We start from the raw sequence: 72,089 nt of genomic DNA on the forward strand, positions 1-72,089 counted from the left end.
TCAACAGACACCTATTCCTGATCGATGTCATTGTGATTAACAGACCCCCATCCCTGATCGATGTCATTGTGATCAACAGACGCCTATTCCTGATCGATGTCATTGTGATCAACAGACCTCTGTTCCTGATTGATGTCATTGTGATCAACAGACCCCTATTCCTGACTGATGTCATATTGATCAACAGACCCATATTCCTGATCATTGTCATTTTGATCAACAGACCCACCCATCCCTGATCGATGTCATTCTGATCAACTGACCCCCATTCCTGATCAATGTCATTTTCATCAAAAGACCCCTATTCCTGATTGGTGTCATTTTCATCAACAGATCCCTATCCCTGATCAATCTCATCCTCGTCAAACAGATCCCCATTCCTGATCAATGTAATTTTGATCAACAGACCCCCATTCCTGATCATTATCATTTTGATCAACTGACCCCCCATTCCTGATCAATGTCATTTTCATCAAAAGACCCCTATTCCTGATCGATGTCATTGTGATCAACAGACCCCCATCCATGATCAATGTCATTTTGGTCAACAGATCACCATCCTTGATCTATGTCATTTTCATCTTTTGGACCACAAATCAATTTCGAACTACACTTCTTTGGTTAAATCTGTTTTCATCAAGCCAGGTGATACTCTGATGGTGGCCAACGGTTGGCAGATATGACAGTTTATGGAAATATTATTTGTTGTAAATATGGAATAGAGGTTGGCCAGGTTGAGTGACAGCAATTTCACTGCCTTGTATTGCCTCTGATGACAATTTTTGGTGGGGATGGCAAAAGTTTCAGAGAGAGACAAAGACAGAGACATAGACTGGATAAAGTAAAGGTAAATTGATATCTTGAAAAATTAGTTATTTTATGTATAGTGAGTAACACAGCACGAGAAAGTGAATGGGAGACTTTTACCAGTCTTTGAATGGACTTTGGCAATCAATTATTAAAAGAGGAATCAAATTTAAGCTTAGCAGGAAAAAAAAATTGAAAGCACATACAGTCTGTCATCTTTAATAACAACATCCAACATACTATGAAAGGACATATAATATGTCATCATTAATAAAAATGTCCAACATGCTATGAAAGCATACAATCTGTCATCATTAATAACAACATCCAACATAATATGAAAGCACATACAATCTATCATCATTAGTAAAAATGTCCAACATAATATGAAAGCACATACAATATGTCGTTGTAAATAACATCCAACATACATTGAAAGCACATACAGTCTGTCATTGTTAATAGCAACATCCAACATACCCGGTACTAACCGTATCTTTTCGGACACCGTTTGTTTTCGGACACCTTTTCTTGTTGAAAATATAATATTTAAATGCCCTGTACGTTTTCGGACATTGCTCTGCTATAATTTTTTCTTCAATTTATGTTTTCGGACACAATCTAGGAAGATCTGCTGCTTCGTTTTATTGTAAAATTCACAGCGTGTTTACCGTTAATTTAACTGATACAAAATTTGCTTCATTTGGTAGCCAATTATTTATTGTGATCATGAACTTCCATGAACTAATATAATTTAAATTTTTTAATCGTATGTATGTATGTATGTATGTATGTATGTATGCAGATAGATAGATAAACATTGTTTTATTAAGCCATACACAGTAAGTAGCAATATCAAAGAATGAAAAGAAATATGATTTAATGCTGTAATATATTTAAATATATCATTCAATATCAAGTAGCTTGTCCATAGCCTTTTGTAGGTCCTCGGGCGAAAAGCCCTCAAATTCTGTATCACTATCATCATCCATATTGTTTAATTGTTTGTCATTTCTGATCAGCGCGTTTTCACTTCCGCTCAGATTGACACTGATGCCGCACACCTTGAAAGATTTAATTATCATTGTGCGCTTTTCCTTCAATGTGTCCATGGCATTTACAACCCAGTCCGATACAGCCTGTTTGCTGGCTGTCTTGATCCGTCCGTTGCTGCTTTCATTAGATGATATTAATGCATTCATAGCATCCCTGATGTATTCCGTCCAGCTGCGGTGGAGGTAGCTCTTGACAGGTTTATTGATGCTTACATGAAGAGGTTGCAATTTGGATGTGCAGCCTCCACGTATTATTGCTGGCACAACGTTTCCGCGCCGCGACTGTTTCTTCACGTCATCAGTGATGTGAGCCCGGAACGAGTCCATAACTAATAGTGATCGCTCTCTTCTGGTGAATGGCAAATAAATTTCTTCAATCCATCGCAGCATTAGCGTTTCGTCCATCCATGCTTTCTCTTGAACTGCGATAATCCACCCTTTTGGTGCCTTCAGATCTAGCTGTCTCTTTCCCTTGAAAATAATCACTGGAGGTAATACGTCGCCAGAACCTGCAACGGCTAAAACGACAGTAATGTGTCTCTTCTCCGCGCCAGTTGTACGAATCAGAACGCTTTTCGTTCCTTCTTTGTCCACCGTTTTCCCTGGCACAAGATCAAAGTACATCGGTGTCTCGTCCATGTTAATAATAAACATATTGTCAAACTCGTCCTCCTCACGTCTATCCATCACAAACTTGTGGAACGAAGCAATCTTTTCTTCCAAATACTTTGGTAAACGTTGGGCAAGAGAGGTCCTGCTTCTGAGCACAAAGTCATGTCTTTTCATGAAACTCTCTCCCCATGAACCACTGGCATGAAAATTGCTCTCCGCAAATTCTGTTGAGACAAGCTCCTTGGCATATATACATATTCCCTCAACACTGACTGAAATTTGTAAGTCACGCTGAGTGAGCACCCATTGAGCTATCTGATCATCCATAGCTTGTCCATATGAAATGGGTCGTCCACACTTAGGCAAATGTCCGTTCAAGTTCAGATCGACAGAAAAGTCAATTTTTGGATTTCGGAATCTTGAAATTTTCTGCTGTAGGTCTAATTCCCAGATATTTTGCATTGTTAACGATATCCTGCTTTTGCTTTAATGTATAATGTTTATAGTGACCACGTACAGAACCGGGTGGAGCACTCTCGGGTTCAAGATAATCAGACTCGTCATCTAGAGCAGCTTTCTTTGTAGGCGGTTCTTTTTGTGATGCATCCTCAGAATCATTAATCCGAGGTCGCTTCTGTGGACGGCCTACTGGCCTCTTTGGAGACGAGTTTGGCAAGGGAGAGTCCCTCCATGAATTAAGGAGTGCCTCCTCGCTTGTAGCATAACGTATGAAAAACTTATCCATCAAAATTATTACAGTACTAACAATATTATGTTTCACAAGGACAGCTATCCAGTATATAAACTTTTGATAGTGGTGGTTATTTTTTTCCACTTTATATTTTAATGGCTTGATTCGGCTAAAAGAAATATGATTGGCTGTCAGTGTAGACATTGTTACACAAGAAACCACTTCAAACAGGTGTGACAGTTATGTCTTTGCTTAAAAACCATGACCCCTGCTTTATATCATTACACAATACATCAGAAAAGTCGGTATGGATTAGTAAAATTCATTGGCATTGTGCAACAAAACAAACCCCTTATCCCTGAGGCATTATATACCAAGGTTTAAACATAGTTATTGTTCTATTGGTAGTAAACCTCTTTATAGACGATAAATATTGATTGTGGGTGCTAAATGTTTGGTACATCGTGTGCTCTTTTAATGAAATCCAGATGGCTGCATTTTATTTCCGAACACACATGTCAAAGAAATCCCTCAAGTTTTATTATTAACAATTATCACCTAGACACCTTGAAATCTCCGACATATCGGTACATAAAACAATCTTTGAGCAGTTGATTGTTTCGAGTCATCAAGCTCTACTCATTTTGAAGCTACCCTCGGCTAGGTGGGGAGAAAAAAAGAGAGAACCACAACAAATAGACCACCTTTATTTTAAAAAAAAATACCAACATATTAATCACGCCGACTCGTATATTGCAACTTGCTTGTTATTTTTACTCTTCTATGCGTGCATACAACACTTACCCCATATGGAGCCTCTCACCCTGGTGCTCTAAAATTTGCCATCATACATGTACCGGTATTTCTACTCTCGATACTAAAATGTTTCTGTCATAAATATCTTAAAAATTATAATTCCAAAATCATTTTATTTAGTTTGCATTAGTATCTTAATTAAACAGAAATTAAGCTTGCGCGCGTTGGTAATGTAGATTTTAATGACCACCGATTAGCAGAGGGTTAAACTGTGGATTGCAGGATTATATAGTAATATGGCGGTTCTTTTGGAAAATACGCACACAATCGTGGCGCTAATACATGCATGGCTGTGTTTTCTGGTGGATGGACATGTATCACATAGACAAAATAGGCAAATAATGCCTGTTTTTCATTCATTATCCTTTACGTGATGCTTGATAAAATACTTGTTTTACTTCATGGCAGCACTTCGTCGTTTGAGCTAACGGTAACTTCGTTGCAGACATGGGGGGGGGGTAATAAATCTATCTTCAACTGTATGTTTTCGGACACCTAATTTAAGAATTAAAGACTTTGATATGTCTTCGGACGACAAAAAAAGTAATTATTTGTTGCAGTCCGAAAACATACGGTAAATACGGTACTATGAAAGCACATAGAATATGTCATTGTTGATAAAAATGCCCAACGTACTATGAAAGCACATACAATCAGTCATCATTAACAACATACTATGAAAGCACATAGAGTCTGTCATTGTTAATAAAAATGTCCAATGTACTATGAAAGCACATACAATCAGTCATCATTAATAACAGTGCCCAAAATACTATGAAAGCACATACAATCTGTCATTATTAATAGCAATATCCAACATACTATGAAAGCACATACAATCTGTCATTGTTAATAACATCCAGCATACTATGAAAGCACATACAATCTGTCATCATTAATAACAACATAAAACATACTAGGAAAGCACATAGTCTGTCATTGTTAAAAACAATGTCCAACATACTATGAAAGCACATACAATCTGTCATCGCTAATAAAAATGTCCAGTATATTATGAAAGCACATACAATCTGTCATCATTAATAACAACATAAAACATACTATGAAAGCACAATCTGACATTGTTAATAACAATGTCCAACATACTATAAAAGCACATAAAATCTGTCATCTTTAATAACAACATCCAACATACTATGAAAACACATACAATCTGTCGTCTTTAATAAAACATCCAACATACTATGAAAGCACATAGAATCTGTCATCATTAATAAAAATGTCCAACATATTATGAAAGCACATAAATCTGTCATCGTTAATATAAATGTCCAACATACTATGAAAGCACATACAATCTGCCATTGTTAATAACATCCAACATACTATGAAATCACATTCAATATGTCGTCATTAATAACAGCATCCAATATACTATGAAAGCACATGCAATCTGTCATTGTAAATAATGTTCAACATACTATGAAAGCACTTACAATCTGTCATCTTTAATAACAATGTCCAACATACTATGAAAGCACATAGAATCTGTCATCTTTAATAACAACGTCCAACATACTATGAAAGCACATACAATCTGTCATCTTTAATAACAACGTCCAACATACTATGAAAGCACTTACAATCTGTCATCTTTAATAACAACCCCCAACATACTATGAAAGCACATACAATCTGTCATCTTTAATAACAACGTCCAACATACTATGAAAGCATATACAATCTGTCATCTTTAATAACAACCCTCAACATACTATGAAAGCACATACAATCTGTCATCTTTAATAGCAACATCCAATATACTATGAAAGCACATACAATAATAGGTAAGAAAACATGGAAGATACACATATACTTTTTCCAAAATTTAAAATTAAATGTTTAAAGTTTAATACTTTGTGTTCTGCGTTATTTTTTGAATCATCTAATATGACTGGTGTCCATGCAGAAAGTACATCCAGTAACGGTGATTACTTGGCCTAATAATAGTAACTATGCTTACTGTGCATGAATTGGTGCAATGATTGGGCCCTGCACTACAGTCCCATGCAGTCCCAAGCAGATTGTGAAAGATTAATCTCTGATGGCAGTCATTAACAGATTACCAAGCCCTATGGATATTTCCTATATTTTTAAATTATCATGAAAGATTAACTTTGGGTGGCAGCCACTCACACTTTATCCTTATGCTGCTAAATCTTAGAAGTAACACATGTAATTCTACTAAAGTGCTTGTTTATGAAATAATGAAGTAAAAACCAGACTGTAAACAGCACCTTTAAAAAAATTCATAAAATATTTTGCCTGAATAATGTTTTAAAAAATTGTAATGTTTGGCCATGAAGAATTTGGAGATAACCCAATTTTTGAAAGTTTTAGTAGAGAGGGGACATACTGGTAAGCTGAAAACAGTGTTTAAAGAAGAATTCACTACAACTGTAGTAAAACTTTAGTTTCCACAGAACTAAGTATAACAATGTACGTATGTTAATAGTACTATGTTTTTTACCTGCAGCATTTGTCATTTGTATTGTCCTCCCTTAAGTTCTTGAATACTGCAGATTCACCACCGCTTTGCAATTTTCCCCATAAATATTGATAGAGCTGAAATTTTAATCAGCATTAAATTGCCAGTAGTCAGTTTGCTGAAGTGCTGTTAACACACACACACACACACACACATGTATGTAAATATATATATAATTTTTTTTTGAAAGAGTTCCAAGAGGACAAAGGATAAAGTATGCATGCAAAAATCAGCCAGTTTTGACCCCCTCCCCCATCCTGTTGCACAGCATACACTTTTGTAAAAAAAAAAATTGCATGCAGTAGCTGGGACAGTCAGACTTTGAAAGATGAAGTTGAATACATTCATTACAAATAAGCAGTTTTAAGTTTTAATGCTAAGATGCTGCTTTCCTATTCCTGTGGACAATATTCATTTTATCCTGTAAACTGACTCAGTTGCTGGCTTCTTACAGCTGCATTATGGGCTAAAATATTAGAACTGTTGTAAACTTACTCAGTTGCTGGCTTGCTACAGCTGCATTACAGACTAAAATATTAGAACTCTTGTAAACTTACTCAGTTGCTGGCTTGCTACAGCTGCATTACAGACTAAAATATTAGAACTCTTGTAAACTGACTCAGTTGCTGGCTTGCTACAGCTGCATTACAGACTAAAATATTAGAACTCTTGTAAACTGACTCAGTTGCTGGCTTGCTACAGCTGCATTACAGACTAAAATATTAGAACTCTTGTAAACTGACTCAGTTGCTGGCTTGCTACAGCTGCATTACAGACTAAATTATTAGAACTCTTGTAAACTGACTCAGTTGCTGGCTTGCTACAGCTGCATTACAGACTAAATTATTAGAACTCTTGTACCTAAGGAGCTTGTTTATATTGACCCCTGACAGTAAAGAATGTGCACACTTATTACCAGTCACCCCCTTCCCATAGGCAGGTGTACACTTTTTTGTTAAACCCCCACTTGCTACCTCCATGTGTACATAATGTACAGATGTCCCCTAATCAAACAAATTTAACTTGTCAATGCTATTATTACATTGCCTGCATACTAAATTACCGAAATGTAACTTGTCTGTGTCATTACTACATTGCCTGCATACTAAATTGCCTAAATTTAACTTGTCTGTGTCATTACTACTTTGCCTGCATATAGTGCCAGATTATGCATTAAGCACATTAAGCACATTTTAGTGCACCAGCCCAACAGGGGCTGAAGAAAAAATTTCCAGATTAATCATTGATGATACAATTGAATGAATTACATATGACCATTTTGATCTGCATGTATGAGTATTCTGATTTGGAATGATGGCAACACTGGTATTTTCCACCCTGTAGTTATTAATATTGTTTGTTTGAATTTTACACCAGCCCAACAGGGGCTGAAGAAAAAATTTCCAGATTAATCATTGATGATACAATTGAATGAATTACATATGACCATTTTGATCTGCATGTGTGAGTATTCTGATTTGGAATGATGGCAACACTGGTATTTTCCACCCTGTAGTTATTAATATTGTTTGCTTGAATTTTACATCTTGGGAGTGAGTTAGCATAATATTTTCAGTGCTTAGGACCCTGGAAGGCCTTACTCTGGCCCTGCCTGCATACTAAATTACCTAAATGGAACTTGTCTATGTTATTACAACATTACCTGCATACTAAATTACCTACATAGAACTTGTCTGTGTTATTATTACATTGCCTGCATATTAAATTACCTAAACAGAACTTGTCTGTTATTTCTATATTACCTGCATTCTAAATTACCTAAATGGAACTTTACTGTGTTACTGCTAATTTACCTGCATACTGAATTACCTACTTGTGCTGCTGTACATTAAACAACAAACAATAACATGCCAAACAAAACCAAAACTAAGCTAAATGTTATTATTTTACTGAGTGAAAGTTTAAAAAGACATTACCTGTAAAAAGGAAATGTTCAGTTCTCTTATTCACTTACTAATAAATAAAAAGGAACTTTTATAACGTTTGAAAAAATAAAATTTCAGTTTAGAAAAATTCATAAAATTTGACAACCTTCTGACTGTCATAAAGAGTGTTCAATTGCTCTACCGAGTGATGGGTAAACCTCATAATGTACACCATTTGAAAGGAAAAGAGTGGAGTGTGACCACTGTATAGAACAAGCACAGAATACACTGAGTGTAATGGTAACACAACAAAGCATGTACAGAAGGCACCGAGAGGAATGGGAACACAACAATGTAAAGGGACAATATGCTGAGTTAAATGGGAACACTGCAAAGAATAACTACTGAATTCATTGGGTGCAGTGGGAACAAGGCAAATAATAAGTACAGAATACACTGAGTGCAGTGGGAACACAGCCAAGAATAAGTACAGAATACACCAAATACAATTGGAACACAACAAAGAATAACTACAAAATGCAATAGCTGCAGTGGGAACACAACAAAAAATAGATTCAGAAATACACTGCTTGCAATGGGGACAAGACAAAGAATAAGTTGAAAAGATACTAAGTGCAATAGGAATACAACAATGAATAAATACAGAATACATTGAGTGCAGCAGAAAGATGACAAATTATAAGTACATAAGATAATGAGTGCAATGGGGAACACAGCAAAATATAAGTACAGAGTACATCGCTGATATCAATTCATGCCTATTCATGTAAAATCCCTCCAACACACACATACACACTCACAAAATGAAAAGAACAAGAACTTTTCAAAACTGAACCTTTAATTAAAGCTTAAAGTCATGTAGGTTTGCAATGTTGACTTAGTTTTTGCTATTGGAAATTCACTATTGTGTCAGTGCGGAGAAGACCGTATTTGTTTAACACAAATGTGTTGTGGGTTTCGCTTGCTTAGGTTTTATTTTTAAGTTTTGCTTACATATAATGCAAAACCAAATAGTTGCAGAGTAGATCTAGATATTAAATCACATCATAGATAGGCAGATCAGGGTCACCATTGTTCAGTTACACTTTGATAGAAGTAATATAAGCTTTGTCCCTGTTTTACCAGTGCATCATGTGATGGCAGATCTGGGTCTATAGTTTTCAGTTGGGCGGCCATATAAACAATCAGATAATGGTGCATGGTAAGTTAGCCTTCCAATGAAACTTTGATAGCTTGTCTGACTGGATCACCAAAAAGGATGTTGATTTGAATCCTGTCCTTGGATTATAGTCTGATAATACAAACCCGTTTGTTTGTACCCCTTACCGATTTAAATAATGGAAACCTTTAATGTGATAAAAAGTGCAAGGAACTTAGTTCATTCATTGATTTATAGTTTCTAACCTGACTCTGAGTAGAGTGGCCCTAACACCGTCATCTTATGCGCGTTTCATGCTTAACGGAAGTTTTCAGTGTAATAGACAGACATTCTCTGATCCATTTCCAGTTTCTGGACAAGTCCATTTTCAGCAAAGGGGTTTATCACGACAACAGATGTACATACACAAGTCGTCTGCTTCCCATATTCACAATGTCGAATCAAGCGAAGGAAAATAATGACAACTATAAATTTGCTTTTCATGTGGATTTAACAAGCGGTTTAATTTCTATGTTCATATATGCAGAGGGATATAATTCCAAACTCTCAACGTTGTGTAATTTAAGCAGTTGCCGAACACGATGAACTACGGTATTATGTTGTGTGATGGAAATAAACTAGCCTATAGTGTACGCAATATGGCGCCGTGTTAGTATGGAAAGTCTGTTCAGCATGAAATGGTGCAGGGGATGCCAGCATTAGTATCATTCTGGTCAGAGTCAAATTAGAAATTATAAATCAATGATTCAATTGACTTAGTTCTGTGCACTTTTTATCAAATTAAACTTTCTCGTTTTTGAAATCGATAGGGGGGTACAAACAAACGGGGATGTAGAGTCAGACTTTAGTCCGAGAATCATCTATAGTGTAGTGTATCCCTGTGAAAGGCAGTATGATCCAATTGCCTTCACATGGTACAGCTGTCATGTTTTGGGGGGTTTTCTTTAAAACTTCCAGAGAAACAAAATACGATAACAACATAGTGCAGATATTAAAGTGTAGGCCCAATGTTGAAACTATAACTGTCTACACAAAGTCTTGCTTCATCAATAGCCAGTTGATCGAAGGATTACAAAACTAGTCCAGTCCATCCTAGGATTACAAAACTAGTCCAGTCCATCCTAGGATTACAAAACCAGTCCTCGGCATACTTCACTTTACAATGGCAGTAAAGGTCTCATCATTATGACGCAAACTCAAAATAAAAAAATCGTTTTTCTTGTAAAAGTACAGTTTGCATGTAAAGTACAGTTTGCATAAAAGTTGTGATTCCTTTGAAGGAAAAAGGAACAATCTCCATGAAAATATTTCTCTCACAAGGAAAGATGACTGGTTTAAACAGTTTTATTGCAAAACAGTGTGATTGGAATCAGCTACAACATTTTAACAAGTTATTATCGCCTTTTCCATACAAAGAATAATATTAAATACAAAATGATTAAGAGCACATGTTAAAAATTAATTTCACAAATACATAATATAATGGTGATAAGAAACGAAAAAGCTTGAAGACAGAATAACCCAGATCCTATGTCATTGAAACAAGCAAAGAATCTAAATTCTCTATCATTCATGCTAGCAAGAATCAAGATCCTATATCACTGATACATGAAAGAATCTCGATCCCGTGTCACTGATACATGAAATAATTTAGATCCTGTATCATTTTGATACAGCAAGAATTCTAGATGCTATGTCATTGATACAACAAAAATCTGGATCCAATGTCATTGATACATGATAGAATCTAGATCCCCTGTAATTGATACATGAAAGAATCTAGATCCTATGGCAATGAAGCAAGAAAGAATATAGTTCCTGTGTCGTTGATACAAGAAAGAATGTTGATCCTATGTCACTGATACATGAAAGAATCTATCATAGTTTATTGCCTGTTGTGATGGTTTGGTATGGTTTGTACATGGACAATTAAGAAAGAATGAAAACGATCTTTTGGTCCAACTGTCGAATGTTAAGATACAAGTGACTAATAGAAATAAAAATAGTTTACTCACAATGACTTAACTTGTTATTTTGTGGATGGGTTGCATTTCAAAAAGAAAGATAGAGTGCAGTTTGGGTTCGAAAGTCAAAGGTTAATTTCATAGCAAAAGAGACAAGGGGTATAATTGATATAAAAATAATTGAAATTACATACTCGTGCACCTTTACTAAAGTTGGCTTACTGTTACGGACAGGACGGAAACTGTAGCTCTGGTTCAGCAGCTTAATTATGTTAGCTGGATTCAAAAAAATTAAAACTTATTTCTGCATTAAAACTTGCACATCGTCGTTCTTCTGGCAGGCAGTAAAGGAACTTGTAGATTTTAGGATCACAATGTCTGGTTACAATCAATGTGATCAATCGGTCAATGCTGTCCATAGCTAGAAATGCTCCGATGGGTCCTACATATATAAGTATACCAAATGCTGGGGTATAACGTACCATTTTTTATAAATAGTATTGTGTCAGTAAGAAAAACGAAATTAAAGATAAATTATAAAGGTTAAACAATGAACATTATTGGAAGGAAATCATAAATAGCGAACGAACGCCAATGATCTCCATATTTTATTAACATAATTTAGATCAGCAGGCATTTATAATGTTAAATCTTAATAAAAACGGATTATTGTAAAATATTACGTCTTCACTGAAAATATATTTTTATGTTTACTGAAAATCCTATCGCTAAAGCTTGTCGCATCAAATATCACAGTAGAATTCAGAACATTAGTGGCCATTAAAACTCTTGCAAAAGGTAACGTTTAAACATTTTGGCAAGTGGTATTGCCTCGTTAAAACCAATCGGTCCACAAACTTCTGCATGGGACTGTGGCCACCAATACTCAAACAAAGTACCTGAACGCAAAACTCAGCTGAATTCAATGAACTGTGCTATGACCTAATTTCCATGGAATAGTGTGCGGTAGTTCCTAGGACGTTTCATCAAAGCGGCGCGATCCTGGACTCGTCTGATAAACTGACCTAAATGCGAAGTTAGCCACGGTCTAAAGGACGAATTGATGGACTAAAATAATAGCACAATATTTTCCTTCTTAGTGATGCTGCATAATGAAGGTTTATCTGAATGAAAATTATGTATTAGCCCGACAAATGTTGTCAGTTAGTCTTTATCTATCAGACACACTACAAAGAAATACAGTTCCGTTAATAAAACTCAATAGAAATAAGTATACATGGTTCAAATTATCTAAACTCATAGAAGATGCACGAAAATAGAATAAAATATAAACAGACTTCCTGGAAGTATATTTTTCTAAGGAATGAGGGCCAGAATAAAACCAAAAAATATTCCACACGCACACCAACATGGTAATGATTCACAGGTTCAGATTCTAAGGGGATTCTCATTTCATCACAGTGGATTCCTTTTTTTACATCGAGACTGTTCCTCTTCGCTTGAGCTTCTGAAAGGAATACGTTTTAAAATTGATTTAGAGGTTAATTAAATTTACTGTAGAAATTGCAGTTTTCAGCTTTACTCGGCAGAATAATAGCATGAAATTATACGAATGGTTCTCTGGTCTCCCCCCCCCCCACACACACACACACTTGAATTGCAAGAAGTATCAGAAATAGAAGAAAAGATGAGAAGTGCAAAGGGTGAATACACATAGTTCAGTGGAAAATAATATTTGCTGAAGAAAACATGCGCCATTAGTGCTCTCTTGAAAGGTCACGGAGAAAGGACAATCATTAAAAACGATCTGGTCAGTTCTACTGGATTTGACTTGAGCAAATCTTTGAAAGAAAGACACATTCAAGCATCGGAATTGCACGTGCGATCTGAGAACATGGTTCTCAAACGAACAATCATATTTTAGATGAGAGGGAAATGCATATTCAAATACTGTTTTAAACAGTATTGTCTAATTTTTGTTGGTGTTGCTCGTTTGCTTTATTGTTAAAATATTGGCCACGTTTTCGTCCAGCTGAATTTCCTCGCCTCGTTTACCCATGACCATAAAGGCAGACACGAGTGCCATTTTCTTGACTCCATAATCCGCTTCTGCAAGTCATTTATTTGCACCTTAGGGATTACACACGTGTGCGATCACTCAATTACACAAGTGTCCGATCACTCGATTAGGAGTGACTGCTCATTAGATACTCGATAACTGCAAAAAAATACATATCGAAGTGTCATCGCTTTCGATTTTGCGAAAGTTACGATAGGGACAACTGAGTGTCTAAAATTGTGTGTGTAATCTGAAGCATAAAAGCATAAAATAAACGTGTTCATTATACGTCATAGTTTTGTTTATTTGTGTGATCAAAGTGTGTGTGTGTGTGTGTGATCGATGCATCTAAAAGTGATCAAAATAAAACACTGGGATAAGAAGGAAAAAAAAAACAACGTTAATGTTGTGCAATTTTAGTAATATATGTGACTGGTTTCGAGTGCGTAAGTGTATGCTTATGTGTTTATGTGTGTCATTTAGGTAAATCTGCCCATAAACCAGACATGGGATGTGTTCGAATGTATCGGACTGTGTGTGTGTAATTGTGTGTGTGAGTGTATTGTACTTGTTTATTTCCTAACTTGAATGAAAGCAGGTGTTTGATAATGTAGAACGTCTGAAGATTTTTTTGAAAAAAAAACGTTTATCGGAAAAAGTGATCTTAAATTACAAGTTTGCAATGTGACAAAACAAACAGAACATGTTACTTGACATGAAGGTTTTTATTGTCTGGTTTCTAACATAAACACGAATCCAACAAAAAGGCAGGGCGATTTACATTGCGGTCTTCGCCGAGAGACGTCAAATCGAGCGAAATAAGTAGTCCGTGGAAACATATGTGACACGTTCATGTAAACTCTTGTATCTCTTTCTTTGTTGATTGAATCTAGATACAATGTTTAGATTTTGCATATATATTACACATTTAATTAAATGAATCTAACTTTAGACACTACGGTCTCTGTTTAATTTTGAGTCTGCATGGAAAAAGACACGCTCTTTCAATCAATCAATCAATCCTCTCTGCGCCGTCTGGTGCTTGAGGCGACAGCAAGGGAGCACCATTTTGGTCTGTCGGCAGCTGTTATGGGGGCGGTCTGCAGGGTGAGGCCTCTGGTCTTGAGTTCTCGCTCCACGGTATGGCGCCAGGTCTCTTTGGGTCTGCCACGGTTCCTTTTCCCCTGTGGAGTCCATCTCAGTGCCACCCTTGGTAGTGAGTCAGGGGAAATTTCTGCATACGTGGCTGAGCCATCTCCATCGACGAGTTGCAATGGTCTCAGCGATGGTGTTTGCACCCGCTCTGTACCGAGTTCCTCATTCGAGACCATGTTTGGCCACGCTCTTTATAGCTGTACTAAGTTTTTTTATTGTGATATAAACATAATAATAATGTATCGCACAAAAATTCACTAAGTTACTAAAAATCTACTAAAACAAAAGAACTTTATTCTAATCTTAAATGACCGGCTAGTCTGATCATGCGATTTTGTAATTGTAGCTGTACCCAAACTTCCTGATTTTACCTAAAACTTGAGTATGACTGTTTTCGTGTTGAAATAAAAAATCATTGTATGGTATAATAAATATATGTTATGTACTAAGTTGGTCACAGAGAATGTTATAAATATTTTTAGCTGAACATGTCTGAATAACAATAGTTAAATGACTCCTTTGGCACTTGAAACATCTTTAACCTTCGCCCACGTGCTCCAAACTTCTGCTGAGCGGCTGCTTCCGTAAAGAATGTCGCTAATGAAGCATTCTCGTACGACCATGAATCTAATTCTCTTACCCGGATTAGCCTCAAAACAACCTCGTGCTAATCAATGGCGAAAAGATCCAATCATATTATAATTGATTAGTTTCTGGTTATATGTTGTTGTTGTGGGCGTATCTTATAGACTATACATGGCGGCTAGTATAACTGGTGGTGGAAGAACCTAGAAAACCCCAGGATAGAACTAACAACCCACCTGCAACTTTTCTTACATACCCACGTTGGCCGAGCCAGAGACTCAAACCTAAGTGCACAGAGATGAGATGGCGTTGATTGTAAAGGTGAGCGCTTTAGTTCACTCGGCCACTCGGGGCCCTCTAGTCAGGGCCGTTCAGAGCGATCACGGGCCCTGGGGTAAGAAACACCATGATCTCTCCTAGTTTTTGTTCAAACAAAATGTTTCTTTTATAAAATTAAAAAGTGTAGTTCGGCCCGGGCCCCTTACAGACCCCCCACCCTTGTCGGCGCTGCCTAAAGTTTGTTACCTGTTTAAGCTCTCATAAATAGTAAGAAAGAAAAAGTGAAAACACCAGCTTTGAAAAATTTAACAAACAATTTATTTCTCTGGAAAAATACGGTAACAGTGGGGAAAAAAAGAACTTACGGTTTTAAGAATCAATCCAAAAATAATCCAAGAATAATCAAGGAATTAAATTTTAGAAGTCCTAGTAATAAAATGTTCTAATGAATTCAGGTTCGAGTCCCGACGAAAAATCCAAAATGGAAGGCGATGACGTATACTATAGTCAGTATAGTGCTGTTGTGTCTACAGTCCTTTGTTGTTCCACAGACAATACTATTCCGGTGTTTGAATTCTGAATGAAATGTAAAGAAATGTCTTTGTCCAAGAATTCTTTATGAGCACTAAAATATTTCCAGGAAAACGAATTAACCTTTCAGAATCCTAATAATTTGAAGAAAAAATAAAATGTAACTCCAAGCTGGTCACAGCAAAACGAACACCTTGACATTATGTGTTTTTAAGCCCAAACTGACTATATTCTATATAATCATCGGTATTAAACATGACTATTCCGCAATTCCGTTAAAACCGAAATTTCGAAATAGAGGCTGTTTACATCTAAAGTCACGTATTTGGTGTTTACAAGAAAACATTCAGGTCAAACTAATTTATGGAAAATGTCAAATTCCAGTAAACAAAATTACATTACTCTAACATGCAGTGAATAAAAAAAAACATACATAACAAGTGACATAGTCTTGGCCTTCCCTGACTGACAGGAGAATTTGCGGATATAAGTTCTTGGGAAATAAAATACAAATGCGTCCGTTTATTAATTTGTCTGCATCAGGCAGATACATTTCGATCTCCGTCGCTTGAGTAATTGTTGACATCATCGAGTGTATGTAGTAATAAAGTGCATGACGTCAAATATGTTGTATGAATTGCATACCACAAAATTGACCTAGCAACATTCTTCCTGACGGATATCAATTTAAGTTTTGTGTATATTAAATATGTAAATCGGCATGAACTATTTTAATTATTAAATTTGATTAATCCTAGGCAAGGCACATAACACCCTCTCTTATTTGTATAGCTATTGCTTGTTTGTTTTGTTTCTGTAGTTTTTTTTTTCTCCATTTTTTAAAAACTTTTCTTCCTAGACCCTGGTTTGGTTTTCAATTGCTACGCGATGAAAGCTGAAAAGGGCCATGATCCATGGAAAAAGATTGTTGTTATTGTTATTTTTGTTGATGTTGTTGCTGTTATCAGTAGAATGTACTGATAACAGCAACAACATCAACAAAAATAACAATAACAACAATCTTTTTCCATTACGGCGCGCAGTATAATCTATCTCGGTTGATTTTACCAATGGAATCACTAGTCGCATTCTTGACTACTTACCACATTACTTTAGCGCCATCTCGCACCACGACTGGCTTGATCGTTATATATCCGATTAACACAATTTCACATTTAGAAAGTGACAAAAAAATTGCGTGACAGTGATATAATGTATGTATTTGTTACTCTTGCTTATAAATAACGATCCAGAGACCAATAAAACACGCCAAAGATCTCTCTTCTCTTACCATTAACGAGTTACAGGAACTTTTCAGTTTGCTTCTTAGTAGCAGGCACGGAATAATATAGTTTCTTGGTATATCTGCCATATAAGGCATGGAATAATATATATAGTTTCTTGGTATATCTGCCATATAAGGCATGGAATAACATATAGTTTCTTGGTATATCTGCCATATAAGGCATGGAATAATATATAGTTTCTTGGTATATCTGCCATATAAGGGATGGGATAATATATAGTTTCTTGGTATATCTGCCATATAAGGCATGGAATAATATATAGTTTCTTGGTATATCTGCCATATAAGAACATATAACACGTCCATTAAACATATTCACTAACAATGGTTTGATGATGTATACAAAAACATCATCAGGGAACGGAAAAAAATATCCTTAAAGATTTCAGTGCCGATCAGGTAACTAAAAATCTGAAGAAATACCGTGCATATTGACCTAAGTAGTTTAGGTAGACGTAGTGTCTTTCAGTTAGAGAGAACAAGAGAATAATATGGAAATTCTGCCCCAATGTTGAATTCTCGCTCTGTTGTTAACTCAGCATTACGTATGGTATGGAAAATCATTAGTGTAAATAAAAGATGTATAAAAATGTAAAAAGAAATCTGATGAAATTGTCACATCCGTAACGGATATCTTAAATACTGGCCAAAACATTCTTTAAAAAAAAGTGTCTCATTCTTAAAAAACTTTTGCCGTGTCAAAAATTTGAAAATGAAGATGAAAATAAACCCGTTACTCTCTGAGTGTTACAAGAGTCTCTTTATCGAGCACCTGACACCTCAGCATGACCAGATGATACCCAGTATTAACCTCTCAATACACTTCTAAACATTTTCCATAAAATATGGGAAACTGCGGTCTCGGCGAGAATCAACGGTGATATCAGTACCTAAAGTTGGAAAGGGTCACACCGATCATATTATTATCAAGCTGTATTTGCAAAACCGCGGAGTGGATGATAGTTGATTGCTTATTCTGGTATGTCGGACCAAACAAACTAACATCAGACGTTCATTGTGGATTCAGAAGTCAGAGAAGCGCAATATCCTATCATGCTTGAAGCATTCAATAGAGAAGCTTTCCAAAGGAAAGAATAAATATTCGTTGTCATTTTCAGCTCGGAGAAAGCGTATGATACCACATGGAAGTAAGGCATAGCAAATGAACTATTTAGTCTAATTCTAAATGGCCGCCTATATAACCTTATATCACATTTGCTGAAGGATACATATTTCAGAGTATGGAAGGCATCACTCTTTATGAAAGTTTTCCTCTGGAGCTAGTTGTCCCTCAAAGCATTATATTGTCATTTGTTAATCTCCATATTCAGCATCAAAATTAACAGCATTGTGAAAATTTATAATCCGGGAACCGACAGTTTGTTGTGTGTCGACGTTTTCTTGATCTAGAATAGATCATGGAGCATGCATGCTATTAAACAGCAATCGCAGATAGTTTAAACAGATTTCATAAAGGGTGCGAAAAAAAAGACTCAAATTTTTAAATTTTAAATCTGTTTGTATGCACTTCTGCCGCTTACTTCGAATTCATGACGACCCAAAGCTCTGTCATGACGGATTGTCTTACTCATGGAATTCATGATGACCCAAAGTTTTGTCATGACGGATTGTCTTATTCATAGAATTCACAACGACCCAATGCTCTGTCATGACGGATTGTCTTATTCCTGGAATTCACGATGACCCAAAAGCTCTGTCATGACAGATTGTCTTATTCCTGGAATGCACGATGACCCAAAAGCTCTGTCATGACGGATAGTCTTATTCATGGAATTCACGATGACCCAAAACTCTATCATGACGTATAGTCTTATTTCTGTTGTGGTGGAGACCAATTTTGGACCGTAAACTAACTTTGCGTCTGCATATTGGATACGCCAGGGACAAATGCCCCCAAACCGTAGATTTACGAATAGTTTTGGCAACTTCAGACTTGGAAGCAGATGGGAAGGCTTTACTCATTAGTAAGATCTAAACATGACAATGACCCGATTGTGTACGATTTAGCCTCTAAACGGTACCTTTATATGCTTGATTCAATAAACACACAGGGACTTTTACTGTCTGGATACAATTGCAACCTCCCCTTCAAAAAGCTGTTATAATAAGGTAAACAAGCCATCACAGACAAACGGAACTGGTTTTTCAGTAGCTACCAAACTATAATCTATGGCAATCCATTAACTCCTACGTCTGATGAAGTCAGTAGGCTCAAATGCCAAACTTTATATGTTCAGAAATCACGCTTCTTTCAAGCTTTTGGCATACGAATTCGTCCTTACTTAGAACCAGCAAAGTAAATTTCGGATCCACTAACTAGTTATGTGTGCTATAATCACCACCTTGATTATCAACATCACGCAGAATTATAATTGATCCATGCCAATTTGAAGAGTCCAAGACAGATCCTCTCCTTAATGAAATCGAAGCTTCTAAACGTAGCTGTACGTCCCTAATGGCTCGAAACATAATTGAAGCTGTCATTGCAAAACCCAGAAAGAACATCTCAAGCCAGCTACCTGAAACAGCCTCAGTTTTTACTGCAGACATTACAGCAATACTAAAATCCCTGAACTACAGTGAAACCTCTATTATTTAAAAAAAAATCATATTTCTGATTAGTTTTCCTAACTCGACGCCGTGCAAAATCTGAAAAACGAAAACCTGTTAATATCTAAGGAACATTATGTACTTAAACCAGCCAAGATAAGAATTATGTACTGTCGGCTTTTCAGTCACTTTCGCGTATATGGTTATGAAAGGGCCGAAACCTCAACCAAAGCTGCCCCACAGTTACTCATTTCTAAATGGAAGGTTCCATATACTAACAATATTGTACAATTCAGCACGTTCGCTTCATTTTGCGAAATATGTGAAACGAAACTTAGAAACACCAGCCTAATGACGGTAGATAAACATTTCGCTCAAAAACTTTGTAAAGTAGAGGAAAAACAGATAGTAGGCAATATTTACCTGGATCTGATGTATTACCTTTTTTTTTTTACAAATATCTTAAACAAGTGCGTCTTTCAATATGTATAGAATTTTACCTCCTTTTAATTAGAAATCAATTATGTGCTTAGAACAACAGGGGCACACATTTTTTAGGAGTGTACATTGACTGTTGCCAGTGTATTTTATTACTGAAGTTAATATCTTCATACCAGAAAGGCGTATTTCGAATTCTAGGTTAGTACGAATTTCTGCAAATAACACAATGGACATGAGATAGACTTGGGAATTTTAAGCAATACTTTCCCCGATATGAATAAAGAATATATCGAGAACATTGGCAATACGCTTTGCCTCGGAATACGTTTTTCATTTTATTTCAGGTGACGCAATTCTCGTCTCTTTCATTTATAATACACGATATTCGTTTGCTGTCATATTCAGATTCAATCATGGTAATAAAAAAAGAATTATTGGGGAGGGGTGATCAAGTTGTTAGTTTTATTATAGAATTTATTCTTATTATTATTATTACAAATAATATGCCGGTGCTCATGTGTATTTAATTAATGTGCATTTCGATAAGCAAGACTTCTGTCATACCCTGCTTGGTCAGTTTCATCGCTGTACAAGGTTTTTTAAAATTTTATTTTCGATATCCATGTCATTTTAATAAGACAACTCGCTTTTCCCATATCATAACATTCACTGAACCTTGAGAAGCATTTCCTCCGTCAGAAATTCATTTCAGAGTGTCCGGCAGTATTATAGGTACAGGAATGTTTTAGAATATTGACAGCTGAAATAGTAAAATTGATGAAACAATCCGTACCAGATGTTACATTACATTGGTTTTGTCAAAGTTACGAGTTACAAGACGTTTTGTGTTATTCTTCTTGGTTTTTCAATGCTACATTAAAACAGTTATCAAGCATTATTAACATCTGTCTAGATCCAGCACTATTTAATCATTTTATTTTCGTCGAAGATGTACAACACTATAGTTGGACAAAATGTTGAAATTTAATATAATTTCTATTCGAAACTTTTGAGCTTTGTAATGACATTTTGTATATTAGAGTATTTGTTGTTTCATGCTAAATACGTCTATTATGGCCTTTACACTTCTACAAGCTGGTCCATGAAGTAAATAGAGCAAGGAATAGAGCATGAACTACTTCATTGTTTTAATTATTGTATTCATATGTCACTTACCTTCAATTGCACCACATCCCCATCATCGTCCCTGTTAACTAAACACAGAGTTTATGTCGTTTCTCCTGGAAACTTTACAAAATTTAATTTAGTCCAAAATATAAACTCATGTTATGTACAAGGTTGTATCGCCGTTATACTCTTCTGTGAGTCTGTAGTGACTGGCATTTACTTTGTCATATTGCCAACAGAGAGAGATTAGAATGCAGATCAATTAAATGCAGTTCAGCAATAGTTGTTTTAGTCCCTTCTAGTGCAAATTTATTCAACCACTGATGTTCTTCTTCTTCCTCTTTGACTTTTTCATGGTGATCAATGAAAAGCACATCTTACGTAGTATCCAACGATAGATGCATAAAGTTGTTGTTGGGGCCACTGTGGCTTCCTGCTGTACAATCAATGTTTATAGTCGAAATCCTGTGTGATTTACCACCAACTTGTTAGCGTTGATCCTGTGGGCACGTATAACGCTTTTGCATTTCAGACACCTGAAAATAACGTTGACCAATAACGGTGTCTGAAATTCTGATATAGATGACTTGCCTTTAAGTCTTGTGCTCTCCACGTGTCGCTGCCATTTTATTTAAAGACATGAAGGTCATGCTAGTGATTGTTCAATCCACAATGAGGACCTGCATGATTATGACAATCGTGGTTGAATAATCTGGGATAGTTTGAACGGTTATATACGCATAGATGTATGCAGACCAATAACTGTAAAACTAGCTCCCCTACGTGAAAGTCGTTCGTTATTGTAATGTTATTCCGATTTTCTAGCAAATATCCACGGTGATGCTCGGGGGCTTCTAAAGGATATTAAAGAAGTAAGGCATGTATCAATCACCCTCAACCCCATCTCAATCGCGCACTTGTTTTATAAAGGCAAAAATGCGACATGTTTGCACTGGCTATAAGACAGGGGTGGACAAAATATGGCACCGGCGCTTCACCTGGTTTTATCCACAAGGGCTCTTATGGTTGTTTACAATTTATCTGTCATACATGTACTATACAATAACTACAAGGGAGGACACTTATCTCCTTTATCGCGTGACCTATTTCAGAATAAACGCTGATATTTCAAGCAAAGCTTTACAAAGCTTAGTAAATTTGGTACCCATATTTAGTTCAGGCATTCGACTTTGTATGCGTATCCGAAGTTTGGCTTACTATCATACCTGTAAGAAACGCTAGACCATTTTACCATGCTACTGCTCGACATGGCCCTGATCGCGCCCGCTTAATATGCGCTGAATGGAATACTGCCTTCTCATTGTCCAACAGAAAATAAGTTACAAATAAATGCAGGACGTCATTTTCTTTTAACCAATGAGAGGACAGAAGTCCATTTAACGGGGTTTCACTTGCTGTTACGTATATTTGATTTAATTTATATTTCATTTAATTTAATTGTTTGTAAGTTTTAAAATCTTTTTATTTGTTTAATTTCATTACATGTCTATGTAATGTAATTTTGTATATACCTAATAAGTAGCAGTATACCTTATTGTTGTCTACCTAGTAAGTAGCAGTATACCCTATTGTTGTATACCTAATAAGTAGCAGTATATCTAATTTCTGTATATCTAATTGTTGTATACCTAATAAGTAGGAGTATACCTAATTGTTGCATTTCCATAAGTAGCAGTACCCATATGTATACCCATAAATAGCAGTGTTGTATACACATAAGTAGCAGTATACTTAATTGTTGTATACCCAATGTTTGTATTCCTAATAAGTAGCAGTATGCCTATTGTTGTATAACTAATTGTTACATACCTCATATGTAGCAGAATACCTAATTGTTTCTATATCTAATTGTTATATAAATAAAAAGTAGCAGTTTACCTTATTGTTGTATACCTAATAAGTAGCATTATACCTAATTTTTGTATACCTAATAAGAATCAATATACCTAATTGTGGGCTTGCCAGGTAATGTCGAATCCTTGCCGGCTCCCTGTACCAAAGTCACTGACCTGAAAAGCGACGGTGGCACATCCTGACAAACAGGTGAATGTTCCTGGATTTGTTGATCTATTGATATAAATCATATTCCTGTGAAAAGATTATTTTGTGATAGATATTGTCGCAAAGTAAATACAATTATTTGTTATAAATAATGTTTAGGAATACTGCCTCTAACATGCAACATTATGATTACATGTGTGTGGGGGAGACATTTTATGACATTAATTGATATACGAATGTGGGATATGATTTGATTGATTATTCCAAAGTGGCACAAGTACCTAAAATCTGCTGCCCGTGTAACGTCGACATAATGTCATTCTCGGCTGCTATAAATGCCCACATCGACATATCGTTATGATATCATCCACTTATTTGCTCTGAGTTGACATGTGGGTTTAGTCAGCCATTGCTCGTTTGGAATCCCTACCAAGAGATAAGGCTATCAATCTGACGTACAGTTTCGTTATGTTTGATCTTGTGCTAGGTTCAAAATGGCTAAAACTTGTACTGCACGGGCTGTCTGTGAATTCAAAGTACTGCTACGCTAACTGAACCAATGAGCTATTATTGCATCCTATTGTAGTACATAAAAAGATCATTAATATTGTTCCACTATTTTTTTCCTGGAGATTTGATAGCGCTTGAAGATTGGTAGCTGGATTAAAAAAGCAGAATTAGAGCCTAAACGGAAAATAAAATGTTAATTTCTATGACAAGGCAATCATGTGAGGGTTGCCAGAAGCATTACAGGAAGATTTTTAGGTTTCTGTATTTGTAAGGGAAAATAAGTTCGAGTTTTTGTGACAAATACTGCACTACCATGCAGAGTACATTATTTTTCAGGAAGAAAACGAGTTCATATTTTCACATACAAATACAGTAACATTTTTGTTGTATGCTGATTTTGTTTAACTGCCTAAGGATATATAATAAAAGACATTTCAAGAAACAATGTAATTGAAATTATGCTTTATTCCAAAATAAATTCACAACCGTTGATCCATCAATACACAATACCAGTATTCGTGCGCACATCGCGCCAACTAGCGACCTTTTAACTTGGTCGCATGTTCTACATCAGTTTCAAAATGAATTATCGTTTTGGTCTACTCAAAATTGAAATTTAGAGTTATATTGTGAATGAATATGTATGGCTTTTGTTTCTATGCTGTTTCAACTCAGTTCTGCTTTTCTGATACTGAGGGGCTGGATTATTTGGTCAATTCAGTGCAGTAAATGAATGTATTTCAACTGGAAACGTAGGCTACTCAAAATTCCAGTACAGCTTCGGTGTGTATCAGGTTTTGCAGGACATGTCGATCGGATTTGAAGAACTAACAAAGAAAGTACAATTTGAGGAAATTCAAGATGCATAAATGTATGAATATTTAGTACCATTCTTATTACCATCTAAAGAAAACGTGCTTATGCCATATCATTTGCATCTAGTGCTTAGAGGGACCCCAGCTATGACCTGTATCATACAGTGTCTTTTAGCGCCAGCCTAACATTGTATCAAAATAGTTACACGGAGAAAATTGAAAAGCAGCTGTTGTGTGACACTCCATTTAATTTTTCGTCGTCTTGGATCATTGGCACTGAGGTTTCTAATTTCCCACCGAAACGTTCGGTTGCACTTTTTTTCGAATCAAGTATTTTGACAGACTTGTAAAATGGTACGTGTCTGATAGATATGCAATAGCCTATAGCCTCAGTATTCTTTTCTATGCTATATTTGTTCAGACCCTAGAGAACACTCGTCATAGTCTTAACTATTCTATTTGCGAAAAGATATGAATATTCTCCTAAATAAATGTTTCAATGATCAGAACGGTATTTTCAATTAATGCGTCTCATGTTTGTTGCTGACATTGCGAATATCAAGTTTATTCGTTTGCTTCTTTGAAAGTTTCGTTTTTAACTCAGTGACCTCGTCCATATCTTTAAAGTTGCTGACATCAGAGAACGCGTGAAATGAAACAAAACGTGAAGACAAATGAAACATGTCAATAGTTGTGGGCATAATAGGGTAAGTCGAGCCATTGCATGCAGCTTTCAGCAATAATTTAGTTTATTTAAAAAATACAAATTGGGAACTCAGTTTATTCGTAGAATAACTCTTTGTAAAGTTTATGTTTAGCAAGTTAAAGTTTTCAGTGACAATCGGCAGTCACCTTCGTTGTATCATACTCGCTATATCTTGTCTTATGCCTATTAATAGACTGAAACCTAGCTTCGAATTTATTTATGAGGATAAAAGAGAAATGAAGGGCCTCAAACATGCCAGGGTTACTTACTGATGGTCTATCGGTACATCGAATCCGCAGAAAATAACTAGAGCAGACTGGCTGTCTATGCCGAAAGCGCCGTTGAATGTGAAGGTTATGGAATTCCCCGCAGTTATGATACTGTATCTATAAACGGCATGATATGGAGGAACGTAGACTGAAGGCCAGTTTGGAGACGTAATTCTACCCGATGATCCGGCCATAGAGCCGTTAGCGTTTGTTAGCAAACCTGCAAATGGCTCTGAAAAAAGCAACTGTAATGGTTTGTAGCGAAGTGCAATATTATTATAGTTTGTTGTAAAATGAAAGTGGAGGAAATTGGGATAAAGAAGAAGTAAATATAAACAATGTAACAGCAACGAGAACTCATATATCGTGTACTGAATAATGCTGTGAAAGGTATACGATCAGACCGGAATTAGATCACCGGTAATTGGTAATTGAAAGCAATGTTTGTGATTTGCAACATAAATATTTTGTTATAATCTCATGAAAGTCGTATCTGTGGAATTAATAGGATATTTCTTTCTGATTATATTATATTGACATTTACACGAATCTTTGTTTCGATTTTTTAAATATCGTTTTTGTATCAATCGAGACAGAAAGGTTAAGTATTGTTTTTTTGTTTTGTTTTAAATCTCACATCAAGAAATATGAATATACTCAACGTACACTAGATGAAAGTAAATTAAGGAAAGACTTCAATTTGTCAAATAACTAAAAACACAGCACGATGTATTCCGCTTCAGAAAACATACTTTCCAATCCTAACGTGCATACCATTTAAACCTCTCTCTCTCTCTCTCTCTCACACACACACACACACACGAAACTCTCACAAACAAGTCGTTGAGCGTGTTTGAAAACAAGCACACTAGGAACATCACTAAAATGCAAACACCCAATCTATTTGCTTTTACTGTTCGGTTATTTCTCATGTCCTTTCTTTCTTTTGAACCATTTTAAGTCCCTTTTCTCTGAACACAATCACACAATTCGTATTCTAACAATTGTTTTGCTCACAACGACGCACTTCCTATAGATCTATATAAGTGCAGACACACGACAGAACGTACGCGCAAATTATATTGACATTTTGATATGAAAACCTACCATTACACGTGCCATTAAAATTTGTCCAATGACCGTTGATCTGGCATGTGATGCTAGAGCATTCAGCATTGGCGGTGAATGTGTAATCAAATGTTAAACTTTCATTCTGGCATATATAATAGCGAACGTCTCCCGGCAAGGTTCCATTTGTCAAGTTGAGTAACTTTAGACCTGGTATACTTGGCGGAGTACCACATGACACTAAAATAAAGAAGAATAACTATTATATTAATTTGAAACTGATCGCACAACAAACTTGTTTATATATATATATATATATATATATATATATATATATATATATATATATATATATGTGTGTGTGTGTGTGTGTGTGTGTGTGTGTTTAAAAAATGTACGTGTTTGATGAGGGGTAGAAATTCCAACCTTCCAGAGACTATGGTAAAATGTTTGGTAATTAGGGTGCATGATTTAGTTCAATTTGTTCACGAAGTGGCTAAAAATACATAGTTGTCTTAAGAAAGAAGAGTGGCATTAAAGTCTATCATCTTCGTGACCAGGAAAATGGATACAGTTTAAAGATATATCGTACACATTTTAAAGATAAAACGAGTTGCCTTTCTTAAGTAACGTGATTACTGATTGTAAATTACATTCGCAAAACGAGCTGAATGATGTCTACGTTTTGATACCCTTGGAGGATATAACATTGAAGTTATCTGAAAAATTTAGTAAATCTTTCATTATATAAGGAAAGATGAAAGATTCTACTCTTTACACGAAACAATCTGACGTGTCATCTTACATGATATGGGGACAGATGAAAAATTGTACTCATTACACGACAACGGATGGCATGTGGTCATACATGAAATGGGGACAGATGCAACAGTGTACTCATTACACAACAACGTATGACGTGTGTACTTACATGAACTGGGGACAGATGCAACAGTGTACTCATTACACAACAACGTATGACGTGTGTACTTACATGAAATGAGGACAAGTCCAAGACCGTACTCATTAAACGACAACATATGACATGTGGTCTTACATGAAATGGGAACCGAGACAAGATTTTACTCAATACACGAAAAAATATGCCGTGTAATGCGATATGAAACGTGGATATATGCAAGATTCTACTTATTACACAACAATACATGACGTGTGGTCTTGCATGATACGGGGACAGATACAAGATTCTACTCATTACACAACAATATCTGACGTGTGGTCTTGCATGATACGGGGACAGATACAAGATTCTACTCATTACACGACAATATCTGACGTGTGGTCTTGCATGATACGGGGACAGATACAAGATTCTACTCATTACACAACAATATCTGACGTGTGGTCTTGCATGAAATGGAGACAGATACAAGATTCTACTCATTACACAACAATATCTGACGTGTGGTCTTGCATGAAATGGGGACAGATACAAGATTCTACTCATTACACAACAATATCTGACGTGTGGTCTTGCATGAAATGGGGACAGATACAAGATTCTACTCATTACACAACAATATCTGACGTGTGGTCTTGCATGATACGGGGACAGATACAAGATTCTACTCATTACACAACAATATCTGACGTGTGGTCTTGCATGATACGGGGACAGATACAAGATTCTACTCATTACACAACAATATCTGACGTGTGGTCTTGCATGATACGGGGACAGATACAAGATTCTACTCATTACACAATATCTGACGTGTGGTCTTGCATGAAATGGGGACAGATACAAGATTCTACTCATTACACAACAATATCTGACGTGTGGTCTTGCATGAAATGGGGACAGATACAAGATTCTACTCATTACACAACAATATCTGACGTGTGGTCTTGCATGATACGGGGACAGATACAAGATTCTACTCATTACACAACAATATCTGACGTGTGGTCTTGCATGATACGGGGACAGATACAAGATTCTACTCATTACACAACAATATCTGACGTGTGGTCTTGCATGATACGGGGACAGATACAAGATTCTACTCATTACACAACAATATCTGACGTGTGGTCTTGCATGAAATGGAGACAGATACAAGATTCTACTCAATACGAGATAAGCTATTCCGTGTAACCTTACACGAAACGAGAACAGATACAATATTCTACGCAATACACGACAAAATATGATGTGTAAATCTTACATGAAATGAGGACAGATCCAAGATCATTACATGACAAACTATGCTGTGTAACAAACATAAAAAATTCCTGGTATAAAAATTAACATTTGCATGCCTCAGACGTCATGCGTTTACTTTATAAGACATTTTGGACTGACATTGCTCATTCCAAAAAAATTAAAACGTTTTGAAATCGGACTCGGAAACATTACATCAGTTGTATCACACGATGAATGCACTTCATACATTTACAGGAAAAGAAACATCAGTAGTATATGGGGTCACCCTAGCGTCAAGTGGACTTACCATGCAAAAACAGTCGATTCACTCTGACGTCAAGGGGAATTTAACATGGGAAATTTTAACATGGATGGAACTGTAGAGCGTCAAGGGGAATTGAACATGGAAATTGAACAGGACCGGTACTTTAACGTCAATGGGACTTTAACGTTAAAATATGGGGTTTGCACTTTGTCGTAAATGGAAATTGAACATGGGAATGTCACCTGGATGTCAATGGGAATTGAACTTTGGGTGACGTCATGAGGTTTATAGGGTCAAAACATTTTATAGGGATTTTAATGTATTTGTAAGGACAAAGGGTAGATAGGGACAAACATACAAATACACATTTAAACACACAGAAAAGACGACAGAAATGTTCTAAAACAAACCTCACAGAGAGAATAATGGCTCAAAAAAGAAAAGTCTATTGTATGGGTTCAAAACATTTATTCAAGTATATACATGGGCTCTCTGGCCTGTGCTTTGGTCTAAGCACTATCCATTTAATACATAAACATTTCTACATCAAACAAACCTATTTACTAGTTATTTAGTTCTTGGCTCTAGTAAACCTGTTTACATTTAATGTTCATTTATAAGAAAAAGCGAACACAAAACAAGTAACATGCAATCAAATAGGACAAAGTTCATGTTTCTCTCTCTCTATTCGTCTCACACGTTGTTAAAAATCTGGTCAGCTAGCACTTGTGTCCCAGCGTAGATATTTCCCATCACTTAATCCGTTTCATTCATAAATCGGCTGTTATATCCATCGTGCTAGGTACACTTATCAGTAAGCAGATCAAGTGCAGTCATCGTCTTCTTCCCATGGAGGTACAATGTATACCATATGAATGGTTACTTTTCCTTCGTTGATGTCAAATTTTCCTCTCATCGACTGCACGTCTTCAATAGCCCTAAAACGTTTGGACGAAGTTATTTCTGCAGGTGTGCTAAATCCGAGACATACAGGTGAGTTCAAACTGTCGCGATACATAGATAGGCTCAAACGACCTCGATCTTTGACTTGGCAATGACATTTGAGTTCCTCTAACAGTGAGTCAAGTAGGTCCGTAATGAAACCTGCTACTTCCTCGGCTGAAATGTCAGACGCGAAGTCTCTAAATTTCACCGTGTAGGTGTAAGTTGTCGTTCTAAATTTTCTTGAGGTCGCTGTCTGAGTCATTTGGATGCTAAAATACTCCTGTAGGTCTACTGAATCCTTTCCCTTCTTGGACGCACTTTGCTGTGACGGTATGGTAGTGAAAGAGGTCAGTGATGTTTGTTCCTTCTCTTTTTTCATCTGCGTAGAGTGATTCATCTTTCTCGTTGCTTGTCCTCGCAATGAAGTGTCGTTCTTGGAAGTCGTCCCTTTTTATACTGGGTGATATCAGTATGTCCATAAGGTAAAGTTTTGTGGTCTGGAAGTTTCACTAGCTGCACGTAGTTTGTCATGGCGTTAGTACATAAATAACTAAGATGTGTTACTGCATTGGTGATGTGATAGTGAGGCAAAGAATCACACCCGAGTTTCTCGTTGGACTTGAGTCTTACGCTGTATACTTGCTGTTTGAAGGGATTCATTTTTTCTCAATTGGTCTTAGTAGTGACAATGAACTGTTGGTCTTGGACGTTGTCCTTTTTTATATGCTGACCAATATTGATGTGACCGTACGGCAAAGTAAAGTGGTTGGGAAGTCGCACTCGCTTCTGGTACACGATTTGATAGACTTTTTCCAAGGGTCGACTGACGATGTGGTGAGTGGGTAAACGTACAATCTTGTTCGGCTGGTAGGTGGTCACTTTAAAGTTTGCATCCTCTCCAGACTGCAATGCTTCTTTCAATACGCCAAAGTTGACCACACGACTGGTACGATAATTCAGAGTCAATCCTTTCACTTTACATTCTGTGTGCACTTCTCCTTGTGGGTCCCGGTATTCGTAGCCGTAATTTTTAGGACCACCACTCGCGAAACTTAGAATCTTGTCGTCAGGATGTTCGTCTGTCCAGGCTCCTAAACGGTCTCCTTCGATGTTAAGGTGTTGCTGACCCGGTCGATCGATGTAGATGCAACTGTCCGTGTCAAAGTACAGGACGCGATCCCCTAACAGTTCTAAAGCTTCGTACAATTTTAAGCGAGCATGAGCTGTCACGTAAGCCGCAATGATGACATTTCCAAAAGGGTCGTCTTGTACAAAGTCCAGATCTTCTTCGTAATTGACCAAGATTAAATTCTCTCGAACGACGTCCACGTGTTTCATGTATTTGGTTTTGTCGTGAATCATCTGGAAGTAGCGGGAAGGTTCTGTCAAATATTCCGTCTTGGGTAAACACGGTCGTTGTGCCATTTTACCCCACAAGCAATTTAACATCACTTTGGCAAACGATCGCCTGCCTTCGTTTTTCTCGATGTGGTCTAAAGTGATGCCTTCTTGGTCCCTTTATTTCTCTTTGAATTTTATTTGGTCTTCGGGAGTGTGACACCAGGAAGGATAGCCGCTGACTTCTTGCTTCAGTTTCAAAAAGGCATCCACGTAGTCTGCGAAAATGCCTTTCTGAGTAGGGTCACCCTTGTGGTATTGTTGTGTCTTGGGAAAGTGGCAAATTTCGTACACTTCTAACAGTTGGTATCCCATGTCCATAGCTTTGAACAATTCTACGCTGACCCAGGTTCCCGTCAAGGCCCGTTCTTCCTGGGTGTGCTGACAAGGCTGATCTTGGTTGCACGTTTCGGCACAAGTACGGCACAAGGGAAACATCAGTTTGCCTTGACAATGGTGAGGTAAGACGGGATGGTATAGGTTCGTGGGAGGCAAAACTTTGCACTTGATCAAGCCTTCGTATTGTCGAATGTTGACCAGGTCGATGTGTTCCGTCAGCAATCGCGGGTGCCCTGTAGGAAAGTGACAATATTTGCACACGTAGGGATACAGCGAACACACATCCAAGTATTTGATTTCTTCTCCTTTCTCTTCGTCGGCTTGGTACAGCAAACAGGTGGCATTGGTCCTTCCTCCGTACAAACTATCCCTCGGGTTCAGGGGGTCCATCAGCTTGTAACTTTCCACGACACGTTTAAACTCGGGATCGATTTTCAAACGGTGATCGTATTCGTGTTCCCACATTTCCACCACTTGGTATCCTTGCTGTTCTAACTTCAAGCGTCGCTGACAAGTGTCCTGGTACAGGTCTTCCATGGTCCGTTGTAAAAACTGATTTTTAGTGTCACGGTCAGGGTAGCAGACGGGACATCCGTGAAATAAGCAACCGTTAAACCCATACACGATCTTGGGGTTTTTTAAGTCCCAGCCATCGACCGAATACGTTCCGATGGTCCTTTCGCCTCCTCCGTTGCGGGCATGCTGAATCCATTTGCCTTCCTTGTCGCACAAGTAATGTAACCAGCGTAGGGCTTTGACCGAGTATTGACGCTTGACATAGTTCGTCGTTTGAGGACTGATGACAGCCACGGTCTTTTGAGGCATGAATCGTTGGCGGTACACTAAGGAACACGCTTTGGCAATGGTGCAAGCTTCTTTCAAAGGATCGACCCCTCCGTGTTCCATGAACAGTTCTCGAAATTTTCCACAGCAACGTCGTAAAATGTCCACGTCGGAACGACAATACTTTAACATTTCTTCCTGAAAGTCGAAGGGGTCAGAGGCATGAGCCTGGTACCAAGCGTAGAAATCTTCTCGTTGTTCGGTACGCATGTTGTCGGGGTCGTAATAGTGAGCCTCAGGCAAATGGGGTAGAACGGCATGTTGATTGGCTTCCGTATTGAAAAAGTGTGGAAAGTACCCTTTAGCCATTTCTGTCATTCCAAACGTTTTAGGCGTTCGACTCAAAGGCATGGCCAAGTATCTCATCGAATCTTTAAACTGCACTTGTCCCACTTGCATGAAAATGATTTTGGCTCCGTTCAAAGTGACTTTAGGACGTTCGGTGCCATGTTCCGTATAGTACATCAAAAGAAACTGTCCATCGTATCCGGAGAAATTGTGAGCCATCACTGTGGCATGGCGATGACGATCTCGGTAACGTTCGATGTCCTCTTTGCTCCATGTCTTGTCGATGGGGTCTAAGACCCATTTGGCAAAATCGTCTAGCGTCTTTGGTCCTCGAAAGATTTTTTCACGCCCTCCAGGAATTTTGCTGCAGTGAGGGCAATAACTGAAGATAGGTTCTTGAATACACTTCTCGCACGCTCGATGAGCCACGCAGAAATTAGGAATGTGAATGCCAGTCTCTTGCATGCATTCGAAATCGAAAAAGATGAAATTGCCTTTCTTCTTGTGACCGTCCTCTTTCTCTGGTGGGGGTTGGTATTTTTGCACGTAACATTGGTGTTCCAAGTCCACGATGTGGTGACAAATGTGACATTGTTTCTTTCCTGAACGTACGTGTGCCTTGACACTATTGGTACGTATGCCTTGTCCACACGCGGGGCACAATCTCAGCAGTTGACAAGCGCATTTCTTCTGTGAACCTTGCGTCTTCAAATGTTGTTGGTAACAGGTAGGGCTGACAAACGTGCGCAGACAAGTTGAACAAGGCACTGGTTCTTCGCTCAGACAGGGTTGAGAGGCCAAACATCCTGAGCATTTCCATCCACAATGTTTGTGTTGCTCTCGATTATTATAACCATAGTCACATTTCTCACAATAATAAACATATCCCAGGAATGCAGTGATACTGGTAATGGTATCGAAATGTTCATCGTGATGATAAAGGTGAATGTATTTTCCGTCCTTAAAATGTTGGCCTCGAAACAACAGAGGCCCGCGCATTTCTTGAGGGTGCACTTTCAAGGTGTAGCGTGGAGCTAGGGCATCTTGCAATTTTTGCATCTCAGGAATGCCACAGGGTGTGTCTTTGGACAGTCCGGCTTGTTGTAACAGGAGTTCTGCTTCATTTCGTTGTTTGGCTCGGTCGGATTGTTGAATAGTTTTCCAGGTTCTTTTCCATTCTACCGTGTCGTTCCTGTTGGCATAGGTTCGTCCCACCACGATGGCACGGGCTAAACACATCTGGTCATGAGGGTTGTTAATTCGGACGAGACTTGTTTTGGTGTTGCGAAGGTCGTCCACCAATAAGACCTTTTTGCGTCCTGTCCCTTGAGGAAGAGAGACGTGAGCCATTTTCAGTGTGGCTTTACCATCGGTGATGTCAAACTTGTCATTGGATTGTTGCACCTGTTGTATCTTGTCCATGACTTTGGAAGGGGTCAGTTCTGCGGGTCTGCTAAACTCGATCCAAACAGGGGATTTCAAGCTGTCGTGTTGTATGGATAGTGTCAAGTGATCGTCTTCTTTGGGTTGACATTGTCGCTTGAGTGTGGTGAGCAAAGAATCCCACATCTCGGTGATGAACCCTTCTGCTTTCTCCAACGGTACGTCGGACTTGAAATCTTTAAACTTCACCGTGTAGGTGTAAGCCGTGGTTCTAAATTTTCTAGAGGAGCGCTTTTCCGTCTCTCGAATGTGATAGTACTTTTCAGGGTTGACTGGTGAACTTTGGTTTGGAGTAGACTCTCTCTGTCTGGTCGCAGACGTGGAAGGTGTTGGTTCAGGTTCGCTCATGTCTTCTATTTGAGCGAACACTTCTTTTCGTGTGTGAGGCGATACGTCACTTCGCTGCCTCTTACGTTCTTCTTCTCTCTCACTGAAATCGTGCGATCGTTTCATCTCGATTGCTGATTCAGAAATGATTTAACCAAGTTCATTCTTTCCATATATACCCTCTCTACCTCTCGTTGTGACAGTGACTCGGTATATTTCACAAGGCAAGTGAAAGCCAAGCATATAGGAACCCAACGACAGCGTTACGTCTTAAACACCTCATGCATCTTGACGACCCTTCGATTCAAACCCTACCACGAAAGAAAATAGTTGCAAGAAAAATAAAACAGACAGTTGGTGTCTTCAAGAGAGCTAGAGACGGCACTGTGTCGCTGGGACACGTACGTATGTACTCCAGAAAACTACGCTACTCGACAACGTGAGTGTGCTTGTCAAAATGTTTGAATAAGATTAAAAATGTTTGTCAGTTTCAAAACGCGAACCAGTACTGTGGCCGTTTAATATTTGATGTGGCAAGAAGAAATGGTACGATACGCAACAAAGGGTTTGTACGTTTACACTCCAATCTGTCTGTACTGCAATGGTAACAGCGCTCTTGCGTTGACATTATTTTGCCACACTACCTTTTAAATAAACAATGCATCACTCATCATAAACGATTTCATTGGCTATACCTATTTTCTTACCGCTTTCGCTTCGAATTGACTTCAGTACCTTTTCGCACAGCGACAAGATCGGACGTGTTTTTTTATTCTGCGGCTGGTCGCTACACTACTTGCCCTGAATTTACAACCAAACAATGTGTTACACATTGTAATTGACTTCATTGGCTAACCGATATTTTACACTTCTGTCTCTGTTGATGTGAGTGTGCTTGTCAAAATGTTTGAGTAAGATTAAAAATGTTTGTTAGTTTCAAAACGCGAACCAGTACTGTGGCCGTTTAATATTTGATGTGGCAAAGAAGAAATGGTACAATACGCAACAAAGGGTTTGTATGTGTACACTCCAATCTGTCTGTACTGCAATGGTAACAGCGCTCTTGCGTTGGCATTATTTTGCCACACTACCTTAAAAAAAAAACCCAAATGCATCACTCATCATAAACGATTTCATTGACTAAACTTATTTTCTTACCGCTTTCGCTTCGAATTGACTTCAGTACCTTTTTGCACAGCGACAAGATCGGACGTGTTTTTTTTTTGTTCTGCGGCTGGTCGCTACACTACTGTCAACAAGCCCTGAATTTACAACCAAACAATGTGTTACATATTGTAAGTGACTTCATTGGCTAACCGATATTTTACAATTCTGTCTCTATTGATGTGAGTGTGCTTGTCGAAATGTTTGAGTAAGATTAAAAATGTTTGTCAGTTTCAAAACGCGAACCAGTACTGTGGCCGTTTAATATTTGACGTGGCAAGAAGAAATGGTACAATACGCAACAAAGGGTTTGTACGTTTACACTCCAATCTGTCTGCACTGCAATGGTAATAGCACACTTGCGTTGGTATTATTTTGCCACACTACCTTTAATAAAACCCCAATGCATCACTCATCATAAACGATTTCATTGGCTATACTTATTTTTCTTACCGCTTTCGCTTCGAATTGACTTCAGTACCTTTTCGCACAGCGACAAGATCGGACGTGTTTTTTTATTCTGCGGTTGGTCGCTACTCTACTTGCCCTGAATTTACAATCAAACAATGTGTTACACATTGTAAGTGACTTCATTGGTCAGTCGATATTTTCCACCGCCTTAGCTTCAAATTGGTTTCACTTGTTATTCGCACCGTGAGATGATCAGACACGTTTTTCTGTACCTGACCATTAGTCACTTCACAAACAATAAAACTAAAACACAAATGATCAGCCATGAGCGGCTCATGGAAATTATGTTAGTCATGTTACGAAATATAGCACGACTTGTTTGGATGTACTTTTCTGTGGTCACTCTTTAATTACATGCGTCTTCAGTTCACTCTTGTGATATTTTTTGTAAAGGCTGTACGTACGTACGTGTCCCAGCGACACAGTGCCGTCTCTAGCTCTCTTGAAGACACCAACTGTCTGTTTTATTTTTCTTGCAACTATTTTCTTTCGTGGTAGGGTTTGAATCGAAGGGTCGTCAAGATGCATGAGGTGTTTAAGACGCAACGCTGTCGTTGGGTTCCTATATGCTTGGCTTTCACTTGCCTTGTGAAATATACCGAGTCATTGTCACAACGAGAGGTAGAGAGGGTATATATGGAAAGAATGAACTTGGTTAAATCATTTCTGAATCAGCAATCGAGATGAAACGATCGCACGATTTCAGTGAGAGAGAAGAAGAACGTAAGAGGCAGCGAAGTGACGTATCGCCTCACACACGAAAAGAAGTGTTCGCTCAAATAGAAGACATGAGCGAACCTGAACCAACACCTTCCACGTCTGCGACCAGACAGAGAGAGTCTACTCCAAACCAAAGTTCACCAGTCAACCCTGAAAAGTACTATCACATTCGAGAGACGGAAAAGCGCTCCTCTAGAAAATTTAGAACCACGGCTTACACCTACACGGTGAAGTTTAAAGATTTCAAGTCCGACGTACCGTTGGAGAAAGCAGAAGGGTTCATCACCGAGATGTGGGATTCTTTGCTCACCACACTCAAGCGACAATGTCAACCCAAAGAAGACGATCACTTGACACTATCCATACAACACGACAGCTTGAAATCCCCTGTTTGGATCGAGTTTAGCAGACCCGCAGAACTGACCCCTTCCAAAGTCATGGACAAGATACAACAGGTGCAACAATCCAATGACAAGTTTGACATCACCGATGGTAAAGCCACACTGAAAATGGCTCACGTCTCTCTTCCTCAAGGGACAGGACGCAAAAAGGTCTTATTGGTGGACGACCTTCGCAACACCAAAACAAGTCTCGTCCGAATTAACAACCCTCATGACCAGATGTGTTTAGCCCGTGCCATCGTGGTGGGACGAACCTATGCCAACAGGAACGACACGGTAGAATGGAAAAGAACCTGGAAAACTATTCAACAATCCGACCGAGCCAAACAACGAAATGAAGCAGAACTCCTGTTACAACAAGCCGGACTGTCCAAAGACACACCCTGTGGCATTCCTGAGATGCAAAAATTGCAAGATGCCCTAGCTCCACGCTACACCTTGAAAGTGCACCCTCAAGAAATGCGCGGGCCTCTGTTGTTTCGAGGCCAACATTTTAAGGACGGAAAATACATTCACCTTTATCATCACGATGAACATTTCGATACCATTACCAGTATCACTGCATTCCTGGGATATGTTTATTATTGTGAGAAATGTGACTATGGTTATAATAATCGAGAGCAACACAAACATTGTGGATGGAAATGCTCAGGATGTTTGGCCTCTCAACCCTGTCTGAGCGAAGAACCAGTGCCTTGTTCAACTTGTCTGCGCACGTTTGTCAGCCCTACCTGTTACCAACAACATTTGAAGACGCAAGGTTCACAGAAGAAATGCGCTTGTCAACTGCTGAGATTGTGCCCCGCGTGTGGACAAGGCATACGTACCAATAGTGTCAAGGCACACGTACGTTCAGGAAAGAAACAATGTCACATTTGTCACCACATCGTGGACTTGGAACACCAATGTTACGTGCAAAAATACCAACCCCCACCAGAGAAAGAGGACGGTCACAAGAAGAAAGGCAATTTCATCTTTTTCGATTTCGAATGCATGCAAGAGACTGGCATTCACATTCCTAATTTCTGCGTGGCTCATCGAGCGTGCGAGAAGTGTATTCAAGAACCTATCTTCAGTTATTGCCCTCACTGCAGCAAAATTCCTGGAGGGCGTGAAAAAATCTTTCGAGGACCAAAGACGCTAGACGATTTTGCCAAATGGGTCTTAGACCCCATCGACAAGACATGGAGCAAAGAGGACATCGAACGTTACCGAGATCGTCATCGCCATGCCACAGTGATGGCTCACAATTTCTCCGGATACGATGGACAGTTTCTTTTGATGTACTATACGGAACATGGCACCGAACGTCCTAAAGTCACTTTGAACGGAGCCAAAATCATTTTCATGCAAGTGGGACAAGTGCAGTTTAAAGATTCGATGAGATACTTGGCCATGCCTTTGAGTCGAACGCCTAAAACGTTTGGAATGACAGAAATGGCTAAAGGGTACTTTCCACACTTTTTCAATACGGAAGCCAATCAACATGCCGTTCTACCCCATTTGCCTGAGGCTCACTATTACGACCCCGACAACATGCGTACCGAACAACGAGAAGATTTCTACGCTTGGTACCAGGCTCATGCCTCTGACCCCTTCGACTTTCAGGAAGAAATGTTAAAGTATTGTCGTTCCGACGTGGACATTTTACGACGTTGCTGTGGAAAATTTCGAGAACTGTTCATGGAACACGGAGGGGTCGATCCTTTGAAAGAAGCTTGCACCATTGCCAAAGCGTGTTCCTTAGTGTACCGCCAACGATTCATGCCTCAAAAGACCGTGGCTGTCATCAGTCCTCAAACGACGAACTATGTCAAGCGTCAATACTCGGTCAAAGCCCTACGCTGGTTACATTACTTGTGCGACAAGGAAGGCAAATGGATTCAGCATGCCCGCAACGGAGGAGGCGAAAGGACCATCGGAACGTATTCGGTCGATGGCTGGGACTTAAAAAACCCCAAGATCGTGTATGGGTTTAACGGTTGCTTATTTCACGGATGTCCCGTCTGCTACCCTGACCGTGACACTAAAAATCAGTTTTTACAACGGACCATGGAAGACCTGTACCAGGACACTTGTCAGCGACGCTTGAAGTTAGAACAGCAAGGATACCAAGTGGTGGAAATGTGGGAACACGAATACGATCACCGTTTGAAAATCGATCCCGAGTTTAAACGTGTCGTGGAAAGTTACAAGCTGATGGACCCCCTGAACCCGAGGGATAGTTTGTACGGAGGAAGGACCAATGCCACCTGTTTGCTGTACCAAGCCGACGAAGAGAAAGGAGAAGAAATCAAATACTTGGATGTGTGTTCGCTGTATCCCTACGTGTGCAAATATTGTCACTTTCCTACAGGGCACCCGCGATTGCTGACGGAACACATCGACCTGGTCAACATTCGACAATACGAAGGCTTGATCAAGTGCAAAGTTTTGCCTCCCACGAACCTATACCATCCCGTCTTACCTCACCATTGTCAAGGCAAACTGATGTTTCCCTTGTGCCGTACTTGTGCCGAAACGTGCAACCAAGATCAGCCTTGTCAGCACACCCAGGAAGAACGGGCCTTGACGGGAACCTGGGTCAGCGTAGAATTGTTCAAAGCTATGGACATGGGATACCAACTGTTAGAAGTGTACGAAATTTGCCACTTTCCCAAGACACAACAATACCACAAGGGTGACCCTACTCAGAAAGGCATTTTCGCAGACTACGTGGATGCCTTTTTGAAACTGAAGCAAGAAGCCAGCGGCTATCCTTCCTGGTGTCACACTCCCGAAGACCAAATAAAATTCAAAGAGAAATAAAGGGACCAAGAAGGCATCACTTTAGACCACATCGAGAAAAACGAAGGCAGGCGATCGTTTGCCAAAGTGATGTTAAATTGCTTGTGGGGTAAAATGGCACAACGACCGTGTTTACCCAAGACGGAATATTTGACAGAACCTTCCCGCTATTTCCAGATGATTCACGACAAAACCAAATACATGAAACACGTGGACGTCGTTCGAGAGAATTTAATCTTGGTCAATTACGAAGAAGATCTGGACTTTGTACAAGACGACCCTTTTGGAAATGTCATCATTGCGGCTTACGTGACAGCTCATGCTCGCTTAAAATTGTACGAAGCTTTAGAACTGTTAGGGGATCGCGACCTGTACTTTGACACGGACAGTTGCATCTACATCGATCGACCGGGTCAGCAACACCTTAACATCGAAGGAGACCGTTTAGGAGCCTGGACAGACGAACATCCTGACAACAAGATTCTAAGTTTCGCGAGTGGTGGTCCTAAAAATTACGGCTACGAATACCGGGACCCACAAGGAGAAGTGCACACAGAATGTAAAGTGAAAGGATTGACTCTGAATTATCGTACCAGTCGTGTGGTCAACTTTGGCGTATTGAAAGAAGCATTGCAGGTCTGGAGAGGATGCAAACTTTAAAGTGACCACCTACCAGCCGAACAAGATTGTACGTTTACCCACTCACCACATCGTCAGTCGACCCTTAGAAAAAGTCTATCAAATCGTGTACCAGAAGCGAGTGCGACTTCCCAACCACTTTACTTTGCCGTACGGTCACATCAATATTGGTCAGCATATAAAAAAGGACAACGTCCAAGACCAACAGTTCATTGTCACTACTAAGACCAATTGAGAAAAAATGAATCCCTTCAAACAGCAAGTATACAGCGTAAGACTCAAGTCCAACGAGAAACTCGGGTGTGATTCTTTGCCTCACTATCACATCACCAATGCAGTAACACATCTTAGTTATTTATGTACTAACGCCATGACAAACTACGTGCAGCTAGTGAAACTTCCAGACCACAAAACTTTACCTTATGGACATACTGATATCACCCAGTATAAAAAGGGACGACTTCCAAGAACGACACTTCATTGCGAGGACAAGCAACGAGAAAGATGAATCACTCTACGCAGATGAAAAAAGAGAAGGAACAAACATCACTGACCTCTTTCACTACCATACCGTCACAGCAAAGTGCGTCCAAGAAGGGAAAGGATTCAGTAGACCTACAGGAGTATTTTAGCATCCAAATGACTCAGACAGCGACCTCAAGAAAATTTAGAACGACAACTTACACCTACACGGTGAAATTTAGAGACTTCGCGTCTGACATTTCAGCCGAGGAAGTAGCAGGTTTCATTACGGACCTACTTGACTCACTGTTAGAGGAACTCAAATGTCATTGCCAAGTCAAAGATCGAGGTCGTTTGAGCCTATCTATGTATCGCGACAGTTTGAACTCACCTGTATGTCTCGGATTTAGCACACCTGCAGAAATAACTTCGTCCAAACGTTTTAGGGCTATTGAAGACGTGCAGTCGATGAGAGGAAAATTTGACATCAACGAAGGAAAAGTAACCATTCATATGGTATACATTGTACCTCCATGGGAAGAAGACGATGACTGCACTTGATCTGCTTACTGATAAGTGTACCTAGCACGATGGATATAACAGCCGATTTATGAATGAAACGGATTAAGTGATGGGAAATATCTACGCTGGGACACAAGTGCTAGCTGACCAGATTTTTAACAACGTGTGAGACGAATAGAGAGAGAGAAACATGAACTTTGTCCTATTTGATTGCATGTTACTTGTTTTGTGTTCGCTTTTTCTTATAAATGAACATTAAATGTAAACAGGTTTACTAGAGCCAAGAACTAAATAACTAGTAAATAGGTTTGTTTGATGTAGAAATGTTTATGTATTAAATGGATAGTGCTTAGACCAAAGCACAGGCCAGAGAGCCCATGTATATACTTGAATAAATGTTTTGAACCCATACAATAGACTTTTCTTTTTTGAGCCATTATTCTCTCTGTGAGGTTTGTTTTAGAACATTTCTGTCGTCTTTTCTGTGTGTTTAAATGTGTATTTGTATGTTTGTCCCTATCTACCCTTTGTCCTTACAAATACATTAAAATCCCTATAAAATGTTTTGACCCTATAAACCTCATGACGTCACCCAAAGTTCAATTCCCATTGACATCCAGGTGACATTCCCATGTTCAATTTCCATTTACGACAAAGTGCAAACCCCATATTTTAACGTTAAAGTCCCATTGACGTTAAAGTACCGGTCCTGTTCAATTTCCATGTTCAATTCCCCTTGACGCTCTACAGTTCCATCCATGTTAAAATTTCCCATGTTAAATTCCCCTTGACGTCAGAGTGAATCGACTGTTTTTGCATGGTAAGTCCACTTGACGCTAGGGTGACCCCATATGTTACTAACATCGTAGGAGGAGCTAAAGAGATGATAGGCGGAGCTGAAGAGATCGTGGAGCGAGCCAGAGAGAGCGACATGCGGGGATTGTCTGGGATGCTAGAGAGCTCGTGTAGTGGAATGGAGAGATCATAGGGTGGGCTAAAGAAGGCAAGCTGAAGAAAGCGTATATTGGGCTGGAGCGATCATAGGTTGGAATGAATAAAGCGAGCTGGAGAGCTCATAGAGCAACTTGGAGAGCTCGTATAGTGGGCTGGAGAGCTCATAGAGCAACTTGGAGAGCTCGTATAGTGGGCTGGAGAGCTCATAGAGCAACTTGGAGAGCTCGTATAGTGGGCTGGAGAGATCATAGGGTGAGCTGAAGAAGGCGAGCTGGAGAAATGGTAGGGGAAGCTGGAGAGCTTATATAGTGGGCTGGAGAAATCATAGGGTGGGTTGAAGAAGGCGAGCTGGAGAGATCGGAGGGTGGGCTGGAGAGAACGAGCTTAACAGTTTATAATTATTTGTGTAAGGGAAGTAAATAATGGATAAGCCTTTCGGGGAACTGTAAATTAAGGTCTTAAAAGATATCAGAAAATTTCCATTGCTGAACCACGAAAAAAATTAACTGACAATCATTTCATATAAATGCATTCACATATCACACAGAGGCGAGCCAAAAGCGATGGGAAACAGGAAAATGAAAGTCTATAATCCCAGACAACCATATTTATTTAATATAGCTCTTGTGTATATATATATATTAAATCTATATATAATCCTCTCCAGCCCATCCTACGATCTTTCCAGCACACCCACTTTGAACGATTTGCTGTGTGTTATTTTATGTCTTCTGTTCCAGTAGTGCATATGGACTCGGGACACAATTATTACCTCTGATTTAATTTTGTTGGTGATACAAGAGTTAAATGTATGTACTCTTTGTATTTGTTTATTCTTTAGAATGGGAACATATGTATATAATTGTCTGCATGCAATTCAGTGACAGTGCATATTGAGTAATAATGTATTGATGCTGATCCGGAAGTGACATCACTGACTCATTGCATTGTGTTGTTTACAATTATTCCTCTCAAAAAGTGCTGGATAAACTGTCAAGAACATCACCGTGTATTTATCTTTGAAGGTATTTTAGATTAACATACGATTTATTAGGCGTTGGACACAGTGGGAAGTTCAGTACTTAGAAACAAATGATGAGACTGTATAGGGAATACATATCCACGAGCCTCCTGTACTAGTAGTACACACAATGTCAAGGCAGAATCAAGGATGTCCACGGAACTACGTTTCTTCAAAACTCTTGGAGAAAATGAATCATCTACAGTATGCTACTTCCGGTATGCGGACAAGTTATATTAAACATTAAAGAAAATATTCCTGAATGCGTAAGTTGTTGTTTTTAATTACTGTCTTAATCGTCTAAAGTGTCAAATATATTAAATGTATTTAGTATGGCGTAAAAGTCATTTTGCCGGTACTTCCTTTTTTTGTATAAACCTGCTATATTTTACTTGCTAATTGAGTGCTAAAACAAATTTGAATACGTAGAACATGGATCAAGTTAGAAAATGAAGCATTGGTGTTAGCCAACAAACATGTGAAAATAGCCAGTACTCGAGAATTATGCGCAAAGCACCTTCAAGCACCTTTAGATCGTTTCCACAATAGACACTGGTATGACAACTGAGAGGTTCATATATATATATATATATATATATATATATATATATATATATATATATATATATATATATATATATATATATATATATATATATATATATATATATATATGTGTGTGTGTGTGTGTGTGTGTGTGTGTGTGTAGAGAGAGTTGTTGTTGTGCGGTTAACTCCATTTTTCAGCACATGATAGGCTATGTATGGCGGCCAGTATTAATGGTGGAGGAAGAACCCGGGAAGAACCACCGACTCACGAGAAGCTACTGGCAAGCTTTCTCACATACCCACATTGGCCGAATCCTAGACTCGAACCCACGCAGACAGAGGTGCGATGGCAGTTATCCGTAACGGAGAGCGCGTTAGACCACTCGGCCACTGCCCCCCCCCCATATATATATATATATATATATATATATATATATATATATATATATATATATATATATATAGAGAGAGAGAGAGAGAGAGAGAGAGAGAGAGAGAGAGAGAGAGAGTAATAATAATAATAAAAATAATGATAACAAGAAGAAGTGGAAGATGACTTACCAGGTGTAGTGGTAGTCGGAGTAGTAGTAGTAGTAGTTGGGATAATAGTAGTAGTTGGAATAGTAGAAGTAGTAGTAGAAGTTGTAGTAGGCGGGGTGTCAGTAGTGGTACGGGTAGTAGTAGTATTTGTCGGAGTAGTTGCAGCAGTAGTCGGAGTAGAAGCAGTAGTATTAAGTGTAGTAATTGGTGTAGCAATAGTAGTTGGAGCAATCGTAGCTGTCGGAGCAGTAGTAGTAGTAGGAGTACTAGTTGTAGTCGGAGTAGTAATAATTGTAGTAGTATTTGTAGCAATAGTCGGAGTAATAGCAGTGGTAGTCGGAGTAGTCGTAGTGGTAGTCGGAGAAGTAGTAGCAGTGGTGGTAGTAGTGAAGGTGATTGCAGTAAAAACATTGGTCTCCACCGGTGGGGGTGTGCATCTGCTTTCACAGGACTCCTTGCTCAGAAAGTTGTTCCTGCTTCCGTAGCATCCGCCATATGCAAAGCGATTGCACTCGAAGGTCAGGGGATCAAAATAGTAACGAAAGGTAAACTTTCGGCAAAACCCGTGGCTCCTAAGCATCATACAACGCTTCAAGACTGCAAATAATAATAATAATAATAACACAGACTGGAATAGTTTAATTAGTATCCTGGCTTCAAAAAGAATTGTACCCGACACATTGCAATAAAACATTTGTCAGGCGATCCAAAATTATCGCTGCACATTAGTCATGCTATTCAATGGTTCAAAAGAAGTGCGAGTGAGAACGTAAATATTCAAGTATGTCTACACATCATTGTTTCTTTCTGATCTGAAAAGTAACCTGATGTAGATAAATCATTAGCGTCTGAGCCTCTTTTGTTTGGGTCACGTGTTCATCTTAAATAATCTGTTATCGGCTTCAAATTACAAAATAACCCATCTCCTTTTAGTAAATTAAATCATTTCATTTTGTAAAAACAATGAACAAGACAAATAAATTCTAATACGAATCTAAATCCTACAAGAGATCAAATAATTAACAATACTGTATGAACCTGTCCACTCCCGATATTTATTCTGGAACTCTTTGCCACCCACCCCTAAAAATCACCTATGCCCGCAATATTTTGTTGATGCATCTTTTGGGACTCAAATAGCTTTTTAGGAAGAAACTTCACTTTATAACCTATGTGTATGCAATTCTGTTAGCCCATCGCGTATTTTTAATTGCCCATAAATATAGCTTATTGACATTTAAGTGTGCGCTATTTTGTATACCTTATCGTCCCCCAAGTTTGCCTTGAATTGTATCTCTTCTGAAATGCCAGAAAGTCCATATAATTTCTGATCAGCAGTTACGTTTAAAGTTTCGTTTCGAAATGGTGAATGTTAGAGATTTTAGAAAAGCTTGAAATGACCAAAGGATCTTATTTGAAGATTTGCGATGTTTACATGTGTACTTTCAGCATGTCTGCAACAGTTTAACAATATTATATAGTGGCGAAATAGTCAAAACTTCGAGATATTGAAGTAATCTAGTATCTCTTCATTTATCTATTTATTTGTGTTCATTTTGTTCAGCTATAAAATAAATCTGGTGGTATCAAATTCATCCTATCAATGTGTCTACATAGTTTTCATTTACTAATTCAAAGATTGTACGTGTATCACATTCAAAGACTGTACGTGTATCACATTCAAAGATTGTACGTGTATCACATTCAAAGACTGTACGTGTATCACATTCAAAGACTGTACGTGTATCACATTCAAAGATTGTACGTGTATCACATTCAAAGATTGTACGTGTATCACATTCAAAGACTGTACGTGTATCACATTCAAAGATTGTACGTGTATCACATTCAAAGACTGTACGTATGTCATGTTCAAAGAAAGTACGTGTATAACGTTCAAATACATCATTATTCCTTTAAAGATGGTTTGGTTTCTATCATGGTACATGTACTAGGGGGAAATTATTTCTTAATGTCCAAAACCTTGAAACAGTTTTGCAACGCGGATGAAACTTAAACAAAATTAGCCTAATTACGAAAATAATATTTGTAATTAGTTGGTTTTTAAAGTTTTCATAAACTGTTAGTAACTACAACAAACTCGCAAACGAATTTTAATTTTGATAGATATAGTTTACAAATGTGTTCAAAAAATAGAACTATCCATTTTGGTCTCATAAAGGTTTCTTGAAATGGGAAGAAAGGTTTGACCAATTTACTTGAAAACCATTTTCATAGCAAACGACGTTTCCCGTTAAATGTTACATGTTGATCTTCACAGCATAAGAAAATGGTGATATAAATGGAACGTCTTTTGAAGGAAACATTAGATTCAAGTATTAAATAGGCGTACATATACATAAATTTGATTGATAAAATGATAATTTCTTTGCATTTAGTCACGTGTATTATAAGTGTGGTCAGAAGCAAATTCTCCATGACTTGTTTCGTTGTGGTGAACATGCATTAAATAATTTTGCCTACATTGCTTCTTCTGAAATGGAACGTTTATTAAATAATTGGATTGACCGTTTTATCAAACATATCTGAAAATGTGTAAGTATAGGATTATTTATAATTTCCATTTAAAAGTTCATAACATTTGTAATCTTTAATCAATTATGAAACATTGAAGGAGAATAAAAAGGTCCATATTTCTTTATATATGTTCTACCACTAAAAAAGAACTTATATCGCCCTACACCGCTTCCCTAGTCGAATATAGTGTTACATATATCTGATTTAATTAATATTTATTTTAATTTAATTGTTTCTCAGTTTTAATTTTTTTATTTTATTATATGATATTAAAATGTAACTTTATTCACTGGAGATGATATTTTTCCAGAAAATGAGTTGACCTGAATCATTCTTTTGTAAACAGCAGGGGTTGATCTAATTCCTGACCTTGTTTTAGAATTTGTAGCAACCTTCGTAAACAAGTTCTATTTTATTTTAAAATGATTGGCTTTCGTAAGGGTCATTTTTGATGTACGTGACATAAACACTATCACGTGACCCCCACCCCCTTCGATTTCGCAATTCAGGTTTTTCCATTACTGTGTATTTGTTAGTTTTAATAGAGATTCGTAGAGAGAGATTTCACAGCTTTGGGCTTTTTACACTGATGTCAAGTTATTTTGTTATAGCCAGATTCTGAGCTATAGTTGGATTCAAATGGATTCATTTTTTTTCTGGAAATATTTCGAGGAGTGCGTACACAGAAATTTTGTAAAGACATTGCTTACAAATTTAATTTGAACTTCCAACGCCGAAGTGCCATTTTTTGTATTTCTACAAGAAATTGTAGATAAGCACAGTACTGACTACAACATACACCATCGTCATCCATCTTGGATTTTCCATCAGGATTCTAACTTGAAATTATTGGAACATTTATTATTAGGACTTTTGCAATTTAATTCGTGAATTATTCTTGGATTTTTTATTGTTGATTATTCTTGGATTATTTTTAGATTTGATTCTTGAAACCGTAAGTTCTACTCCTTTTTACATTTTTTTTTTCATAATTTTTCCAGGGAAATAACTAATTTGTTAAATTTAAAAAATTTGTTGTTTTCCCTCTTTTTGTGTTACTGTTTATTCGAGCCTAAACACGTAACGATAGTTTTACCACGATCTGAACGAAACACTTCAGCTCACTAGAGGCATTAATGCACATGCACATAGATGGCATTCAGCGAATAAAGCTGAAGAGAATTCAGTTGTTCTTTATCCCGGTAGATGAGCTATTTTATATTTGTTGGATAATCTATTCAGTTTGCTGGGTGTGTCGCGCATACAGCATTTAGTTCTTACACTATATCTTTACGTATATTTGAGGAAGACAGTCCAACAATGGAGGTACGCACTCTTCTACTTATAGCATAAGATCAGCCCCCAAACACCCAGATGCCAGAATCCAAGTCAAATAAAGATGACGCTCCAGCGTCCTCAACTGACAAGTGTTTGACGCGATCCTAGTGTTTAAGAAACGCAATAACCTGAAGGAAAAATATGATACCGAGTGACAAAATTACCTCAGATTACAACCATGATCCGTACTGACATTGGACAATGTGTCTATCATAATATAAGCGAGCGAACGGTGAAATATGATTGGCTCAAAAGGTAACATCACGAGCCAGATGCATCGGTGTTATTTAAGCATTACCTTTTGAGCCAATACTATTTCACCGTTGACGTGTGTGCCGTACAGTATTTATGTTTTTAATTTATTTTTTTTTTGTATTTGAATTTAATGAACTTAAGATGACATATGTTTAATTCTTCCATAGAACTGGATTCCTAAATTTCAATCGAGTTAATGGTAAGTAGGAACTTAATTTTACATCTATCAGCGCTCTTATATTTATGAAGGAATTATCGTAGAGTCGCAAACACCGTATCTCTCACCAAATATAGCACGATGCACATGAGCGTAAGTGTTTCCAGGCAGGCACAATTAGCTCAATTAGTATGTTTCGGAGTCCGTAACTTCAGTTTGGTGCAACCCAGAAAAGTCACTGATGGCTCGAGGAATAGAAAAATATCTCAGAAGTTGTGTTGTTTGTGTTGTGGGGTTTAACACCATTTTTCAGCACACGATAGGCTATACATGGCGGCCAGTATTAATGGTGGAGGAAGAACCCGGGAAAACCCCGGAAAGAACCACCGAACCTCGAGAAGCTACTGGCAAGCTTTCTTACATACCCACAATGGCTGAATCTTAGACTCGAACCGCCGCAGACAGAGGTGAGATGGCAGTGATCCGTAACGAAGAGCGCTTTAGACCACTTGGCATCTCAGAAGTGAAACAAGCCATATATTATGGTCGTGTGCCTTCAACGACAGAAGCAACAGGAGATTTAGGGTCAGGTATGGAACGAAGTTTTTGGAAGTTACTTACCTTACCTTGTTTTTTTGTAAGATATACAGGGTCATATGTCAAAACGGGTCATGTGGGTAAGCCGATGAAAGTTTGTCACTCGGTATGGTTTTTTATCCTTCATGTTATTGTTTTTCTGTCAACATTAAGTTAGCGTCGAGCACCCATGCATCCAACAAGCGTCCCCTAACAAGAGGTTGGAATGGTCCATTGCCATAATGGGAAGCAAAAAAACGTAATCAAGTTTAGCATACTGCTTTGTGATGAAAATGATAATTAATTACATTAATGAATGATACTTGATTACTTTAATAAATGATACTGGATTACTTTAATAAACGATACTTGATTACTTTAATAAATGATACTGGATTACTTTAATAAACGATACTTGATTACTTTAATAAATGATACTGGATTACTTTAATAAACGATACTGGATTAGTTTAATAACACTTTTAATAAATGATACTAGATTACCTTTTATAAATGATACTGGATTACTTTAATAAATGATACTGGATTACTTTAATAACACTTTTAATAAATGATACTAGATTACCTTTTATAAATGATACTGGATTACTTTAATAACACTTTTAATAAATGATACTAGATTACCTTTTATAAATGATACTGGATTACTTTAATAAATGATACTTGACTATTTTTAATAAATGATACTTGATTACCTTAATAAAAGATAATTGAATACTTTAATAAATGATACCTGATTACTTTAATAAATGATACTTGATTACTTTAATAACACTTTTAATAAATGATATTTGAACACTTTAATAAATGACACTTGATTATTTCGATAAATTATACTTGATTACTTTAATGAATGATATTTGATCACTTTCAATAAATTTCACGTGATCACTTTTAATAACTGTTACTTGAATTTTCTTTCAATGAGTAATACTTGATCACTTTTAATAAATTATACTTGACTACTTTTATAAATGAGACTTGATTACTTTAATAAATTATACCTGATTAATGAATGATGCTTTATTATTTTTAATTAATAATAGCTGATAACTTTAATAAATGATACTTGATTACTTTAATAAATGATACTTTATTACTTTAATATATGATACTTTATTACTTTAATAAATGATACTTGATTACTTTAATGAATGATACTAGATTACCTTTAATAAGTCATACTTGATCACTTTTAATAAATGATACTTGATTATTTTAATGAATGATATTTGATCACTTTAATAGCTTTTACTTCATTACCTTAATAAATTATACTTGAACACTTGTAATAAATGATACTTGATTATTTTAATAAATTATCTTGATTACTTTAATAAGTCATACTAGATTACCTTTAATAAATTATACTTGAACACTGTAATAAATGATACTTGATTACTTTAATAAATGATACTTGATTACTTTAATAACACTTGTAATAAATGGTACTTGATCACTTGTAATAAATGATACGTGATTACTTTAATAAATGATACTTGATTACTTTAATAAATGATACTTGATTACTTTAATAACACTTTTAATAAATGATACTAGATTACCTTTTATAAATGATACTGGATTACTTTAATAAATGATACTTGACTATTTTTAATAAATGATACTGGATTACCTTAATAAAAGATAATTGAATACTTTAATAAATGATACCTGATTACTTTAATAAATGATACTTGATTACTTTAATAACACTTTTAATAAATGATACTAGATTACCTTTTATAAATGATACTGGATTACTTTAATAAATGATACTTGACTATTTTTAATAAATGATACTTGATTACCTTAATAAAAGATAATTGAATACTTTAATAAATGATACCTGATTACTTTAATAAATGATACTTGATTACTTTAATAACACTTTTAATAAATGATATTTGAACACTTTAATAAATGACACTTGATTATTTCGATAAATTATACTTGATTACTTTAATGAATGATATTTGATCACTTTCAATAAATTTCACGTGATCACTTTTAATAACTGTTACTTGAATTTTCTTTCAATGAGTAATACTTGATCACTTTTAATAAATTATACTTGACTACTTTTATAAATGAGACTTGATTACTTTAATAAATTATACCTGATTAATGAATGATGCTTTATTATTTTTAATTAATAATAGCTGATAACTTTAATAAATGATACTTGATTACTTTAATAAATGATACTTTATTACTTTAATATATGATACTTTATTACTTTAATAAATGATACTTGATTACTTTAATGAATGATACTAGATTACCTTTAATAAGTCATACTTGATCACTTTTAATAAATGATACTTGATTATTTTAATGAATGATATTTGATCACTTTAATAGCTTTTACTTCATTACCTTAATAAATTATACTTGAACACTTGTAATAAATGATACTTGATTATTTTAATAAATTATCTTGATTACTTTAATAAGTCATACTAGATTACCTTTAATAAATTATACTTGAACACTGTAATAAATGATACTTGATTACTTTAATAAATGATACTTGATTACTTTAATAACACTTGTAATAAATGGTACTTGATCACTTGTAATAAATGATACGTGATTACTTTAATAAATGATACTTGATTACTTTAATAAATGATACTTGATTACTTTAATAACACTTGTAATAAATGATACTTGATTACTTTAATAAATGATACTTGATTACTTTAATAAATTATCTTGATTACTTTAATAAGTCATACTAGATTACCTTTAATAAATTATACTTGAACACTGTAATAAATGATACTTGGTTACTTTAATAAATGATACTTGATCACTGTAATGAATGATTTTTGATCAAGTTTAGTATGCTATGCATTTGCTTATGTGATATCAGTAAAATAAGGTAAGATACATTTTATTAAATTGACTCCAAATTACACAAGAATATCAATCTATAGGAGCATAAAATAATTGTCATATTAAGCACTAAAAATGAAATAAGGAATTTCTCAAGCCGTTTTGTAGCCTTTAAAACGGTGACGCTACCTCGTTCAAAAAGTAACCAATCTTTACAAGGATAGTTTAGTTGTGAGAATCGAATATCAATCGTGAAAGAGAAAACAAATTGAGACAACGTATACATACATACATACATACATACATACATACATATACATACATACATACATATATATATATATATATATATATATATATATATATATATATATATATATATATATATATATATATATATATATATTCTGTGTGTTTAACCCACACTCTTCGGGAAATATTAACAATGTGTTATTTGGTCATAATTAGCATTTTCTGGAAATAATATGACTGATTGGAATTTTCCCTTCTAGAACATTCCAGGTTCTCAATAAGACAGAATCTGTTACTTTGATTATAATAACGAACATGGTAAACACAATGTTCTTGATTCAGACCAAGATAATGATCCTAATATTTAACCCACACTCTCAGAGAAATATTAACAATGTATTATTTGTTTACAAAATAAAAACAACATCAATGTCTCTAGTGAGGAACATAGTGAACTTGATTTTGGACAAGGTCAAGTCCAAAATACTATTAAACATAGCACACAATGATAGAATTTTTTAAATAAAAAAACCCACAAATTAAATATACATAATAATGTGCGTCCTGTACTTCTGACATATGAAAAGCTATTTGAGACTCACAATTTGAATATGCACCTCACTCATCAGTAAACAACCGTGATGTTTGATCTAGGCTTTCAAGACTGTGTCTTTCCATTATTTTACAAGTTTTGCAGGGACTGCTCCTGATCATATGCACTAATACAAGTTTTAATTAAATAGCTTTATTTCCACGAGGGATCGGCCGTCTTTGTTTCAGACGAGAATTAAAGTTCTATTTGTCTTAAACAGCACCAATACATGTTTGAAAAGATAAGCGAAATAAATAATTCCTGATAACTATAATCCTAATCGCCGGAAAAATTTACATCCAAACAAATATCGGAAACCGCAATATTAGTTATCCCAAGTAGTGAGCAACCAGAAGAGATGTGATGTACCGTAATCAACATGTGAACACAAAGAGATTTGATGTACCGTAATCAACATGTGAACACAAAGAGATTTGATGTACCGTAATCAACATGTGAACACAAAGAGATTTGATGTACCGTAATCAACATGTGAACACAAAGAGATGTGATGTACCGTAATCAACATGTGAACACAAAGAGATTTGATGTACCGTAATCAACATGTGAACACAAAGAGATTTGATGTACCATAATCAACATATGAATACAATGTCTCATCACTTTCCTCCCTCGTGCTATTTTGTTAAAGACATTAACTGGACCATAGTTCAGCGTTGAACGTATTAAAGACAAGAAAGCCTTTTGCAGCCTCAATAAACTTATTTCAAATTAGATCTTTGGACTCCTGTGATTGTTTGGGGGGGGGGGTAAATACTTGTATTTTGAACATTTAACGGACATGCACGAGAACAAAGCAGGGTTCTAATAAAATAAAGGGGTGAGGTAATGAATAGTGTCTATATTGGTTATCATTCATGACCTTGTTATTAAATAAATGATCCTCCCTCCAGTACCGATCCCCCTTAAGGAGAATTGAATCAATGTACTTTTAAGGAAAACCATTTTTTAAAAAGATATGCACACAACCTTTCAAGCACTTTTCTCTTAATGCAAAAACATTCAAGGGAGCGAATATCGTACTAGACGATATCAGACGGATATACAAATATATACAAATATATGAAAAAAGAAAATGTGATATATAAAAGCCGTCTTCAAGCCCTTATACACCATAAATGTATGGTCTTGAAGTAAATAACAGAAAGAAGAGAAACCAATAAGTTATTTAAGTCAAATAAATACATTTCTTAAAATAACAAACGAAAACGATAATTTTAGAGAAAAGTACGGTGCATTAAATCCCAAAAATTCCTAAAAGTTCTATAATAAGTCCAAAGGTATAAAGTGTTTCGAATGAATTCTAGTATTAAATGTGCTGATGTACTAATATACTTTAATATTTTCATGTGCTAGAAGTCTTCATAAATCACAATGATATAATCCAGAATGTCTCTAAATTAATTCACAATTATCCCAAAATAGTGATTTTATCCAAACTCTCAATGCCTACTTTGTAATTCCAATAAATAATTGTTGAATAAATGATTCCTCTCATGTTATATCTGAACACAGCTAAAAAATATTCCAGAGATTGATCTTACGATAAGAATGAATACGTTTTGTTTAAACAACCTTATATAAAACCAAAGACACAATAAAATGCAGCAGATTCATTATAAGTTTCTAATTGACCTTGAACTCAGATATCAGTACACATACCATTTATAACTTACAAACGTGCATAAAAGGATGCCAAAACGCTACCCTTAGTCATTGACAAAGGTCAAGCACACAATACAATACAATACAATACAATATATATATATATATATATATATATATATATATATATATATATATATATATATATATATATATATATATATATATGTGTGTGTGTGTGTGTGTGTGTGTGTGTGTGTGTGTGTGTGTGTACTATTACATTACCATTAAGGTGGATACTTTTACTCGTCTAACTGTAAAATAAAACAAGCTTGCTCTGGGAAACGTTTATGTTGTTTGGGACACGTTATGAAGGCAAGCAGTACCCTTTTCACAAAGTACTGCATCAAAACATAATGAAAAAGATATTGAAGTAATGATTCGTGTAAAGGAGCTTTTCAATGATTCAAACTACTTACCGCAAACCATTCTTCTTTCTCTTGGATGTCGAACGCATATCTGAGTCCTATCACATTTGCCCTAAAATACAAATGGGACAGTTTATTTTAAATATAAACAAAATAGTACAGTACAAGTTCTTCATGTACACAATCTACAATATCCAGGCTAGTAGATAATTAATACTTTTATTGCGTCGAATGCAACAGCGATAAATGAAAATAGCCTGTCTGTTATTGACATTAGAGATGTGGGAGTACAGCATACTTCCCATGCTCTCTTCGTCAGACAAATTGCGTTAATTTCTTCCATCACTCTGCATACGAAGCATAATAGCTGTAATCTAAAAATTAAAATGCGAATAAAAAAGCCATGTGAATTGATATCGTCAGCAGTGCAAAAACTTGCATTCCGTTTCTTTCACCATGACTGTTTTTTTTATAACGACGCTTATGATTCCTTGTAAAGAGAACCTTAATCTTCTTTCTCCTTAAATTGCACCTGATTTGAACAGCTTTGAAAAAATATCTAGAGGTAGGAACCCCAGGTTAAAACTTTAATGGTGACAAATAGCCATACAAAATCCAGGCATTATCTACAAAAAGTAATTACACTATATTGAAAACCTCTTCAGATGAAAAAAAAAAGGGGGGGGGGGCGAGTGGCCAAGTGGTCTAAAGCGCTCATCGTACCTCTGTTTGCGTGGGTACGAGTCTCAGGTTCGGCCAAGGTTGGTATGTGAGAGAGCTTGCAAGTAGCTTATCGTAGATCGGTGGTTCTTTCCGGGTTTTCCCTGATTCTTCCTCCACCATTAAAACTGGCCGCCATGTATAACCTATCTTGTGCTGAAACATGGCGTTAAACCCTACAACAACATCAGATGTAAAGGTCACTTGCGATGACAATCACCAGTGAACATTACTACACATATTACGGATAGTCTGACATAAATGATTTCTGATCAGGAGTAAATAACAGCCTCAACATCTAGACAATTGCAGGTGCTTCGGTTATGTGTTAAAAAAGTAGTAAACGAGTTCCAAATAAATATCGCCCAGTCTGTCCTGCCAGTTCTTTCCAAGTTCAGAGCGAATTGTTTATTCGTAGCTTTAATCATATTTTTCATATAATGATTTCTTCTCCTCCGTTCGATGTGATTTTAAAAGGGAAACTGTTTGGAATCTGGACATTTCATCATAGTGACCGAATATGTTTCTTACATCAAGAATGTCATGAAGGTGGAACTGGATGCGACTGAGTTAAAAAATGTGATGATAGTGGAAATGGTAGCCACAGAGTTCAGGAATGCCAAGATGATGGAACTGGTAGCCACTGAGTTCAAGAAAGCCTTCATTCCTTTGCATAAAATAGAACGTGACTGCATTAAAGATACGTAGTTACTGTGATTTAAGAGAATATCATTTCATACATAAAACAATTTAATCTGTCCCGATTTAAAAGATAATAAATGAAGGTGTTCTGCAGTTATCAATCGTGTCATTTCTTTTGGCGTGTCGCTAGTGTACATGAATTTACGGACAGAAACGTCCACAAAAAAAATAACATCAGTTCTGTATTTGGAGCCAATGTCAACAATTGAATAAATACATACAACCTAAGTTTCCACAACTGCAGGAAAAATTCTGTAGTTCAATCTTCTACAACAAAAACCAAAGCGAAACCTTTTGATTCTAATTTGTCTTTGAAACACAATGAGTCACAGTTGTTGAGGATTGTGGCTATGTAGTTATTACTTTTGACACTGTCTTAACTTCTAACAACAACAGAACAACGAAACTGCAAATATGACAGCCCTACTGGGTTTCTGCAATAATTAATTATTTAATCCAAGTCCACTATCAATTTTACAGCTTATAAGAAAACAGTGCTCAGTGAAAACAATCAAGTTCTTTTTTAACTTACTGCATTAACGTTTGAGTTGTTCAACATACCTATTTATGTGTGCAGTATAGAAGAGTTTCGTATCGTTTTTGTTGTGTTTTTGTATCTTACCAACATTTGTCCCCTAAGTTGTTGTTATTGTCTCCCTGTTTGATGTCCATTAAGTTCGTTTTTTTTTGTAACTGGTGTGTTCTTTGACAAGTGTGTGTCTTTGTGTACAGCGGTTCGTTCGAGTGCACCGGATCCAGCAAGGGATCACGTGCGTCAGGGACTGATTAAGGTAAATACAACAAACTGACAATGAAGAGTGCAAAACTAGTATCTAACTAGCCTGAGCGATTTCGACTCTTAATGTCTTTTTAAAGGCAAATAAAAACATACACAAGACAAACACACAAAAACAGAAAAACCGTTGTGTTACCAAAATTTGACATAGCTGTTTCTACAGGAACTAAACCTTGAATTCATTATGTTTCAAATAGTTTATTTCAACTTGTTGCGGATGCTGGAAAAATATCTTTACTGACCTGGAAATCAATGAGCCATAATGACATTTTGTTGTTCTGGTAGTAAGTATACGCTTTTAGGTAAATTTAGAGAATTACTTAAAAGAAAATGTGTCGGCTGCAAAAGATAATTGTTTTTGTTCATGGCGGTCTTTTTCTAATCTTCTGGTTTGGGTTAAACCGCCTGGCTTCAATGTTCTAAGGCGGAGTATCCAGGAAGATTCCTTTTCTTTCCTGGTTTTAGAACTCCAGTTTGAGTTGTGAGCAATTGCAATAAGTGTTATATCACTGAAAGTGTGGCCAGGGGAGGAGAAGTGTTCTGTGACCGGGCTTCTGTACAGCTTCTTTGTCATCCAATAAGATATATAAAGGTTGATCCTTCTGTGTAGCTTTTCAGTTTCTCCGACATATTGAATGATACAGATGTTACATGTGATGAGATAAATTACATTCTCTGTTTTGCACGTTTTGTTTGGACCATGTATGTTTAGTTTTTCTCTAGTCACTGTGCTAGAAACTATCCTGGTCTTTATCATATGCTGACACGTTTTGCACATTTTATTGCCACTCGGGCCAGATTGACTAGGATTTTCTTGATAAGTGACTGCCGTTACCTTCGCTCCGACCAGGATGTCCTTGAGGTTTTGGGTCTCCGGTAGGCTACTATAGGTTTCTTCGGGAGGATTAACTTTAGTACGTCCGACGATTCCACGATGAACGAGTGTTTCCCGATGATTGTACCTACTTTGGGGTTGTCTGGATGGTAGGTCAGGATAAATTGTATCTTATCAGCCTTTTCATTCTTTCCATATTTTAGTAGGTCATCGCGGTTTGTTTGTTTGGCCCTTTGGGTTGCTTTTGCAATCAGGTCTCTGTCGTAGCCTCGGTAAATTAAATGTTTAGATAGCTCTTCATACATTTTTAGGAATGTTTCATCATCGGAGCAAATTCTGCGTATTCTCAGTGCCTGGCTATATGGGATGTTCCTAATGCAGTGTTGTGGATGAAAGCTGGTTGGTAGTAGATACTGGTGTTTGTCGGTTGGTTTCAAGTAGATATCTGTAGGGAGTTTGTTTTCTCCGAGTTTGGTTGTTTTGTCCAGGAAAATATGGTTTGAGTTGGAGACTTCTGCCGTACATTTTATTGAAGGATGGGAGTTATTTGCCTCTGATATGAAATCATCCAGACTTTCTCTTCCATACTGCCACTTCATTTCTATATCGTCGATAAAGCGTACCCACTAGTAATGTGTACGTATGCTAAAAATTGACCCTCCAGTTTTCCCATAAAAATATTAGCATATGAAGGGGCCATTAATTAAGAGGTAGTTTTGAATATTGTAAATAAGACGTTATTTCAATTTGAAGCAGCTCAGTATAGTTTGATGAAAATACAGCGGATTGTTTTGATAAACCAGAGTGATTCCTCGATTGCTGATAAGCTGCTTTCGTCCAAGTTCTTTGCAGGTGAATAAAGATGGAGAGATAATTTACAATTTTATGACACCTGAAATCTCACTATCAGTTATTTACTTTCTCGTCCCGTGTTACTCTTTCAGTAATATATTTTATTATAATAATTGAAATTAATGATAACATAAGGAAAAATAATGATTTTGAGACTCGTGTCTAACACTTACATACATATGTATGGGTTGATGATCATATCGTACTGATACGCATACATTATATGATGACTATATGATCACATCGCACTGGTAAGTAGACATTATATGCTAACTATATGATCACATCATCTTGGTACGTAGACATTATATGTTGACCACATGATCATATCGTACTGATACGTATACATTATATGCTGACTATATGCTCACATCGTACTGGTAAGTAGACATTATATGCTAACTATATGATCACATCATCTTGGTACGTAGACATTATATGTTGACCACATGATCATATCGTAATGATACGTAGACATTATATGTTGACTACATCATCATATCGTATTGGTAGGTAGATATTTTATATTCACATCATACTGACTCAAATAATCCATCTATCTTTTCAATCGTCCATCCATCCATCAGTCTAAAGAGTCTCTCTCTCTCTCTCTCTCTCTCTCTCTCGTTCATAACTAATTGGAGTATAAGAACTTACTGAGCAAAAGTCAACACCATCCGACCTCCAAAGGCAGATCTGCAGGCAAAGTATCTGAGACAAAACGAAAAGAAACAACAATTTAAAACCTTCCAATTACAGTCAAGAAAATAGTTTCTGTTAATACATTGAATTGCATAAACATGTAACTTGATCATAAACAGTAGGAAATTTATATATGAGAAAAAAGGATAAAATTACAAACTTTTCAGAAAATGCTACTTACCAGAGATACACAGCCGATCGTGTTCATAGTTCAACATTAATCTGACTAAAGAGCATTCACGTGCAGGTGAATATGAAGTTAGTACGTGACCAGCCGATATGTTTTTGATATATAATAAATGTCACTGTAAAAATTTGACACTTATTTTGAAACATGCCTGCTAAGGTAAATCGTATACAATTTTCATGTAGTCAGTTGAAACTGCAGCATATATGCCTTGCTGAGGTCGTGCAATCTATCTAATGTCCATAATAAATGATCATCGCAGAAATATCGGGTCATCAAATAAATTTGAATTGATATGGACCACTTTCGTCAATTTTATTTTAAATTGTAATTTTGTATTTTACATCGATTGTAAAAAAAGGTACTTACAATTGATATTAAGAACTCTTCATATCGCATATTCTGATGTGGTGCAATGCTCAGGGGCGGACAATGTTACCTCTCTATCATTGAATGGTTATCACATTACTTTCGACGTGCCAAAGCTGGTGATCTAACCCGGGACAGAAGAGGTTTCTTTCTTGTATTTTTTTAATCTCTTTTATATTTTATAGATTTGCGTCATAATTTTTCACAACAATAAGCCGAAGTAATGTTTCGTAAATTACGAATGCTACTAGACCGTTTCTATGTGAGTCATCTTCGGGTATATTGGTAGTCTGCCGACAGATATTTGGTGTTTATGTAATATACTCAAACATTTAAAGCAAATATTACAGAAAATACATAAATATACTGTAGTTTTGTGTCAGTATCTATATTTGTATTTTATGTTTTGGCTATATTATAGTAAGCATTGCTTGGGGATATTTATATATGACCTAATGCCAGCTTGTCCCAAGTCTTTTGAAATGGCGATAAACTCTTAAGCTAATGAAACAGTATGAAGAATTTTAAGCAACAAAAAAAAAATATCAGCATACCATTAGAAAAGGATTCTTTTATTCGAAATAAACGGTTTTCTGCTAACCAATTACCTGTCAAATAAAAACATAATTTTCACCTCGTGCAAATTGGGCTGATGTTACGATTGACTTATTTATGATTGGAACATAAGGGTCAAAACCATATTTCCAGTCAGTGAAAACCTTCATTCGACTCATACCTTATTCACAATCAAGCATGAAAGTTTACAAGTATTTACTCGTAAAAATCAACTAAGTTTTTGAATTTTAGAACAAGACCGAGCAAATCATCATCTTTAAGTGATGTAATTTCGACTTCTTTTGGCGTGTCCCATGGATGACATTGGTGATAAATTTAAAGATGGCTTATATGCGTCTGAATGTGTATGTGATTTTAACGTAGCTTTAGCAATGTTTCAGGCATATCGCTACGATCTCTGCAGTGTGGCAGTTTATAGTGATGTCTAGCACTGGGGCATCATGCCACAGACATGTTGCATCATGTTCCACGCAGTCACATTATCCTGACACCAGGCCAACCAGTCATAACACTAACCTCTTCATGATGAGCGCCAAGCGAGGAATCTGTTAGTACCATTTTTATAAGTCTTTGTGCGTGTCTCAATGCAAGGTTACCAGAATGATACATTGAAGTATATCGTCTAATCTGAGATCAAAATGATGCAATGGTTGTAAGGAAAATAATTCTATTGATATGGCAAAAATGTTCGAATTGTCCAGCAATAATCAGCTAGAATCATTATTTCTGTGGAGAGTAGTATGCAAATGAATTTGGAATATTTTTTTAAATTTCAAAAAGTCAGTTTGTTTAGTAATCTTACGCATACTTATAATTCATTTCTCTTTAGTCTTATACTAATCAAACTCTAAACACAGCTGCTGTGCACAGACCAGAGTGCAAACCGAGCAAGATATCCGGCCCAAGGAAAACATGCCAGGTACAGTTTGTGTTTGAGATCTTTCTGCACACTCATATGTGGAACATATTTAGCCTTTTGATGTTTTTGGGCTCGACCACAGTCGAGTTAATTTTTGGCCGCAGTCCCACATACTCTTCGATCGGCTTACACGAGCATTCGTCCTTGAACATATCGCCGTTGATGGTTATGTGCATCAGCAACGAGTCAGAGTCGGTGTACAGCATCTTGACCCGATCCTAATAAAACGGTTTGATCTTGTCGTAGTAAAACTCGCACATGAACAGCTTTGACAAATCAAGAACGAACCATCCCCAGCAACGACCCGGGTACTGACAGCGCTTCTGGGTCAGCGGATAATTGGTGTGGGCCTCATGCTCTGGATATTCCAGGTCGACTTCATAGAAGTGCCCGTGGTCAATGTGGATGTTGTGATCGTGCACATCCTTGCGGAAATCAACGTGCGCAGGATCGACCCACTGAAATCCACCCATGGACAACGGTTGCATCATTGCCCAACCATACAGACTTATCAATTTTCTTGGAGCTTTGGAAAATTTTCTCAATCGTTTTTGCTTCGTCACTTTTAGCAACAGCCTCATAAAATTATTTCAGTTGCTTGCCTCTCTCCTCTTCTGCGTCGGTGCAATACTTTTCGTATATCCATTGAAGAGAAGAAAGTTCGGATGCAATCGTATACTTATGGTCCAACAATGCCTGTCTAATTAGCCTGATCTGAAACATCTTCGCTGCTGATCTCATCAATATCATCACTCGCTTCAGACTCAGTGGGCGAGTTATCCCCTGTTACTTTAGAGGATATACTCTTTCATGCATGCTATCTGCTATTTCTTTTTTGTTCTGTTTTCTTCATAACTCTACCCAAGTTTATTTACATTCATTTCTAAGGTCACTGCCAAATTTACCTGTGTACTCTGCCTTTGTTTCTGACAATGTGTACAACATTGTGTTGGCCTCTTTTAGGAATCTATATGACACATTCAAATTGTGTGGGTCCCCGGTCACTCGTCCTTGCTTCCAACCCTTATGTCAAGCTATCCCCCAACGCGGCTCATGATATTTACTTTTCTGCCAAGAGATTTGTAGTTGTGTAAACACGCACCTGACCCAAGTTTGTTACTCATGAGGGTTAGTCTCTTACTGCTGTCCCTATAGGGTACAGAATAAAGTCAAACATTCCCTTCCTTACTACTCTGTACGAGTCTGCAACGATTGTGGAAAGGAAATATCTGTGCAGAGACAGTGAGTGATGATCGATATACATGCGCTGCTAAGCCTACTGTGTTAGTTTGCAGTATTTACTTTTTTCCACAGTTTGCTGTATGCATATGGTTCATTTTATGTTGGTGAAAAAGGAAAAGTAGAGCCGAATTGTGAATATAGTTTATAATAAATGTTAGGGGTGGCATAATATAGAAAATGTTGAGTGACAGACAGAGAATTGATTGCCAAATCATTATGAAGGAATTTATTGATGCCGCTAGCAATGACGTAAAGCTGCCAAAAGATGGGAACATTAGAAATATAGCAGAAAACTTAAATCGCTGTATTGTTTGAATGCGTCATAATGATTCCTACAAGATTTGAAATAGCCAAGAGAGCACTGGACTCTATTATTACAAAGTGCACTCATTGGCAAGGCTCGTGAAGTCTGTAGTTTACTGTCAGTGCAACAAAGTGCTGAATAGTATATGGTTATATAATCTGTCTTCAAGGGTTTTGAATTGGTACCTGAGGCATATCGGCAATTGTCTAGGAATTGTAGAAAAGAACTGGACAAACCCATGTCAAATTCGCAAGAGAAAATGAGTAATTTTTTGATAAGTGGTTTTCAGGCAAGAAGGTTGGTCAAAATTACGATAACCTCAGACAACTCATATTATTGCAACTGTTCAAAATTAGCGTTATGAGTAACGTTAAGACCTACCATAATGAACAAAAGGTCGAAACGGTAGAAAATGCTGCTCATACAGCTGGCGGATATTCCTTGACTCACAAAGGTAAAGGTTCTATATCACCTACTGGTGATTTTTTCAAATATTATCCGTGTTAAAATTGTAAGGGACACATGAGCTTCTCAGAATCTTTTATTATCAGTTACTTTGCCTTTGTGTAAGAAGACTTCTTCTAGTTAAAGTGTCCTTAATCAAGCAGTAGATTGCGGCTTGCTTAATGTTCCTCCACATTTTTGTAAATTTGTTATAAGGCTTAGTCTCAGAATTCGTGACAGTGGGAATTCATTACCCATCAAGGGTATTCATGTTTTACTAGGCAATGACCAAAATGGAGAAACGGTTGTGGTTAATCCAGTTTTAACTGACAAACCTTGCTTGATCGGAATGTTGATCTATTGAAACTTAAATCCCCGATTTATACCCAGCTTATGCAGTTGCTACAGTTATGACTACGAAAGCTCTTGAGAATGAGGTTGATAAGGAAAGTACTCCTTTAGCTGACGCCTGTATTGGCCATACTTTAACAAGGGCACGTTTGCTACTGGCATGGAACATTCAAAAGGTATTAATAACAGTGATCCTCCTTTTACTACTCAATCTTAGTATTCTAATCATGGTGAAACGTCAGAGCATGGAAGTCGACTAAGACTCTAGTTTTGTATATGCTATGCGTACATCGTCTGTAACATGTAATTCATGATCAGAGAAAGTCTTGGCTACAGTATTAGTTTGTCAGTCATATACAGATTTGCTAATTATGCTTTGCTTTCTTTTCATGGTCATCACTCTATCAAGAAGAGGCGAAGTCTTTCACAAGAGATGGTCTCTCCATCAATCGGTCTTCACTATTTTGAGTGCGTTTGATGATTGACCTTTTGAAGCTAGTTGGATTCACAAATTACCCACTTTTGTCTCACTAGTCCCAGACTAAGTAACCATGGTCAATGGGTGTTTCATTCCTCCCCGGGCCATCTTCTTCTCTTATCGGGACATCCGTACGAGACAGACAATTTAAACATTCGAATGTAAAGAGAATCTCGATAGCAAGAAGGCCCTCCAACTTGGAAGCTTATGAGGGAAAGCGCTTATTTTCTAAGGTTGGTGCCATACCAATATCATCGTCCCTCTGAGTGTCTCCGTCCCTCAGCTGGCCAACTTTTCATCTCTCTCTTTGACGAGAAACACTTGGCCCCAGTCTCTTCAAAAGCTAGCGCTCCATATTACACACATTCAGACATCATGGCAGACATATTATATGCATAATAAAGATATATCGGAGCTTTTAGCAAATTTGGTCTCAATCGACAAAAATCACACTCTTCTTCCAAATGTAACTAATTCCGAGTTTTAACATGGCCCAATTTGATTTAATTTGAGTATCTATTCCACACTTCGCTAAAATTATTATAATACAAGACATGTTTCCTGATAGCTTTGACATCCGCGTGCAAAAGGGTAAACGAGTTGCACGCCCTTTCTGTCAACACATACTCTTTTCAGTTTAGATCAGTGTTCAGTGGTTCTCTTGATACAACCAGGCTTTGTACCCAAAAATTCTTGGCACTTGCAAACGCCTCTTCCTTCCAGTGTGAGCCGGGACACGATGTCACCCCTTAAGCCCTTGCTTCGTGGCTGAAGTGGGTTTTATCTCGATGTACCTTGACGTCTCGCCAGATCAGAGTCGCCTTACGAAGATTATGGATCAGAAGCCTCATGCCATGACCGAGTCTCGCGTTAGGGTTATAGCGTACTAAAGGAAAACCTTACTGCTGGTTGGTCCGGCGTTGGCAACACAGACGCCACCAGACCCAACTAAATCAATCAACACAACCTATTAGCTTCAAGTGATCCCAGGCTGTGCTGCTTATGTAATTAGGAGAATGGGTTATCATTCAGATGGTGAGCTAACCATCATTCCTCAGAAAGGTACCTGAGATAGAGTTCGGATGCTCAGCATCACCCCCTCCTATTAACTTTTCTCCTAACATAGTGTGATTGGGGAATACTTACCTAATCACACTACTTAAAAACCTTCTCAACCACCCTGCCCTGCAGGCATCCTTCTTTGTACCTCGATCAGCTAAACACTAACGATACCTGGCGGCGGTAAGGGCAGGTAATGAACAAGAGTTATCGTTCTTCATCTATATTAGACGCGAAACGACAATGTTCATCTTTTAGTACGGCTAGATTCACGAGGTATCAGACTAATATTCCTGTGATTAGGTAAGTATTCTCAGAAACATAATTTACTTATAATTTGTTGTCATTGTTACTCACAAATATATACATTGTCACCATGTCTGTTTATTGTAAAATTATATAAGCATGCCCGCTATGTATGCTTACTGCTAACATGCGTTATACATGGTCACTGTCGTTGATGGTCATAAAATCATGGCTGATGTGTATATTGATCTTTAAAGTACAGTACTGATGTGAAGTCTTTGAACACTAAAAACATAAGAATACCCTTCATTATTTAAAAAAAAAAAAAACTGTTTTGTAATGGCCTAGGTAAGTTAGGACACATAATTAAAGCAATATTTTCATGTACTATAAGAACGATTCCCACGGATAATAAAAAGTTTGTGAAATTTCTGGTGGCCATTTCATGGTCATGAAAGGGGTAGGTACTGCATTAATCATTTTCGACCCATTATCAGATCCAGATGAAATTTATATAGACAAAATATGGAGCTATCTCTTCCTTAAATCTGTATTTGATTGTCATCTAGGACCGCATTTAATGAAGGAAATTAAAAATCAAATTGCCTATGGGTGTTTTTCATTTTTGTTCGTATATTCGTAGATTATAGATATGTAGGCTATAAAGCTTCTGTCACACATATTGCCTAAAAATGCATAAATTGTTTATTTGTACACAACGTGATTAAATGTCAGAGATAAGACTTATACAAATCGACTATTGTTTTGAAACAATGTACAAATGTATATATTTCCCTTAGGTTATACAAATCGACTATTGCTTTGAAACAATGTACAAATGTATATATTTCCATTAGGTTTTGGTTGATTACCTCTGACATCTATTTTCATTTTCATTTAAAGCTTTTTACGTATGTGTATATTTAGCGCTGGCATTGTGTCATATTCTTGCCAGAATCACCCCAGAAAAGGCAATTTATATTTTTTTTGATAATGTTGAGAGAGAGAGAGAGAGAGAGAGAGAGAGAGAGGAGAAAATACAATAACTGTAAACTATGCAATGTTTGAGCCACTCGTTCAACATAGATAACCTAGTTTTATCACTTCACCGACCAAGGCTATCAGTCTGGGTACATTTGTTGTCAAGACGACTAGTGTACGTGCACTGATTTCATATAATATATAAAATGGGTCTCCAGAATGGATGGAATGGAAAAAAATACAATAAAACAGATTATTGCAAATGTATTTGTTCAAATGCGCATTAACCCCCCACCCCCACATAATATAATCATCAAAATTATTATTGTTGAACACCTAGTTAGAACTCAAAATTATCTCATTTTTTAAATACATGGTATTTATCTCCTAAGTTATTTTATATTCAGTGGCTAATATAATCAGGCTCAAAATTTTTTGTACAAAATCATGATATAATATTGCATTTATTTCCACGAGACTCCAATATAAATGTTAAAATATCTAAACTGAGGTAGGAAGGGTCAGAGGAAACTCGGACTATATGAAGTTCTTGCTTATGAAGAATTTGTATATATTCATGAACGCACCCAGCCAAACACACACACACACACACACACACACACACACACACACACACAGAGTCATGGGAGATCGATACTTTTTAAAAGAGACAGTTTACTCAAGAATAAGGAGAACTTCCTCCAGGTGGTGAGGCCCGCAATCGAATTGTTCGTTTATAATTTGATTTGAAAAATAGAGATATGGTTGACCGTAACCCAGTCTATTACAATCCACAAGCACATATATTTTTAGTTTTATGGGGAATTTGATATACAACATTCACAACACAGAAACTAAATACCGGCAAATATGTGAAAGATAGACCCTAAATGACTCTCTCCCAACCATATTTTGTCTCGACATGGCCATTCGTATTACCTCCCTCCCTCTCCTTTTCTCTCTCTCTCTCTCTCTCTCTCTCTCTCTCTCACACACACACACACACACACAAACACACACACAAACACACACACACATGGTCGTGAGCAAAACATTTATTAAAATTGCCAAGGCAAAGTATTATATGTAGAAAGCTTGGTGTCATGTGCGGTTCTTTTGTGTAAGATCAGTTTGGTCCTAAAACCTTTGTTCTTCATTTTAAAACAAACAAATTATACACGTCAATGAATTACAAGCAGAGCCAATCTCATAACACTGCAATACAAGCCCTTTCTTCAATAGATATTTCTTCGATAAATTCTGCATTCTGTTTTTGTTATATTTTTTTCATTTTATTGTCATCTGAAGACTGCAATCGTTTCTTCAGCAGACGATGCAGTGAAGTTGTGAATTGAAGTTATTTATCAAATGGGAAACAATAAATAATAAGACTAACACGTATTGCATTTTAAATTTGTTCAGTGATGATTTTATTCCTTTCATAGCTTGCATGTATACGATTCACATTATTATTATATCATACTTTGTGAATTCATTCAAGAGCAGAATGTAGTCTACAAAATGAATTTAAACAATTAATGTTTTTGAAGTGATCATGTTAAGGAAAAGATGCACTGTATTATTATTTCTGTCATCATTCAATTATCTTTTAGATCCCGTTAGTAAAATAATACCAGCAGCATTTTTTGTTGTTTTGTTGCTGTGGGTCAACTTCCTTCATGTGCCTCTTCTATATTTAACTACCCAATCATAAAACGGCAAAAATAATAACATTGTTGACAGGCGACATTTTAATTTCAAATAATTTTTTTGGGACAACAGAAGAGAAAAGTGCATTTCTATGATTTGTACTTAAATTGTTTGTCCCATAAGGCAAGTGACAAAAGGGGTGAGCTCAAATTCGACTTATTTAATTTTTGTTTAAGAAGGAGCGCAAACGAGAACCCATTTGCGTGTTAGATTATCTTAAAAATTGTCTTCTGTCAAAATACAAATCATATCCTCGAACGCGCTTGTGAATTGTGAGGTCTTTTGAAAAGGAAGAATGTGGCCAAATATTCAGTTTTCAGACGTAAATATGCCCATTTACTTAGTAACAAAATGTTTATTTCAATACCTATGTATATATGTTACAGTGGACAGGTAGCCACTATGGTAGGTCAAAACTATTTGATGCGTTCATTGTAATAGAACGTCAGCTTAGATGTTAATACTTGTCTGTTTTAGAGATGCAAGGTACGAATGAATGCTGACGGATTTAAATATCGTTTTTCACACAGTACAACGATATTTTAGTAAAAGACGTACCTGTAAAAATATTAATTTTGTTCCGCAAGTGAAAAACCTCAATGGCCATTGTATTGCTGAAAGTGACGTCATGAGCATATGCCTATGATGTCATATCAAATAATTTGTAAAAAAACAATCAATTGCAAAATTGCAATGAAAGTTTTTCAAATGCGGATACATTTTTTGCCATGGTATTATTAGATCAACAACATTTTTGAGAAAAATTGTGAAGTTTTGGGACAAAAAGAGCTTTTTAGTACTTATTCCTTCATAAAAATTGACGTTTTGTTGAAAGGTTTGTGACAATTTGGAAATTTTGAGGGATATGAGAGTTAACTTTTTTGTCATGTTTTATTTTTATTCCATTAAAAATCCAAAAATAAATCTTGTCATTAGTCGTATAGAATGTATCCATATACCATGTCATTAGTCATGGTGAATTGATCTATATAGATCATGTCATTTTATCCTTCGTTAAATATTTAGATCTTCTATCACTCAAGCAATGCGAAGAAAGTGTTGAAGTCAAGCTTCGGATTATGGTTTAAAAGAAAGATCCCAGTGGAAATGAACTCAGATCAGTTTGATCTGTTTGAAGAAAACATTTGAAGTAGCTGCGGTTATTTCTATTTATTTAACAAGTAAAAACTAAACGGGATTATGTGACTGATGAGTGTGAAAGTGTTTGAGGGAGTATTTTCTTTAACCTTGAGAGCTTTAGTTCCAAAGGAAACTGAATTTTAATTTATTTACACTTCAGTGTTGTGTGTGACTACAGATTTTTATAGTTTTTAGATTATTTAGTTTTAATCGTTAAATATGTTTAACAAAGATTCTTTTCTTTCTACATTATGAATACCTGCATAACTTATTGGGAGAAAGATGCGCAGGCATCGTGGAATAATGCAGTGAACAATAAACCTCGTGCAATCAAGCCAACTCTAGGAGAATGGAATTCTTCTTTCAGAACCATCCGTAGGGACAAGGTAGTCATTGCAAGAATTAGAATTGGTCATACTTATATAACCCACTCCTACATGCTAAAAGGCGAAGACCCACCAGAGTGCGTTGCTTGCAATGAACCATTCACTGTTAAGCACTTGATGATATAGTGTTCCGACCTCCAACCTACGCGCGATCAGTACTACATTGTGCATGACATGAAGAAACTTTCGATACAATAAGTCTCGTGTATTTTAAAATTCTTGAAAGAAGTAAACATTTATTATAAGATAGAACTTTTATGCAATCAGTTTGAGCATCTTATGCAATGCATATATCGTCCTTTATATTCTAAATCTTCATTACCATACACCATTTACATTCCCCGTTGATCGGGAAGCTTTAAATATTATGCTTACCATCGTATCGTTTTGCTTTCAACTGTTTTTTTTTTTATTGCTGGTCGATAAACATACTTATAATCACTTTTAAATAATCGTATATACACCCTTTTGTAAGGCGCTAAATAACCCAATAGTGCCGGTGCGTCGTAAAAATACAATCAATCAATCAATCAACTACCAAATGAATAGACAACCACTTATTGACCAACGCCCTCGTTAAACATACCGATCTCTGTACCACTCACAATATCATATACTCCTGGCAGCCCAGTCATGTTGGTATCAAAAGCAATGAAAGAGAAGACCTCACTGACAAATTAGCCCTCTCTGCAACTGTCTTATTATAAAATACCATACACTGGTTTCAAAACATTAATCAAAATATTCTTATTTAGCAAGTGGCAGACATTATGCAAACATGCTGTAAACAACAAACTCCATGTGGTTAAACCCTCCTTAGGCGAATGGATCCCCTCCTACAGAACCATTCGTAAGGACAAGGTAGTCATTGCACAGATTAGAAGTGGCCATATATACATATCCCACCCTTACATACGAAAGAATGAAGAACTACCTGAGTGCGTTACTGCAACGAACTGTTCCCCTTAAAGCAATTTCTAATAGATTGTTTCGATTTCCAACCTACACGCGATCGTTACTGTCAAGTTCAGCACATGAAGGAGCTTTTTGATACAATAAACGTATCTTGCATTTTAAATTTCTCGAAGGTAGTAAGCATTTATTCTAAAAGATAGCTTCTGTGCTATGTTTTTGAGTATTTTTACCCAACATATATGTACTGTCATTCGTCCTAAATAACTATCTAATTATTCTTTGACACACATCATTTACATTCCCCGTTGATCGGGAATCTTCAGATAATACCTTTACTATCGCATCGTTTTGCTTTTAATTGTTTGATATTATTATCGCTCA

General features: G+C 36.8%; 1 protein-coding gene across 1 annotated transcript; it reads right to left on the reverse strand.

The window, feature by feature from the left end:
* Nucleotides 1-11,180: 11,180 nt before the first annotated feature.
* Nucleotides 11,181-60,415, reverse strand: LOC149776240 (uncharacterized). Its single transcript, XM_089942279.1, has 7 exons — nucleotides 60,357-60,415; nucleotides 55,846-55,906; nucleotides 45,192-45,767; nucleotides 26,966-27,166; nucleotides 25,859-26,090; nucleotides 23,504-23,645; nucleotides 11,181-12,988 (listed from the first exon to the last, which is right to left on the reverse strand). The coding sequence occupies exons 2-6, from the start codon at nucleotides 55,853-55,855 to the stop codon at nucleotides 23,504-23,506; spliced, it is 1,161 nt and encodes a 386-aa protein (XP_089798405.1). The 5' UTR covers nucleotides 55,856-55,906; nucleotides 60,357-60,415; the 3' UTR covers nucleotides 11,181-12,988.
* Between the last annotated feature and the right edge of the window lie 11,674 nt (nucleotides 60,416-72,089).

Source organism: Sinohyriopsis cumingii, chromosome 18 (assembly GCF_028554795.1).
Source record: "Sinohyriopsis cumingii isolate HCF-2022 chromosome 18, ASM2855479v2, whole genome shotgun sequence".
NCBI classification, from domain to species: Eukaryota; Metazoa; Mollusca; class Bivalvia; order Unionida; family Unionidae; genus Sinohyriopsis; species Sinohyriopsis cumingii.

Coding starts and splice junctions, on each gene's coding strand:
- LOC149776240 (XM_089942279.1), bottom strand. Junction 27,167..45,191: donor TCCGACTACCACTACACCTG/GTAAGTCATCTT, acceptor TCTTTATTTTAG/TGTCATGTGGTACTCCGCCA. Junction 26,091..26,965: donor TTTTAATGGCACGTGTAATG/GTAGGTTTTCAT, acceptor TGCTTTTTTCAG/AGCCATTTGCAGGTTTGCTA.